The sequence below is a fragment of the Drosophila willistoni genome (genome assembly GCF_018902025.1).
Source record: "Drosophila willistoni isolate 14030-0811.24 chromosome 2L unlocalized genomic scaffold, UCI_dwil_1.1 Seg168, whole genome shotgun sequence".
Taxonomy (NCBI): Eukaryota; Metazoa; Arthropoda; class Insecta; order Diptera; family Drosophilidae; genus Drosophila; species Drosophila willistoni.
Window position 1 is genome coordinate 11,315,895 of NW_025814047.1, and position 72,089 is coordinate 11,387,983.

Consider the following 72,089-nt stretch of genomic DNA (forward strand, 5'->3'; position numbering starts at 1 on the left):
ATCCACATATCCCTGAGGCTGCCTCATATAGACGACTTCGTCTAGGTCACTGTTAAGATAGGCTGTGCACACATCCATTTGGTGCAGATATAGTTTCAGCTCCGCTGCTATAGCCAAAACTAGCCGTATCGTTTCGTAACGACACACTGGTGAGAAGGTTTCGGTATAATCGACGTCGTATATCTGTGAGCACCCTTTAGCCACCAACCGAGACTTATACCGCTCCACGCTTCCAGCGCCACTCCGTTTGATAGTATATACCCACTTTGAACCAAACGCTTTTTGTCCCTTGGGTAAATCTACCATTGTCCATGTCTTATTTGCACACAGAGCCTCATATTCCTTATCCATAGCAGTCTTCCAGAATGAAGATTGCTTACCTTGCATCGCATCATCAAATGTCTGTGGCAAATCCAGTACCTTTACATGTAACTTGTTAACACGATTGTATATTTTCTTGGGACGTCCTGGCTTACCGGTGCGTATCAAACGTGGCCTTCCAGGACCGATCTGTCCTTCCTGCCGTATCTCTTGTTCTGGTTCTTGTTTTTCCGCTTGGCCAGATTCATCATCGCTCTGCCCTGAACTCTCATCATCGAAATCTTTAGCGCTAACAAATTCCTCATTTTCCAGATCATCTTTACTTGATTCGTCCCACCGCATTTCCAAACCTGTGACTGTTTGTGCTGGACCTGGGGATTCAACAATCGAAACCACATCATTCGGATCCTTGAACATTACATCCCGTTTTTCAACGACCTCTCGTTTTTCTTTGTCATACAACCTGTATGCTTTTGACACCAGTGAATATCCTACGAGTCGATATTCTCTGCCCTTGGCCTGAAACTTGCTTCGTCGTGTCTTATCCAATGCAACTGCTATCGATCCAAAAATGCGCATACCCTGCACATTGGGTTTCCTTCCAGTCCATGCCTCATAAGGTGTCATACCAACTAAAGCTGCTGTTGGTGATCTGTTTCGAATGTAACACTCTGTCATTATTGCCTCTGCCCAGAGAAACTCCTGCATATCCGCGTGTACAAGCAAGCGTTCAGCCACTCCATTCTGTTGAGGGCTATATGGAACCGTCAACTGACGCACAATTCCATGATCCTTTAAGTACCCATCAAAACGCCTGTTGATGAATTCTCGGCCGTTGTCACTTCTTATTGCTTTCAATTTTTGGCCAGTCTGTCTTTTAGCCATCTCTTTAAATTCCACGAATTTCTCGAATACTTCATCCTTCGATTTTAGACAATAAGCAAATATTCGTCTCGACATGTCGTCTATGAATGTCAAAAAATATGAAGAACCGCCTAGAGAACGTTGCTTAAAAGGTCCACATACATCGGTATGTACCAATTCCAAAAGATGCTGAGCTCTATGTTCAGACGCTGACGGGAAAGGTTGAGTATGAATCTTGCTTCTCATACAAGTCACACATGGCATCTTCTCGGAAAAATCCACATTTTCCATGCCAGTCACCATCCTGCGTTTAACAATATTCATCAGACTTGAATAATTCAAATGACCATACCTATAGTGCCAATCTTCTGCACTTATTTGTTTCGCTCCAAAGCATCGATTGCCTGTCTCCTTAAACACAAAGAGCTTTCCTTGCCTCTCTGCTATTAGCACCATCTCGTCGTCTTGGCGAACCGTCGCTGAATTTTTGTCGAAAGTTACAGTGCATCGCCTATCGACTGCTCGATCAAGCGACATAAAATTCGTCTCCAACCCTGGTAAGTGCAAAACATTCTCCAATTTCAGCTCACAAAATCCTGTTTGTACAAGCACGTCACCTCTGCCAACTGCTTTTATGACGTGGTTGTTGGCCAATACAACATCTTCCTCATGTGCAACATAATGCGCAAGCATACTGCGCCTGCCACATAAATGAGCCGTTGCTCCCGAATCCACACACCAGTTCGGAGCATCTAGATTTCCTGCCTGTGCCGCAGCTAGAATAGTGTACGATCGATGTTGTGATTGCCGATTTTCCTTTGGCTTTTCTTGAAACATTGGGCAGTCCCTCTTATAGTGACCTCGTTGCCCACAACTGTAGCACTCTATATCCACCAGAGACCTCTTCTTACGAATTGGATTTTTTCGCACATTTGCCTGGTATGCCCGTTGCTCTTCTGGGTTTGACATTCTCTCGTTACTCCTGCGATCTCCTTCTTCCAGCAACTTAATCCTTAGACTGTCCAAAGAAGGAAAACTATCACGAGTCTCCATCGCAATAACGAAGTTTTCGTATTCCTTTGGCAAACTCGAAAGTAATATGATCACCGCTAGTTCGTCTTCTAGCTTAATATTCACTTCAGCAAGTTTGTCCTTTGTAGAGAAGAACATATTGAGATAGTCGCTCATCTTGTCCTCTTTCAGCTGCAACCCAAGCAACTTTTTATATAGCGACACCCTCCGGACGGGTCCGCTTGGCTCGTACGTTTCTTTGAGCTTATCCCATGCTTCCTTTGCTGTAGCACAATTCTTGAGGTAAACCAACTGAGACGGTCTTACACTCAGCGTTATCGTCGCCAACGCTTTCTGATTCTGTGCATCCCACGCAGCAACTGCATTCGCTTCCGTAGGCCTCGTCATGCCTATGGAGTTCCATAATTCCGCATGGATCAACACGCTGCGCATTTGAACGGACCAGGAATCATAATTCCCCTCCTCCAACTTTTCTATTTGGTAAAAAGAACTCATATTTTACCTCGCGCCTTATGCCGTGTGTCTTGCCGCACAATTACTTTTCGCCAGCCGCGAAATATCTACTTCAACTTTTAACACAAATCCTCCTGCCCACACTCGCGTGTATCTGAGCCCATAACCTGTTGAGGATCGAGTGGATTGCGTTAAATTATAAGTTTATCTTTATTAAGTGTCCGTACACTTTCAAGGGCGGAAAAGGAAGAAGAAGCCAAAATATACAGAGTTACAAAGCATCTTATATCGATAACCTACAAGCTTAGTACAATCGATATAATCAGGGATAAATACAGGGCTGCAAACAGAAACATATGGTATTTTCAACAGAAGTGAGCTTAGAATTTAAAAAATTAAGTGAATTGTATGTATATAAACCACATTCAAAATGCCACTTCCACGACGTTCAAATAGACGAACACGAAACGCCACAGTTGTTAATTTCGTAGACGTAATGCGAACACGGTTGACAACAACATGGAATTGGCGGGTTATAATTATGATAGCAGAATTGATTATAGCATATATTCCAATATTGGACAAATGAATAAAGAATGTGCGCATTGCAGAGCATTGAAATTTATGAACGAAACGCCTACCATGTGCTGTGCTTCTGGAAAAGTTCAATTGCCTGCATTAGAACCTCCACCAGACCCTTTGCACTCATTAATTTATGTCAATTCACAAGCGTCAAAGGAGTTTTTGAAAAATATTCAAAAGTACAATTCGTGCTTTCAAATGACATCTTTTGGGGCTACAAATATTATGAGAGATGGATTTACTTCTTAGTACTTACTATGCAATTTGATTTATGAGAAAAAAAATTCCAGATTCAAGGTCAGATATACCATAGGGCTGGGTCACTGTTGCCATTCCCAGATGCTGACCATCAGTTTTTACAAATATATTTCATTGGTGATGTTGATAGCGAATTGAACCAGAATACAAAATTTCTTCAAAACTTCTTAAAAAAAAAGGTTTTCTTTGAATGGTTGATAACAGAATAAACAAGTTTGATGATATACTTGATGAACCCAATATGGGGCTAATAGATATGAAGGCAGTGGACTCCACTGCAAACGTAATTAATCAAATAGAGTCATCAAATGGTGATTTAAAGTTAACAAATGTACTTTTATTAATAATTGTAATAATAATGAGCGCATATGTATTGTACAAAGCATATAAACTACACAATAAATGTGTAGCAAAAAGAGCCTTAAGCCATGTTAATGACCTTGATAAAGTCTAAACAACATATGCATCAATTATTGTAAAAGTGCATTTCAACAAAAGTTATCCAAAACAAATAATAATTATTTCATTTCTACAAATAAAAATAAATTTTCAATTGAACTGATTAAATATATGTCAACTGATAAAAAAAAAAAAAAAAAAAAATTAGTACATTAGTAAACAGGAATCCGAGTATAGCATCCGATCTAATTGAGGTTTTTAGAAGAGATCACATAAACTCACCGCGAAGTTCAATAAATTTAGTAGAAATCAGATCAGCTTATCTTGATATAACGGGAGAAGATTTTTCAGTTCGAGGAAGCATAATGGTACAGATGAGTTTCATCGTTACAGTACCACATATATGCTGTTTTTCAAACTCAACAGGTACATTTACCTTCTACCTGATGGATGAAGCCCGACAACAATAAGTTGTCTCCAAAATACTAAGTTTGAATATATATTGAACAGTATGGAAGAAATAGAAACGAAACATCTCCAAAAATATATTTCTTTCCTTGATTTCCTGATACACTCAGCACCGGTAAATAACAAGTACAAGGAAATAATATTTTGGATATCTAAAAACTACTAATATTGTAGACCTTATGGAAAATTCAATATTAATAGCATAGAGCAGATTATTAGTAACGAAGCCTAAAAATAAGGATGTGCTTGGGTACATAATATTTTTAAAGCAGACATAGAAACTTTTAATGTAGGAGACTCGGATGAGGATATTCAAGTAACTGAAGGTTAAAAAACAAAAACACAAAAAAAAAAACACCTAAGCATGGAATGGGAAGAGTTACTTCTCCATATTCAAAACATAAATAAAAATTTTAAAAAATGTTATAAATGTGTAACCCAGAATAGGAATATTCAAAAAGAAACGATAATTAAGCATGCAAAAATTCTTGTTGATTCTTTCAACGAAGCGAGAAATTTAGTGCATGTCAATAGAGAGAATATAGGTAAAACGAAATGGTCAAAGATTTCCAACCTATTGATCAAGTTACGTGCAAACCTAATTTTATAAAGAAAAAATATAATCTCGACATATATGTACCGACCGTACTTAATTCACCTTTGAGCATAGACACTTGTAAAAAAGAAACAGAGCTAGAAGGTGAAGAATTCGAAACAAGCGAGGAAGAAATAAAAGAAAAAGATCTAACAATTCCTGCGCTATTGACATTACCTGAGATAGAAGAATTGTCTGAACAAAACAACGACTCAGATTTAGAATTCAATACAAGTGTCATAAACATAAAAGACAATATAGCCGAGGCAAACGCTCAAAGAGCATATATAAAAGATATCTCAGCTGCCCTACCAAAATTCAATGGCCAAAAAGAGAATCTTCAGAGATTCAAAAGAGATTCAATCGATGCAATAATAAAGAAATTGCAAGAGACAATAGTCGGTGAAACATCCGACGTAGTAAAAGATCGATTGTCCAAAGTAGTACAAAAAGGAACAACGGCTGATAAGTTCACCACAGATATAAACAATTTACGACAGCGTTTGGAAGCTTCCTATATTGATGAAGGTCTGTTAGCAGAACATGCCGAATAATTCAGTACGAAAAAAGCCATTAAAACAATGGTGAAAAATTGTGAACATGGTAAGCTAAAGACAATAATAGAGGCTGGAAACTTCAAAACAATGAATGAAACCATCACAAAGTACCTAGAACAGAGTGCTGAAATGACTTGAAATTCCAACTATGTATATATTGTTTACCCAAAGAAGCCGCGGTAACTATAGTAACAAATATAATTATCGTGGTAGAGGCAATGGTCGTGGTTATTACAATAATTATAATAATCGCAATAACGGCCAAAATTACCCGCAAAATCGAAACAGTAGCTATAGAGGAAACAACAGAGGTTACAACAGGAATAATGATAAAGGTAATCGAGCAAATAACCAACAAAACGGTTATAATAACAATAATGTCCGAGTAGCACAGAATGCTTCTCAAATGTGGCAACAGGAAAAAAGTAAGTATTCTTAATAGATACAGGTGCGGAAATATCTATCTTAATAGAAAATTCCGAAACTTTTCAAAACATCCAAACAAATCACATCATAAACATATGTCACGTACTAAACCCACTTCTGAGAATGTCGGTTGTAAATCACATTACCCAGTAGAAGATTGTAGATTGAGAAGCTGTCAGGAAGGCTTCGGCGGGGAGTGCGGCTTACGAGAACAATAAAAAAGCGTGAGATTAGGTAGACAATTAATATAAGTTTATTATTTAAATGAAACTTAACAATATATAGACGTTTTCAATGCGATGCCGTTGGATTCGTTTGTGATGGCCGATCGTAGGAGCTTATTCGTTCGCACCCTTTCCCGTTCACGTTTTGTTACCAACTACTTCTTCACTTATCGATAACACCAGGGGTAGAGCATAACGTCGCTCGCCCAGGGCTGAAGCAGTATATTTATAAACTGTCTGGTGACAGCTCGGCTAACCCTGCATTCGGATCGCCCTCGATTCGAGTATCTTCGTCGTCAGATACATCCAATTTAGGAATATTTGAACACCAGGGGCTCATCTTATCTGAGGAGTATACAGAACAGTATCTACGTCCTGTAATCTGTATGCCGGGTATATCTTTGATTACATAACGATCGTTTCCAAGGACTTTGACGACTTCATAAGGACCTCGGTATCGTGGTTCCAGTTTACGTGATTCGCCTGTCGCAGCTGGTTCGTTCTCGACTACTACAATATTACCTGTGGAATAAACAAAGGGATTAGCGTGCTTGGCATTAAAACGTTTCTTCCATTTAGCTCTCTCTGATGCGATATTGGTTGCGGCTTGACTTCGATTTTCGGTGACGGTTTCGTTGGAGTATGGCTTATCCAGGTCTGCGTGTATCGCTGCAGTAAGCGTACCAAACCGTTTTTCGATAAAGGCGATGATTTTCGATGACATAATTAGTACGTAGTTGCTTCAGTTGACCACTGTGGTCAACTTCAGCACTTCGATTATTTCGGCAAGTATTTTATCCTGTAGTTGCATTGTTAACAACCATTCGTCGATTTCCGAAATTATGGTCCTAACAAATTCATCTAGTAATCCTTCCGGGGGTAAATTTGTAGCACGGCTCAACGCATCTACATGAGCCATTTTGCTTACATCTCGATGAATCCATTATTTTAATCCACCATTGTCATTATGTTACTGCAGTAAAACTACTGCCTAAAGTATAAGCATTGGTGTGTACTTCGTGCTTAGCCGAAAAATCGTATAGAGTGAGAACAGGTTCGCTACATAGTTTTTCGGTTAGATCGATAAATGCATGTTGGTGGGCTCCTCCCCAACTAAATGTATTCGCTTTCGTTTTACGTAAAAGTTCTATTAAAGGACGTGATATTAATGAGTAATTTTCACTAAATTTTCTGAAGAAACCTGTGAGACCAAGGAATCTTCTTACTTCTCTTACGTTTGTAGGAATTTTAAAATTTTTAATTGCGCTTACTTTACATTCGCCAGGTTTTATTCCATCTTTATTGATTATGTGGCCCAAGAACGTAATTTCCGATTGCAGAAACTTGCATTTGTCGTACCGTAGGATTAAGCCACTGTCTTGTAAGATCGATAAAAACTTTTTAATTCGTTGCATACCAGATTCAAAGGTCTTATTTGGGATTATTACGTCATCTTAATATGCGAGTACCTCACCTGGTGCCATACGTTTTATGATTTGGTTCATTACCGATTGAAAGACTGCCGGAGCGTTAACGAGTCCAAAAGGCATTCTGTTGTATTCATAATGTCCGTCAGCTGTAACAAACGCCGTGTACTGTTTGGACGATTCACTTATCTCGATTCGATGATAACCCACACGTAAATCAAGTTGCGTAAAATAGACGTTTCCAGCTAGCTGTGCGAATTGCTCTTCCATGTTGGGCATAGGAAATGGAATTTTGACCGTAATACTGTTAAGGCGACGATAGTCGACGCAAAGACGATGTTCTCCATTCTTTTTATCTACGATGACGATTCCCGAGGCGTACGGCGAATCCAAAGGACGAATTATGTCGTTTTCCAGTAGCTCAGATATGATATTCGTTACAATAGGTCTGAGCGCAAACGGTGTTCGGTATGGTTTTGTATAATATGGGACGTTTGATGTTAAAGCGATTTCCATTTACGATATTGAGCATTTACCTAATTCGTTGGTCTTCTGCGCGAAACAAGCAGCATTATCTATTAAGACTTTTTTCCAATTTTTCGTTTTCGGTGTCCGCTCGATTTTGAGTCGTTTCTATTTGGCGTATTTTTTCGATAAAACATTTGTTTCCATGAATAATTAGTTTCTTGCCATGCCGACAAAGAATATCCTTACCCAATAAAACGTTTTCAGATATTAAGTCATTTTCCACTACAAGGATTTCGACTTCGTGACCTATCTTGTCAGCAACGATTTTCGCATTTAGTTGTTGGTTACAGAAGAATTTTCCTCCTCCAAATCCATACAGTGTTATCGCACATCGTTGCAAAACGCCTACGTTTTCTGCAAATGATTTTCGAATCAGAGTACGTGTATGTACTACCAGGATCGACGAATGCGTTTATTTCGTTTCCGTTAACTGAAATAAATTTACAGATATCAGAGTTGATGTTCGAGTCAATTTTATTTACTTTCGAAACGTTTTTAAATTTTTCAGGGCAGTTGGTAGAGTCGTGATTAGTACGATTACAATGAGTACATCGAGGCTTACGCTGTGGAACAGGACAATCTGAGGAATAATGTCCCATCTTTTGACAATTAAAGCATTTGATTGACGGCTCTATCTTTTCTTTGGGTATCCGTTTTAATACGGATTGACTTGTCTTTTGCGTATTACCGTTACACTCACGTTTATTTTGAAAGCTATGCAGATTATATTTGATTTCGTTATGAGCCGAATAGGCATGCATGTATATCTCGTAAAAGTTCGTTACATGAGGTATAATGGTTTGATACCTTTCTCTTAAGATCGTAATCGTTGATGCCGTTTATAATATGTGTTACAATTGCTGAATCTGATGACTCACCCTTTTTAACAATAGCTAGCATTTTATAAAAATAATCTTGTGGTGACTCCGTTGTTTCCCGTTTGGTTTTCAGCATTTTTAAATGAACATCAGCTGCGTGGCTGATGCATGGGAAGTCGTACAGAAATTTTGAAACAAATTCTGGCCATGTTTGAAATATTTCATCCGTTGCACTATGGTCTGGATGTCGATTTTTTTGGCATAAACTACAGTTTGAATGCTAGAGAGTTGAAATTTTGCCAGCATGCTGGAAATACTAAAAGAAAATTTCAATTTTTTTTTTTGGAATTGCACCATGGCTTTACCGCGATTTGTCGAAAACTATAAAATTTGACCCGATTGCATACTTTCAAGCTGCATTTTTAAATATTCGGAACTGTTTTGACCAATTAATAATTATATACATGCACAAAATAGATAGTTTAAAATTTTTTCGTATTCCAGATGGTTATTGTTGACTTTATTGTAGATCCATTCTGATACAGATTTTATTTCTCGATTGTTGCTGCACCAAATATCGATGAGTTCTTTATGACAAAATTCGAACTTGCCTGAATATTATCAAATTAATGGAAAATGGGGAAAAACGGGGCGAAGGCATTAGTTTGCGATCAAAGACGACATATATAGGTACCAACTTGTGTCATTACTTTTTGTCAGCAGGTGTCAGCTTGTTAGTTCTATTCCACGAAACACAGAGAACGCAAAACAATTTTCTAAAAAAATACACATTTATTGGACATTACACAACACTTAAATCCTAAGACTACACATAAAATAAATATATACATTAAAAACTACATACCTTGATGTATATTTTCCATATTTTAAATTATTTTTATGTGGGATTTTGCCACAAATGGTGGCACTTTAAACTTTAGGTTTTTTTTTCACTTTCCAAATGTCGATTACGCACAAAGCACATGTCCGACTTTGAGACCCTGGTACGAACCCAGGGATGCCATTAAAAATTTTTTTTTATGGATATTTTGTGCTCAGGGTATCTACTTTCATAATCAATTACCAAAACCACCGAATCTTTTCATGAAAATTTGGACTTTATGCCAAAAAAATCGACATCCAGACCATAGTGCGTTGCATCCACCCAGTAACGAGCTGCACCTTGCATGTTTTGTTGAACTGCAAAAATTACCTTTCTGTCGTCCCAGTTATATGCGTTATTCAGAGTTTCCACACGTTTAACAAACTGAAGCGAAGCCAATGATTTTACGGACGATGGATTAAATTCAGGAACAAGAGCTATTATTATTATTTTTATTATTATTATTATTATTAAAGTGTAGGATATAGTTATAAACTATCAATCTAACTATATTTTATAAGCACTGGCAACTAAGGCCTTTGGCTTAGACGAAAACTACATCCATACACTAGCCTGGGATTCGAACCCGGATCCTCGTTGTTCAGTTGACTAAATGACTGGGCCACTTAGACAACTCATCTACCGAAGACTGCACAAGAGCTATAATTTCGTTCATGTTTCCAAAAGAATGATTAAAATTATTATATTTTCGCAGTTGACTTCGTGTTGTCGTTGGGTTGCGAAATTCTGAGAATTTTCCAAATACTGACCTACATTTGTGTTTGACCTACTTTTGCTTACGTAATTTCGTGACGTTGGAACATAATTATCTTGCTGTGATGTAACGACGTTATTATACTGCTGGGTCGTCGTTTATAGTTTTAGCCATTGATTGATTTTCCGCACTGGCGTATTCGTCGTCACTACAGATCGTGGTTAGTTTTCTCTGTAATTGTTCTCGATTTCCTGACGTTGACAATCCAGCTTGTCTACATTTTTGCTGCAAAGCTTTCTTTGACACATAGTTTTTCTGCGGCATTATTGTTGTATCTTTCACATACAAGTGTGATTTTTCGTATCGCTTATTCGTCTTTCGTTCTCGTTTCCACGAGTTCGTTCATGCACAGAACACACACTATTACAATTTTCGAGTTTCTCATGCCACGCTATTCTACCGCGGAAAATTGCGCGTTACCTATTTCTTCACACACTTCTACTTATGAAAAATATCAGTTCCTTTTTGCACACTATCCAAATTCCGAAAATTGGACACCATCCCACGTCTGCAAATTGTCACCTACTAAACCCACTTCTAAGAATGTCGGTTGTAAATCACATTACCCAGTAGAAGCTTGTAGATGGAGAAGCTGTCAGGAAGGCTTCGGCGGGGAGTGCGGCTTACGAGAACAATAGAAATGCGTTCGATTAGGTAGACAATTAATATAAGTTTATTATTTAAATGAAACTTAACACTAGATCTACCACACCAGTCAAAATGACTGGTTTTACTTTTTATTTCATAAATATTGACTAAGTGTTTTTATTTTTTTTTTTTTTCGATATGTGATTGATTATGTTATGACTTTTTAAATAACCACTAAATACATACAATTTGATAAGTTAATTTCATTTTGTGTTAATAGGAAAATAGACTTTTTTTTGTTTTTGGCACTTATACCGTAACCAGTCATTTTGACTTGGTATATGATTGATATGCAAATATTTTATATTTTGCCCTTTTAGGAAGTTTTTTTTTTTTTTTTTTTTTTTTTTTTTTTTTTGTTCATTAAAAGCAGTTTCTTTTATTCAATTCAAGAAAGAACTCTCTAATTGTCGCTTAGGCATCGGCGTGCAGACGAGCTGTGGGCTTGGACAAGAAGTCAGAGTATGCCTGCTATGGGGTAGAGCCCAATGCCATTTCCTTCCACAAATCTGGAGTCAGATAGGCATAGGTCATGGCAATGGCCGCATAAGTGGCCTTGGCAAAGTTACCCAAAGTGCCGGTGGAGCCACGAGCCGATGTATAACAATCCTCAATACGAGCCATGGTCAACAGCTTCTTGGGAACGGGAGCCGAGACAATGCCAGTACCGCGGGGAGCGGGAATCAGGCGCACGGAGACGGAACCACACTTGCCAGTGACCTTGCAGGGCAAAAGCCTTGAAACGGGTACGCTGACCAGCACGAGTCTGCTTCTGCACAGGCATAATCTTCAAAACTTCATCGCGCAGAGATGAGCCCAAGAAGAAATCGATGATCTCAAACTTTTTGATGGGCAACGAGTAAAGATAAATCTCCTCCAAAGACTTGATCTTGGCATCACGGACCAAACGGCCCAATTTGGTAACTGGGACCCATTCCATGGAATCCTCCTTGCCACCACGTCCATGGGCGCTACGTCCGCGACCACGACCGCGAAATTAATTTAATATAAATTAAGCTTCAAAATGTTTGTCAAAAGTGCTGGGTGTTCGCGGTGCTGCAATATTCAAGGTCAAAGTCAGAAAATATTTCCAAACAGGTTTTTCCTTTAAAAATGGATAAATTTTTCATTGGTTTAGACGACTATGTAACATTTTTTAATGTGTTAATTTGATTTTTTAACATAATTACAAAAAGAATTTTTTTAATTTTTTTTAGGTTAATTTTGAAAATTTGCTATTGATGACTGATTTTCTTCAAAATAATTTTCAATATTTACATCAGTATCTAATAAACTCAACATTTCGGGACTATAGTTGCTATTTTCCAAATCCTTTCGTGATCGCACGTGTCTTAGTGATGCAATAAGTGGGTCTGAAGAGGCTGCTAGCATATTAAAAAGGTCTTCATTTTGTCTAACACGAGAAGTTTTTAATGTATTAGTGTATCTGAACCTTTTGTAGTCCTTGTTTTTACATTCCTGTGCTTCTTCGGATAGCTCTCCAAGTGGTAAACACTGATATTCTATTAAATCGTAAATGTAATAGGTAAACAGAAAAAAAAACGACCAACCCACAAATAGGACAAACTTTTCATCAACTTAAATAACATTTACCTGTCTTTCATTTTTTCCAAAGCAGGTAATTAGCAATTTATCATTGTAGAAAGGCATATATGTAAGCAGGTAGTATTTGCAAAACAGCATTACGCATTTAAATACAAAGAAGCTACAGACCAATACGCATGCACTCTTCTTCTTCCTTATAACTGCAGCGCATTTTTTAGGCGAGGTTGCCTTAGTTTTATGGCTTACGCATCGCTGTCGCAGGTCTCCGCATATTGGGACTATATACATCTGATAGGCAAATATTTCACACACCTAGTGTATGTAGTCCGGTATTGATACTCGTTGAGTCTTGCTAGTTTTATTCCATCAAAGTTCAAAAAATGCCAATATTTAGTACATTTTTTAAACGCTTCTAGTTCAATAACTATTTAAGTAATTATTAAAATTTATGAAACATGCTATTAATAAAGAACATACTTTTCAGAAAAAACCAAAAAATCCAAGATCGAAGATTGTTGAAATAGCCCAATATTCAGTTTTAAAGTTGCTTTATTTTTTTTTTTTTTAAATTATCATTTTTATCTTTTCACTAAAAATGTCTCAACTTTGGGCGTCTCTAGCACCCATGAATCTCAACCGATTTCAAAAATTTTTCGGATTCATAATCTCTGAAGTATTCCCTATCGATTGCATATATAATTTTTGCCAAACGCGATCATGAAAAAACGTATTTTTGCAAAGCTATCCGAGGAGAGGCCCAAGTGTGCGTCGCTCGCCCAGGGCTGAAGCAGTATATTTATAAACTGTCTGGTGACACATACAAGGAATTAGTCAAAAAGTAACCAAATCCATAGGGTTTACTTCTGTTGAAATACAATCTTCAAAATATATAATTCCATGTGATGGAATACTAGGAATCGATTTCATCAGAAAATACAACTGTCAATTAGATTTCAATCCGTCCGAAGACTGGTTAATAATTAGACCAAACAATCTAAAATATCCGATATATGTACCAATATCGTACAGTTCTGGTAACAATTCAATAGTTTTGCCAGCAAGATCCCACGTTGTCTGAAAAGTTCAGATAAATTCACAAGAAGACAGCAACTTACGAAGTTGTGCAAGAAATAAAGTGATGTATTCGGACTAGAAACCGAATCAATAACAACGAATAATTTTTAAAAACAAAAATTAAGACAATTTATAGTCAGAAAGACGAAATCCAAAAACAAGTCCAAAAATTGATAAACGACACAATAGTCGAGCCCTCTGTCTCTGCTTATAATAGCCCATTTTTATTGGTACCGAAAAAATCGTTACCAAATTCCGAAAATAAAAAATGGGGATTAGTAATTGACTATCGTCAAATTAATAAAAAAAACTGTTATCCGATAAATTTCCACTACCTAGAATTGATGACATCTTGGATCAACTAGGTAGAGCAAAGTATTTTTCATGCCTTGACCTAATGTCAGGTTTTCATCAAATTGAACTTGAAAAAGAGTCACGAGACATTACATCCTTTTCCACATGTAATGGTTCATATCGCTTCACACGATTACCATTTGGCTTGAAAATAGCGCCAAACTAGTTCCAGAGAAAGATGACTATAGCATTTACTGGCCTTGAACCTTCGCAAGCATTACTTTATATGGATGACTTAATAGTCATAGGTTGTACCGAAAAACATACAAATGCTCAATAATCTAACAGATGTTTTTGAGAAATGTAGGCAACACAAGTTGTGTTACACAACCTAAAGTGACATCCTGAAAAATGTTCATTTTTTATGCATGAAGTCGCAAAATACGATGTCATTCAAAATTATCCAGTCCCTCATGATGCGGACAGCGCTAGAAGATTCCGAATTATTACCGAAGACTTATAAAAAATTTCGCTGAGTTTTCTCGTCACATAACAGGATTATGTAAGAAAAATGTTAAATTTGAATGGACAAGTGGTTGTCAAAACGCGTTCGAACATTTAAAATCAGCAATAGTGAATCCCACTCTGTTAGAGTACACAGATTTTAGCAAAGAATTTTGCATAATTACAGATGCAGGTAAATACCCATGTGGAGCAGTTCTAACGCAAAATAAAAATGGACTACAGCTTCCAGTAGCATACGCATCAAGATCTTTCACAAAAGGTGAAAGTAATAAGAGTACAACAGAAAAGAGTTAGCGGCAATTCACTGGGCAATTACGCATTTCAGACAACACATTTATGGTAGACATTTCACTGTCAAAACGGACCATTAACTTATTTGTTTTCAATGGAAAATAATTTTACAGCAGAGTATCTAAAGGGAAAAGACAATTTCGTAGCCGACGCGCTATCGAGGACTTACAAAATATACAAGCCACTAAGAAAATTCTGAAAGTCACTACCAGAAATTAAAGTAAACGGTCAAGTTCCTGCACTGGAAAAGAAAAAGAAAATAATATAGAAGATTTGCATAAGCAATCTCTTAATGCTTCTTAGCCCAACGTGTATGACGCCATTGTAAATGACGAAGTAGGAAAAGTAGTGACCTTGCGAATAACCAATTCTTTAAGCACATTCAAACACGGCAGGAAAGTTATAGCAAGAATTGACATTTGCGAAATGTATACCAATGGAATTCTCGACTTAGGTCAATTTTTTCAAGGGCTCGAAAAAGAAGCCGGTATACTCAATATCATCCAAGTCAAAGTGGCACCGAGCGAAAAGATCTTCGAAACTATTTCAATAGAATCTTTCAAAATTATGGGCAATAAGATTTTACAATTTTTAAGAGTAGCGCTACTCAAGCCGGTGACCCTATTATCAAGTAATGATAAAGAAAAAGAAGCAATACTGTTTACACGAGAAATATCTCAATATATAAACCAGAGGGCCGGGGCTAACTTCGACCGCGTCAAAGTTTGTATACCCTTGCAACATTTTTGGTAACTCTTTCCTTACCTAGAGCCATCAAAGTGGAAAAACGTTTAAGCTAAAAAGGGTAATGTTTCCGAAAGAACGGCCTACAATCGTAGCATAGGAAATAACGAAGATATTGATCAAAGTCACTGTTTTCCACCGATCGTTCCTATATGATAACTACATCCCGATCCGAATTTGGCACAGTCATTAACAGATATATTAAACTAACAAATGTTTAATTTAAAAGCAATCGCCACTGTTTTCGAAAGATCGTTCCTATGGGAGCTATATGATATAGTCACCCGATCTTGATCAAATTTGGCATAGTCGTTTATATGTGTAATTAACTCACCAATATTAAATTTCACGACAAATAGCTTAAAATAACGAAGCTATTAAGACAAGTCACTGTTCGTGACTTTGTCATTTGTATGGGAGCTATATGATATAGTGGTCCGATCCGGCTGAATCCGAGATATACAACGCCTGCAGTATATACAAGCCTACATGCAATTTCAGCTCTGCAGCTCTTACGGTCTAGGAGGAGTTTGCGTTGATCCAGACGGACGGACGGACGGACATGGCTATTTGAACTCGTCTCGTTGAGCTGATCAAGAATATATATAGTTTATATGGTCGGAGATGCTTCCTTCTATGCGTTACACACTTTTGACCAAAATTAATATACCTTTTTTGCAAGGGTATAAAAAATGTAATACCTAAGTGTCAAAAAGCAAAAATAACAAAACACACAAAAACTCCATAGACTATAACTGAAACGCCACAACTGGCTTTCGATAGGGTAATTATGGATACGATCGGTCCACTACCTTAATCAGAACAAGGAAATTAATATGCAGTATTGTTAATCTGCGATTTAATTAAACACCTTGTAGCAATACCATCTAGAGACAAAAGTGTGAAAACAATAGTATAATCGATATTTAAAGATTTTATTCTGCGGTACGGTCCAATGAAGACGTTCATTACGGACATGGGAACAGAATATAGAAATTCAATAATTGAAGATTTATGCTAAAATTTGCAAATTAAAAACATAACTTCTACTGCACATCATCACCAGACTGTTGGCACTGTGGAGCAAAGCCACCGAACACTTAATGTGTTCTTACGCTCATACATTTCAGTTGACAAAACTGACTGGGATGTATGGATAAGATACTTCGCATATTTTTTCAATACAACACCTTCTATGGCACATGATTATTGTTTCATATGGACATGGTATTTGGTAAAACTTCAAATTTACCTAAACAATTTAATAGTATAGGCAGGATAAACCCACTTTACAACATAGAAGATTATGCTATGGAATCAAAATTTAGATTAGAACAGGCCTATAAAAGAGCCAGAATTATGTATGTTAGAACAGCATAAAGCTAAAAATAAAGAGGTATATGATAGAAAAGTAAACAATATCAAATTAGAAATAGGAAATAAAGTTTTATTAAGAAATAATTAGAACCCAAGTAATTAGGCCCAAATACCATAGAAGAAATAGAAGATAGGGATAACATTCTAATTAAGGATAAAAAGAATAAAAAACAAATAGTTCATAAAGATAGGTTAAAAATTTTAATCAGTTAACATATAAAAGCAAAAAAAAAACAAATAAATTGCCACATTTAATGACACTATACACATACATTTGTACATATGCAAAAAAAAAAAAATAGTTACTAATAATAACAAAAATTTTTATCATATATATCATTAAACAAACAATCAATATCAAACAATCAAACGATCAGAATATCAAACAAATAACAAAAATTATAATAAACTAGCTGGCCCGGCAAGCGTTGCTCTGACCCCTTTTTTACTTGCTGGCGAATTAAATGTTTAGTTCATCCATTAAATGTTCGACGTGGCAATTTTCAAATTTTTTGCTACGCACTTAACTTAGTTTAATATTATTGAGTATACCATATTTTTTGTTTTGTTTGCAGGTGCATAAATAAACAAATTATTTGGTGCTCCCACCCTGGAACATGCCACGTATAATTGTCCGTGAGAAAAGCACGGCTCTTCTAAATTTACCCCACACACTTGAAGGGTTTGTCGTTGCGCTTTATTTATCGTCATTGCAAATGATAAACGCACTGGGAATTGAAGATGTTTCAATTCGAATGGCATGTCAGTTGATATCAATGGAATCCTTGGTATTAATACAACTTCTCCTCTTTCTTTGACAGTTAGAATTTTTGCTTCGATTAAATTAGGCATTAATTTTTTTATACAAAGTCTTGTTCCATTGCAAAGTTTTGGTGCATTGATATTTCTTAATAGTATGATTGAGGAACCCACTTACAATTTTAAAATATGTGGTGGCATACCGGGTAGCTCCAAAGAATTTAGAAATTCCACAGGATAATTTACTGCGTCTTCTTCTGTTGTAGCAGTATCGATTGACTTGTATGATATTATGTCACCTGGTAATTTCTGTTGAATTTGATCATTTATTTCATTTACATTTGAGTTCGTTGGTGCTAAAATTGCGAGTTCCCCCAGCCAATCCTGATTTGTATAGTTTTGAACTATGTTTGGAAACACGTGATCAATTAGTTCTTCTTTTGATGGCAACATTATGCAAAAGTTGTTTGGTAACGTGATAAAGCCATTTAAATCCCGTTCAATGTCGCCATCGCCAATGTCAAGAAGTTGCTCCGAAAACTCACCTGCTGCTGGATTGTTTTGAAGACGCACACGCATATTTATGTTAAGCGATAACTTTTGAACATTTCTCCAAAGAAATTAACTTTGCAAACATGCATTAATTTCATCAGCTGGAGTTGATCTGGGAATGACTGGCAGCGTTTGTCGAAAATCACCAGATAGCAATATTAATGCACCTCCAAATAATTCTTGATTAACTTCCGTACCAACCATATCAAAATGTGAGCGTGCGGCAAACCCCTTTTGCAATAAACAAATAGGAATCGAAACGTCCTTCTTTATAACTGGTACAATAGGAGTAGCCCAATCTGAATACTCCACAGGTTTAAGAATCCCTTGTTTGCATAGGCGATCCAGCTCCTTCTCGCTATAACCGATTTCCCGCGTAGAAATTTGCCATTTACTGGACGAACATCTTTCGACGAATCTTTATTCCGGCAGACACGCTTAAGATGGCCTTTCCGGCCGTGACATACGCCAATGATGTCAAAATGTCGTAGACTGGTGCTTTTCTGCCAGAGTGAGGAAAGATGCCTTTTTGAGACCATCGTTTTTGATATCATTAGCAAGCAGGAACAATTTAAATCGCTCCAAATATGAGCCCGATTTGTTTGGCTGTCCCAAGTCGAACGGTTCCAAGCTTCCAACTGTCGTCATAAATGGGTTGAATCAATTGATTCCTCGTTTTCCTCAAATACGCCGGTCAACGGATTCTTGCCAAATTCACCAGCATGCGAATCTGCCATGCAAGCCACAGCATGTACATATATATGTAAGCGTATATATGTATGCTTTTGTGCGTGTCAATTTTTTTGATGTTTTCCGTCAATAATTCCAAGCTTAACTCCGGATGATAATTAGCACCCCATCCTCGTCTCCAGTTTAGAATATGTACTTGGATGATTTATTTAGATAGAGTAGATACAAAGTTATACATTGCAAAAGTTAAGTCGCGTGTGTTCTGCAAAACGACATAGCTGGACTGACTTAATGGCTTGGCGCATGACAGGGTTGCATATACAACAGTATGGTTGGGTTCTTATTTCAGATGTAGGAGTCGCAAAATTTCTAATTAAAAACAACAGTAAAACTAGTGTAATTTCAACAGAATTTATTTGTTCGGGAAATTGTTATATTGAAGGAGTAATGGAGGTAGGAGTCTCTGTTTTTGCTTTTTAGTCTTTGATTTAATTGCTGCTATATATCAATCTAAAACGTTACCAAAAATATCATTACAAGAATTAATAGCCGCTAGTGGTGTAGACGACTTATGTTTCATAAAAAATCCTTGTATTTGAGCTGGACTAACGGGTCTTTACATCTTTTACAAATTTAGATACTTCACGTCGTCGAAGTTTTCAAAAAACTTTTTAAACATTTCTTTCAGTTGATGATCAGTACAATGACCAACATATTCTTTTACATCTATTTTTCCAGGACGTATTAGGGTAGGGTCCAATCGGTCTAGATAATTTGTTGTCATTGTTCTAGCTTCTGTTGATGCAACACCATCTAAGCAATTTAATAATCCACTAAATGTAATTCGATTCATTCCTTCAAAAGCAGATTTTTGATGGGAAATGGATTCTCGTGAAGCAAAAGCTGCTTTAATATTCTTAAGTATTATTATTGTTTGTTCAGGACTCACATTCATAAGATGATTCAGTCTATCATCAGTAAGACACCTTTCAGACAAATTTAACAAGCAAACACTGTATTCAAGCTCTCCCGCCACTGCTCTTAAAAAGCTGGATCTACCGCATCCCGGTGGTCCATATAGCAAAAAAAAACTCTTCGATGAGGAATTCCACGCTGTGTATACCAAATTGAATTGTAAATGTAATGTGATATGAGCCAAGACTGGGTTCCTTTTATAAAATAATATACCCAAAATGAACACGCTGGCCTGGCTCTAGCTAATGTTACGTTTGTCCATACATTGCTTATGTGAATATATGTATGTATGTATGTGCATATACAAATGCACATACATATATGATCATGCTTAGCTGTATATTTATGTATGTAAATATGTTTATGTGCATACATCAATGTATAGATATAAACATATTCAAGTGCACAATTATATTTTACTGCGTATATGTTTAATTGTTTATACTTGCAAAAAAGTGTTACAAGTTGAGCTCTTTGTATTAATTGATTATTTGTATGAATGAAAACTACACCTCCCCTTTTTAGAGAATAACGTAATATTATGGAGTTATTATAATGATTATTGATAATTGAGTAAAGGTAAAATATAAATAAAGTAAAGGTGTATCTCAGAAAAATTGTTTTTAGTTTGTGTCTGGCCAGACAAATGTTCTTTCTCTTTGTTTTCGAAATCGTGTGATATTTTCAATAATAGATGAATCCATACAAATTTTTATATATATGTTTTTTTATACCCTTGCAGAGGGTATTATAAAATTGGTCAGATGTTTGTAACGCACAGAAGGAAACGTTTCCGACCCCATAAAGTATATATATTCTTGATCAGCATGAGAAGCTGAGTTGATATAGCCATGTCCGCCTGTCCGTCTGTCCGTCCGTCTGTGCGTATGCGTTTTACTCAGCCGTCTTAAGAGCTATCGGTCTGAAATTTTGTTTCGGGGTTTTTTATTACCCGGAAAAAATAAAGTATGAAATTCATAAGGATCGGACCACTATATCATATAGCTCTAGAAGAACTAGAAGAAACATTTTTATAAAAATCGGAGTATGCTATGAAATTTACATATGTGATAATATTGGATATAAAACCCCAGATCCCAAAATTTAATGTGATCGGATAAATATAACACACACAGACGCAACGCTACATGAACTGTATGTGTATGCGTTCGTTGCTTTGCTTTGGGAGTAAGGGAAGAAGAAGAACAAATTGTAAAATAGAGAGTAAAATTGTTTTGTTTGTATATTGATGAATTGAGTATTGAATTGAATTGAGGCTTGTATCTACTGCAGGCGTTGTATATCTCGGATTCAGCCGGATCGGATCACTATATCATATAACTCCCATACAAACCGCAAAGTCACGAACAGTGACTTTTCTCAATAACTTCAATATTTTTTTAGCCATTGTCGTGAAATTTAATATAAGAGAGTTTATTACGCTTGTTAACGACTGTGCCAAGTTTGATCAAGATCGGGCGACTATATCATATAGCTCCCATAGGAACAATCGGTTGAAAACAGTGACTTTTGTCAACAACTTCGTTACTTTTGAAGCAATTGTCATAAAAATTTATATTTTTCAGTTTAGCATAACTATTAAAGACTGTGCCAAATTTGATTAAGATCGGGCGACTATATCATATAGCTTCCATAGGAACAATCGGTGGTGAACAGTGACTTTGATCAATATCTTCGTTATTTCCTAAGCCGTTCTTTCGCAAATATTAGACCTTTTACACAAAAAACTTGCAAGGGTATACAAACTTTGATGCGGTCAAAGTTAGCCCCGGCCCTCTGGTTATACCCTTGCAAAAAGGGTATATTAATTTTGGTCAGAAGTGTGCAACGCATAGAAGGAAGCATTTCCGACCATATAAAGTATATATATTCTTGATCAGCATGACGAGACGAGTTTATAAAGCCATGTCCGTCCGTCCGTCCGTCCGTCCGTCCGTCTGTCCGTCCGTCTGGATCAACGCAAACTCCTCCTAGACCGTTGGAGCTACAGAGCTGAAATTTTGCATGTAGGCTTGTATATACTGCAGGCGTTGTATATCTCGGATTCAGCCGGATCGGATCACTATATCATATAGCTCCCATACAAAAGGCAAAGTCACGAACAGTGACTTTTCTTAATAACTTCGTTATTTTCTGAGCTATTGTCATGAAATTTAATATTAGTGAGTTAATTACACATATAAACGACTGTGCCAAATTTGATCAAGATCGGGTGTCTATATCATATAGCTCCCATAGGAACGATCTTTCGAAAACAGTGACTTTTGTCAATAACTTCGTCAATTTTGACGCGATTGCTTTCAAATTAAACATTTGTTAGTTTAATATATCTGTTAATGACTGTGCCGAATTTGATAAAGATCGGGTTACTATATCATATAGCTCCCATAGGAACGATCGGTGGAAAACAGTGACTTTGATCAATATCTTACTTTTTCCCTATGCTAAGATTGTTGGCCGTTCTTTCGCAAGCATTAGCCTTTTTAGCTTAAACATTTTTCCACTTTGATGGCTATAGGTAAGGTAAGGTACCATAAAAGTTGCAAGGGTATACAAACTTTGACGTGGCCCTCTGGTTTTTAATTACTTTTGATATTATATATTTTTCTAAATCTATCTTTATGTACTGTTTGTATCCTATTTTTATCGTTTCTAATTTTTATATTGATATTTTTACCTATTTCTACAACATCGAAAGGTCCTAAATAGACTGAATCAAGCTTATGACCAGTTTTTTTTTTTGCTTAATTTTATTGTTTTCTAAAAGTATTCGAGCTCTCTTAAACGCGTATTCTAATCTAAACTTAACTTCTTTAGAATAGTCTTTTAGAATTGTCTTATACATGTATAAGACTGTATAATGTATATTATATATTGGATCTATAGTATTAACGCTATTAAATTTTATTGGTAGGTTACTTTGTCTACCAAATACTAGTTCATATGGAAAATAATTATGTGTTACTGATGGTGTTGTGTTAAAACAATACACGAAATACTGTAAACATATGTCCCAATCAGTTTTATCTACTCAAAAATATATGAACGAATGTACTCATTGAAGGTCCTTCTTTCAACAGTACCTAATGTCTGGGTATGGTGTGCTGTTGATGTTATTTTTAAATATTTACACACGTCAGTAATAATGGAATTTTTATATTCTGTTCTCATGTCCGTGATGAACGTCTTCATTGGACCGTACTTCAAAGCATATTGTGGAGTTTTGGTTATAATCATAGGTGATCTCGTATGTTTCGACGTCTGGCATTATGGACATTTAGTTTTGTACTCTTTTACATGTTTAGTCATGTTTTTCCAATAATATTGTCTCTTTATTTTTGATATAGTTTTAGTGATGTCTCCTTGAATTGGATCGTCATGGAATGTAGACAATATAGCTTCCTTTTCTTTTTCGTTATTTTGGGTCACCGGCTTGAGAAGTGATTTTAATAATTTATTGCCCATATATTTAAAAGTATCTATTGAAATTGATTTAAAGATCTTTTCGCTCGGTGCCACAGTTGGCTGTTTTTAGATACACCGGCTTGCCATTCAAGCCTTTGGAAAAACTGACCTAAGTCGAGAATTCCATTGGGGTATAAATCGCTAACATTAATTCTTGCTACAACTGTTTTGCCATGTTTTAATAAACATGTGGAATCTGTTATTCGCAAGGTCACTACTTTTCGTACCTCGTCATTTATTTCGTACCTCACTTCGTATACTTTGGGTCTGGAAGCTTTTTCAAGACTTTGCCTTGGCAAGAGTTCTTGTTTATTTTCTGCGCTGAAATTGTTTTGTCTACTTTGGTGCCTGGTAGTAACTTTCAGAACTTTTTTGTTCATGTCAATAAGATCGGATATTGTTTTCCTTGACAGGGCGTCTGCCACAAAATTATCTTTACCTCTCAGATACTCTACAGTAAAATCATATTCTTCTAATTCGAGTCGCATGAGTGTTAATTTTGAACTTGGGTTTACCATAGAAAATAAATAGGTCAAAAGTCTGTGATCAGTTCTAACTGTAAAATGTTTGCCATATATGTTGTGGGATTTTACTTTATCCCGGTTTATTTATTTCAATATTATTTAAGGATATGATTTCCTTATTTAGTCTTATTTTATTAACAATGTTTCTTTGTGTTAAGAATACATATATTTTATATTATTTAAATGGCGTTAGTGATAATTTGGCGAGAGTACGATTGCGAGTGCTTTCTGAATCAACGCTTCTCTTTATTTGCCAATGAGTGAGTCGACAAGATAGGTACGGCCGCTGCGTGTCGTTCAGTCTCGCTCACTAGCTACTGCCCGATTGCCATGATTATGCCCGCCTGACACTTCACTTCGCACAATCGGCTGTCCTGACAAGTCATGAACTCAGCCACTATTGAGGTCTTACAAGGTCCTTCACCATCGCCAACTTTCTCAACGTCGTATCGACCGTGCCTATTCACGTGACTTAATATGATCCTAAGTATTTACCTCTCAACTTTAGACCTGTCCCATACTGCGTACGTTTAATCGCCACTAACTCGTTTAAATTGTATTTTCTTTCCCATTTCCTGTTTTTGTCAAACGTCCTTTTCATTTCCTGCTGTATTTCATTAATATTCTTTCGAGCCTCCGCTCTAATCTCATCACGACCACAGTCTAATTCTTCTATTAACGAATCGGTTATCAGCTCCTTATTTCGGGATCATCAGGACTACGCATCTCTATTCCTATCAAAATCTTAAAAGGTGTAACTCTTGTACTTCTTGGAGCAGTATTATTAACAAGTTGTTGCACACGACCTACATACTTATACCAGTTTCCCTCATTCTCTTGGCTTATCTTTGAAATCATTGGAACTATTATCTTATGCATCCTTTCTACTTGGCCGTTGCAGCGGGGTACACCTGTTGCTATCAGTAAATGCTGTATATCCTGTCTGTTACAATATTTCTTAAACGCATTGGATGTGAATGCTGCTCCCCTGTGAGAAATTATTCTCACCGGGTTACCAAAAATTATGGCCTGCTTTTCAAGACAACTAAGTACTTCCTTTTTACCGGTTTTGGCATTAACAATAAGACATTCCACGCAACACTCAACAACACGGGCTACCTTTTCTTTTAATTTTGGAATATAATACGATTTTTCAACGATATCCTGAGTCTTTCTAGCTCCAAAATGTCCTTGTTTGTGTGCAATCTGTATTATTTCTTTTTCCATCTGCGAGGGAACGACAATAAGTTCTTGATTGTGGTCTTTTAACAATATTTCATTTTCAATGTAAAAATCTTCATATTCATTCTCCTGAACTAAACTCCTGATCAATTTAGACCAATCATCTGGCAACTGTGCTTCCCTCAATCTATGGGTCATGGTGTCAGTTAGCAGAAAACAAGATAATCGAAATCTTGGAGGTACATTGTCCAACGTGCTACACGTAACGGAACCTCTTTCTTTTTCATTGTCATCGTGAACGCATTACAATCTGTAACAATCTTAAAGTAGGCAAGAAGTACTCATATATTGTACCGGATGAAATAAACCATCTTCTGAATCTTTCTGTAAAAGCGCAGCTCCGAAACTGTGTTTCGAGGCATCAGTGTGAATCTCCGTCTCTAGCTTAGGATTGTATAACTTCAAAACGGGACCTTTGATCAATGCTAATTTCAATTGTTCAAACGCTACCATTTGCAACTCTTTAAACTTAAACTTAATGTCTTTTCGTAAAATGTCAGTCAAGGGCTTAGCTGTTACTGCGTATCCTTCGATAAATCTACGGAAATACGATGTTAATTGATTTCCACTTTATTCTGTTCTGCACTGTGCATACACATACTTTCAAATTCCTTAAACAACTCAGCACAAGATTTATTCGCGTTACACAGTGATTCTTTTCTCTTGATGCTCACAAACTTTGTACCTTTCTTTGTAACAACCAAATCGACATGATCTAATATGGTTCTATCCAAAATTGCCTCATATGCCATGTCTTCATCAGGAACTATATGAAACTCGACTTTCATCTCAATGCCATCTATCTTGACACTTATGCTAAAACTACCAAAGGTCATCACATGACTTCCACCAATGCCTGTAAGGCTCTTCGAATATCCTGTTAATGACTTAATTTCAAGTTCGACAAACACGCTTTTACGTATGAGACTCAAATTTGCTCCTGTATCAATTAGACCGTTGAACTTAATCGTCTTATAAGTTACTTCTTTCAATTCCAAACCCGAATCAGTAAATTTACCTGATGCTTTTACTAATTTATCATCTACAACATTGGTACTTTGAACTTTGGTGGTATCTTTTCCTTACATTCAAATGAGCGATGGCCTGTTTTGCCACATTTAAAACAAGTAAACGTTTTCTTGTTACAGTCTCAATGTTGTTTTCTTTGACGACTTCCTAGGATCATATGATTTTAAGTAGGTCTCTATTTGAACTTTCAACGCATCCACTGTTCTGGCTTGATACAATAATGCCTTATTTGCTCTCATGTCTGGTATACCTTCTACGAAATACTCGATTAAACTTTCGTCATCCAAATCGATCGGCTTTGCAATTTCCATTAACGAATACAAAAACTCATACAAATTCAACTGTCGATTGCTTACTCTTCTATGAACTTCGGCTGATGAAACCTTTACTCTGAATTCGTTTTTCAAAGCTACTTTCAGGGACTCCCAACTACAAATGTCTCTCTTACTACGTATAAACGACAATGCAGCTCCCTTTAACAATTGTTTTGCATATACAAAAAGCTGTAACTAACTGCACTGTACGGTTAAAGTGCATTCTTCTAGCTCCCTAGTCCATTGTACAACATCAATCGAACCTAAACCGCAAAACTCGGAAACGCTTCCCTCCACATCTTTTAGTGTGAACCATTACCTTTGCCCATCTGTGTTCGGGACTTCTCGTTGTTCTAGCCGAGGCGAAACCTGCCTCCTGCCCGTCATTCTCCGTTTCTATTAGATCATAATGAGCGAGTAGACGCGATTTCAGCTCTGCTTTAAGGCCTGTAGTCTCTAGCCCTAACTCTCTTAATTTAATGCGCAACTCCTCAATACGCAAAGTTAGAATCTCACCTCGATCCATTTCACACAATTACAGGTATATTGCTTAACAAGTTTGCTATATTAATGTATAGTTAGTATCAATCAATCAAATTTGTTACGACTTAGCAAAATTTACACACTATGTTAATGTAGGTCAAATTGTGGTAGGTTATGGTTAAATTCAGACGATTCTTAAAAATGTGCTCCAGAGAGCTGCAGACAGCTCGCATCAATTTTGTCAATATTTCTGCCACCGGTGGGGTTTCGTCGTGCAAGCAAAGTAACTCACACTCAAGACAACAATTAAACAGCTCACCCAACTATAGTCGTCCTGCTCTTTGTAGCAACTCTCGTTGTAGCAACACACTCAGTCTTCTTGTAGATATTCGGTTCGCTCTTTGTTGCCACTCACTCTGCTGTCGCTACTCACACGGCTGTTTTTCACTCGTTCTCTTGGTCTCTCTTTGTCTGCTTCGACACCAATTATCTCAACTTCGTGTCTGCTGCCTTCTCGTTTGGACTTGTCGTCGTCGTCTGCTTCTTGTAACGGTTTGTGTTGTCCGCTCTCTTTTTCTGCTTCGACACCAATTATCTAAACTTCGTGTCTGCTGCCTTCTCGTTTGGACTTGTCATAGTCGTCTGCTTCTTGTAACGGTTTGTGTTGTCCGCTTTCTTTTGGTTTTACGCTTCCACAGAGAACACTAGTTATCATCAACTTTGTGCTCTCTGTCTGCTCTCTCCATCTGTCTGCTTCCACAGTGAACACTAACTTTCATCAACTTCGTGCCCGCTGTCTGCTCTCTCCGTCTGTCTGCTTCCACAGTGAACACTAGTTATCATCAACTTTGTGCTCTCTGTCTGCTCTCTCCGTCTGTCTGCTTCCACAGTGAACACTAACTTTCATCAACTTCGTGCCCGCTGTCTGCTCTCTCCGTCTATCTGCTTCCACAGTAAACACTGGTCATCATCAACTTCGTGTCTGCTGTCTGCTCTCTCCGTCTGTCTGCTTCCACAGTGAACACTAATTATCATCAACTTCGTGTCCGCTGTCTGCTTCCACAGTAAACACTGCTTATTATTAACTTCGTGTCTGCTGTCTGCTCTCTCCGTCTGTCTGCTTCCACAGTGAACACTAATTATCATCAACTTTGTGTCCGCTGTCTGCTCTCTCCGTCTTTTTGCTTCCACAGTGAACACTAATTATCATCAACTTCGTGTCCGCTGTCTGCTCTCTCCGTCTGTCTGCTTCCACAGTAAACACTGGTTATCATCAACTTCGTGTCTGCTGTCTGCTCTCTCCGTCTGTCTGCTTCCACAGTGAACACTAATTATCATCAACTTCGTGTCCGCTGTCTGCTTCCACAGTAAACACTGGTTATTATTAACTTCGTGTCTGCTGTCTGCTCTCTCCGTCTGTCTGCTTCCACAGTGAACACTAATTATCATCAACTTTGTGTCCGCTGTCTGCTCTCTCCGTCTTTTTGCTTCCACAGTAAACACTGGTTATCATCAATTTTGTGTCTGCTGTCTGCTCTCTCCGTCTGTCTGCTTCCACAGTGAACACTAATTATCATCAACTTCGTGTCCGCTGTCTGCTTCCACAGTAAACACTGGTTATTATTAACTTCGTGTCTGCTGTCTGCTCTCTCCGTCTGTCTGCTTCCACAGTGAACACTAATTATCATCAACTTTGTGTCCGCTGTCTGCTCTCTCCGTCTTTTTGCTTCCACAGTGAACACTAATTATCATCAACTTCGTGTCCGCTGTCTGCTCTCTCCGTCTGTCTGCTTCCACAGTAAACACTGGTTATCATCAACTTCGTGTCTGCTGTCTGCTCTCTCCGTCTGTCTGCTTCCACAGTGAACACTAATTATCATCAACTTCGTGTCCGCTGTCTGCTTCCACAGTAAACACTGGTTATTATTAACTTCGTGTCTGCTGTCTGCTCTCTCCGTCTGTCTGCTTCCACAGTGAACACTAATTATCATCAACTTTGTGTCCGCTGTCTGCTCTCTCCGTCTTTTTGCTTCCACAGTGAACACTAATTATCATCAACTTCGTGTCCGCTGTCTGCTCTCTCCGTCTGTCTGCTTCCACAGTAAACACTGGTTATCATCAACTTCGTATCTGCTGTCTGCTCTTTTCGTCTGTCTGCTTCCACAGTGAACACTAATTATCATCAACTTCGTGTCCGCTGTCTGTTTCCACAGTAAACACTGGTTATTATCAACTTCGTGTCTGCTGTCTGCTCTCTCCGTCTTAAAAATGTGCTCCAGAGAGCTGCAGACAGCTCGCATCAATTTTGTCAATATTTCTGCCACCGGTGGGGTTTCGTCGTGCAAGCAAAGTAACTCACACTCAAGACAACAATTAAACAGCTCACCCAACTATAGTCGTCCTGCTCTTTGTAGCAACTCTCGTTGTAGCAACACACTCAGTCTTCTTGTAGATATTCGGTTCGCTCTTTGTTGCCACTCACTCTGCTGTCGCTACTCACACGGCTGTTTTTCACTCGTTCTCTTGGTCTCTCTTTGTCTGCTTCGACACCAATTATCTCAACTTCGTGTCTGCTGCCTTCTCGTTTGGACTTGTCGTCGTCGTCTGCTTCTTGTAACGGTTTGTGTTGTCCGCTCTCTTTTTCTGCTTCGACACCAATTATCTAAACTTCGTGTCTGCTGCCTTCTCGTTTGGACTTGTCATAGTCGTCTGCTTCTTGTAACGGTTTGTGTTGTCCGCTTTCTTTTGGTTTTACGCTTCCACAGAGAACACTAGTTATCATCAACTTTGTGCTCTCTGTCTGCTCTCTCCGTCTGTCTGCTTCCACAGTGAACACTAACTTTCATCAATTTCGTGCCCGCTGTCTGCTCTCTCCGTCTGTCTGCTTCCACAGTGAACACTAGTTATCATCAACTTTGTGCTCTCTGTCTGCTCTCTCCGTCTGTCTGCTTCCACAGTGAACACTAACTTTCATCAACTTCGTGCCCGCTGTCTGCTCTCTCCGTCTATCTGCTTCCACAGTAAACACTGGTTATCATCAACTTCGTGTCTGCTGTCTGCTCTCTCCGTCTGTCTGCTTCCACAGTGAACACTAATTATCATCAACTTCGTGTCCGCTGTCTGCTCTCTCCGTCTGTCTGCTTCCACAGTAAACACTGGTTATCATCAACTTCGTGTCTGCTGTCTGCTCTCTCCGTCTGTCTGCTTCCACAGTGAACACTAATTATCATCAACTTCGTGTCCGCTGTCTGCTTCCACAGTAAACACTGGTTATTATTAACTTCGTGTCTGCTGTCTGCTCTCTCCGTCTGTCTGCTTCCACAGTGAACACTAATTATCATCAACTTTGTGTCCGCTGTCTGCTCTCTCCGTCTTTTTGCTTCCACAGTGAACACTAATTATCATCAACTTCGTGTCCGCTGTCTGCTCTCTCCGTCTGTCTGCTTCCACAGTAAACACTGGTTATCATCAACTTCGTGTCTGCTGTCTGCTCTTTTCGTCTGTCTGCTTCCACAGTGAACACTAATTATCATCAACTTCGTGTCCGCTGTCTGTTTCCACAGTAAACACTGGTTATTATCAACTTCGTGTCTGCTGTCTGCTCTCTCCGTCTGTCTGCTTCCACAGTGAACACTAATTATCATCAACTTTGTGTCCGCTGTCTGCTCTCTCCGTCTTTTTGCTTCCACAGTGAACACTAATTATCATCAACTTCGTGTCCGCTGTCTGCTCTCTCCGTCTGTCTGCTTCCACAGTAAACACTGGTTATCATCAACTTCGTGTCTGCTGTCTGCTCTCTCCGTCTGTCTGCTTCCACAGTGAACACTAATTATCATCAACTTCGTGTCCGCTGTCGCTTCCACAGTAAACACTGGTTATTATTAACTTCGTGTCTGCTGTCTGCTCTCTCCGTCTGTCTGCTTCCACAGTGAACACTAATTATCATCAACTTTGTGTCCGCTGTCTGCTCTCTCCGTCTTTTTGCTTCCACAGTGAACACTAATTATCATCAACTTCGTGTCCGCTGTCTGCTCTCTCCGTCTGTCTGCTTCCACAGTAAACACTGGTTATCATCAACTTCGTGTCTGCTGTCTGCTCTCTCCGTCTGTCTGCTTCCACAGTGAACACTAATTATCATCAACTTCGTGTCCGCTGTCTGCTTCCACAGTAAACACTGGTTATTATTAACTTCGTGTCTGCTGTCTGCTCTCTCCGTCTGTCTGCTTCCACAGTGAACACTAATTATCATCAACTTTGTGTCCGCTGTCTGCTCTCTCCGTCTTTTTGCTTCCACAGTGAACACTAATTATCATCAACTTCGTGTCCGCTGTCTGCTCTCTCCGTCTGTCTGCTTCCACAGTAAACACTGGTTATCATCAACTTCGTGTCTGCTGTCTGCTCTTTTCGTCTGTCTGCTTCCACAGTGAACACTAATTATCATCAACTTCGTGTCCGCTGTCTGTTTCCACAGTAAACACTGGTTATTATCAACTTCGTGTCTGCTGTCTGCTCTCTCCGTCTGTCTGCTTCCACAGTGAACACTAATTATCATCAACTTTGTATCCGATCTTTTTGCTTCCACAGTGAACACTAATTATCATCAACTTCGTGTCCGCTGTCTGCTCTCTCCGTCTGTCTGCTTCCACAGTGAACACTAATTATCATCAACTTAGTGTCCGCTGTCTGCTCTCTCCGTCTGTCTGCTTCCATAGTGAACACTAATTATCATCAACTTCGTGTACGCTGTCTGATTCCACAGTAAACACTAGTTATCATCAACTTCGTGTCTGATGTCTGCTCTCTCTTTTCCTCTCGAGTCACCACCGTTCTCGCGCCGCTTGCAACTTCATTCGCCGACTTTTTGCCAAAACGGCGCCAAAATTCTTAGTGACGCTCTACTTGCGTCGTCCAACCGCTCACCGTCTCACCGTCCACTCGTCGCCTCTCGTACAGTCACACCAACTTCCACTGCTTTTGAACTTGTAGTGGTTGCTTCTTGTGAAATTCGTTCGCCAACAACCTTGATTTTGTTTAGTATTACACATTAATGCATGCAATTTTAACAATTTTCTGTTCACTTGCGAACTTCACACACACACAAATTTCACTAATTGTCTTGGGCCAGAAATTTTGGTTGAGCCTATAGTTTGTGGGATTTTACTTTATTCCGGTTTATTTATTTCAATATTATTTAAGGATGTGATTTCCCTATTTAGTCTTATTTTATTAACAATGTTTCTTTGTGTTAAGAATACATATATTTTATATTATTTAAATGGCCTTAGTGATAATTTGGGTGCGCGATGTGATCGAGGCGACAGTACGATTGCGAGTGCTTTCTGAATCAACGCTTCTCTTTATTTGCCAATGAGTGAGTCGACAAGATAGGTACGGCCGTTGCGTGTCGTTCAGTCTCGCTCACTAGCTACTGCCCGATTGCCATGATTATGCCCGCCTGACACTTCATTTCCTACATGTATATATGGTCGAAAATGTGTTATTGCCCAATGTATTGCTGCTAACTCTTGTTCTGTAGTACTCTTATTGCTTTCATCTTTAGTGAATCCTCGTGATGCATATGCAACTGGGAGTTGGAGTCCATTATAGTTTTGAGTTAAAACTGCTAAACATACGTGTTTGCTTGCATCCGTGATTATGCAAAATTCTTTGCTAAAATCTGGGTACTGTAATAAATTTGGTTCAACAAGTTTTTTTTTAGATACTGGAATGCTTTTTCACACTCTGTTGTCCATTTAAATGGGACATTCTTTTTACATAATCTAGTTATGTACCGTGAATATTCGGCGAAGTTTTTTATAAAACTTCTATAGTAATTGCAAAATGCAACGAATCTTCTAGCGCTGTCTGCATCCGTAGGGACTGGATAATTATTGATGACGTAAAATTTTTTGTCATCTGGTAAGGTTCCTTTAACGGTGCACCTGTGACCTAAAAATGTCGCTGCGTGCATAAAAAATGAACATTTTTCTGGAAGTAATTTGAGATTGTGTTTTCTACAGAGTTTGAAAACATCTGTTAAATTTTTAATCACATGTTGTTCAAAAAAAAGCTTCTGCTCTCTGACGTGACGGTCGTGTTTTTGCATAGCTCCTGAGTTTTTATTAATATTTATTGTTTTCTCTCAGTTTTTAATTGTGCTTGGTTTGTTCACGCTTTCACTGGTATTGTTTGCTTGACACCCTTGTGTTTTATTTCCATAATTCGCCAAATTATATAGTTTAAACAGTTTTTCTGTTTCGTGATTAGTGTTTGGTGCATTTAATTTTTTTTTCTTTTTATTTTTTCTCTCGTCATTGCTTCTGCAGTTGCTCCCCTCATCGCCCCCATCATACCATCAGTGTAAGTGGCTTTGTTGTTCTATCTGCTTTGTGCTTGTGCTCAGCTTCTCTCCCGCGTAATCACTTTTGTAAGGCCGCCTCTCAAAGCTCGGCTTATAACTGTTCTTGCACTCTCTCTTGTGCTGTGCACTCTAGCTGTTCTCTTTGTTTTATTTGTAATTATTGATTTCTTATCGATAATTATCTTTGTGCTGTGTATTTAAATTTTTCTATTTATTCTTATATATATAAATTTATTTTTTTTTTTTGCCTTGTGTTTCTTTTGGCTTTATAATGGCTTGTTGTCTACCTACTTGCAAGCATTCTGATCGTTTTGATGATCAGTATAGAGCAATATCTTCTTGGCTTTGCGATAATCTTATTCACTTAAAATGTGCTGGCCTTAATGGCCGCGACTACGACAAATTTTCTGGTTTGTCTGTGTCTAAGCCTGAGCTTGGCTTAATGCGCTGGACTTGCCCATCTTGTGCCAGCCAGCAGCTTGATTTTAGCCGTATGTATAGGGATCTTCGTTTAAAGTTTCTTTCTTTGAACAAACTGGCCAAACAGCTGTCTAACGAGTGTGACTCTAGCGTACATTTATTGTCGCAATTCAAGTTTGTTCCACCTTCTGAGAAGTCGCCCAAGAAATGTACCCTTGAGTTGCCTCGCAAGCAGTCGCCAGCACTCTCTATTACATCGTCTCCCATTTTACTTTCGCCTACACCATCTTCTTGTCCCTCTTTATGCTCTTCTTTTCAGATTGAAGTACCCATTACAAGCCCTGGTGTACCTCATTCTATCCATCACGTGAACTCTGATCAATCACAGTATCATGCTAGCTCTCAATCACTTGCGGATCCCAATGCTCCTCCGCCTCCACTAACTGTAGTGCCTCATCGCAAACAATTATTTATCTCTAGGCTTGCTCCTGATACTTCTGAGTCGTCTGTGGCAGCTTACATTAGTAATATATGCCCTGCCAAAGTTTTAATTCAAAAGTTTAAGTTTTCTAGGCCTCGCGAAATCTCCTCTTTTAAAATTACAGTACCCAATGAGTATTTCTCAGCTATGGTTGACACTAATTTCTGGCCAGAGGGCCTAGTTGTACACGAGTTTGCGCCCAATAAGCGCTCCCGTCTGTTGCCTGTCCACCTTCCCAATTTATCTTCTGCTTCAAAAAACTAATAACGTCTAGTCTTTGCATTCATTATAAAAATGTAAGAGGACTTCTTATCAAGCTCTCGAACCTGTTCTGTGATAGCCAAACCTTTCGGCTGACATATTAGCTTTCTCTGAAACTTGGCTTAACTCCTCTGTTTTGGATAATGAAATTCTTTCTAATAACTTTATTTCTTATAGGCTTGATCGTGTTGGTCGTCGTGGCGGTGGAGTACTCATTGCTGTTAACTCGAATCTGTGTACAAGTGTTGTACCGATTGATCTGCCCTTAGGTGTTGAGTCTATTTGCGTCGAAATTACATGTTCCAACTTTATCTTATATATTTCTTGTTCATATATTCTTCCAGCTTCTGATATAACGACCTGATGCTTTGCAAACTATTTTAAATCGTCTTAAAGATCGCGATTTCCTTATAGTTTTAGGTGATTTCAACTTGCCTAATATTTCTTGGCTTGTTGATGATAATCTATCTTTCTTAATTCCTTCATCTCAACATGTTTTTCTTGATAGCCTACTTGAATGTCCGCTATATCAGTTGAATTCTTTCCTTAACTCTTCTAAAAGAATCCTTCATCTTGTTTTTGTCTCTGATCCCACTGTTAGTGCTGTATCCCGAACACAGCCCCTAGTGAAACCTGAAGATCCCTATCACCCTAGCATTGAACTTACTATTTCTTACAATTCCGTTACTAATTCATTTAAAAACAACGCAAATTCTCGTCGCAGATGTTTTCGATCGTGCAGTGAAGTTTTTCTACTCTGCTCTTAATTCTCTATATGATGAATGCGTTTCTTATGCGAATGTCTCTACCGTCTCCAGCGCGCCAATATGGTTCACAAGGCTCTCTAATCTCCGTAACATTAAAACGAGATATTTTAAAAGATTTAAAAAAACTGGTTCGCGACTTGACTATGCAAATTACTGTATAGCCAAATCTCAATTTTGTCTTTTAAGCACTCAATGCTACAATAATTATATCGTGCGCTGTAAGGTTGAATTCTATAAGAAATCCACAATATTTTACAACTTTGTTAATTCTAAACGACGCTCTTATTGACTATCTTCCACCTTCAAACTTAGTGACCAGACTGCTAATAATGATTCAGATATTGCAGATCTGTTTGCTAAATTCTTTCAGTCGACTTATTCTACTACTGTTTCGCATCCCACATCCTATCCTTTCTCAATCCCACATTTAAATTGTGTGTTTTTTCCTAGTATAACTGAAGAGTGTATTATCTCTAGCTTATCATCTATGACGTCTTCCTTCGTTCCCGGTCCTGATAATATACCTAGTTGCATTCTTAAAATGTGTTCGAATTCCCTATCTAAGCCTTTATCTCGGTTATTCTTTATATCGAGTGAGACTAGTACCTTTCCCGATATTTGGAAGGAGTCGTTTATTATTCCGCTTTTTAAAAAGGGTAGCAATAACTTTCGGCAATACCAAAGCTGTTTGAGAAAATTATTACGTCTTCCCTTCAACACCTATCCAGATCCACTATTTCTCCTTGTCAGCATGGATTCATGAAAGGTCGTTCGTCGCTTACTAACCTTTTAGAATTGACTACCCTTGTACACCATGGCTTCCGTAAAAAGTGTCAAACTGATGTTATTTATACTGACTTTAGTAAGGCTTTCGATACGATTGATCATTCTATGCTTCTCGCGAAACTTAACATAATGGGTTTTTCCCCAAAACTGTTGGCTTGGTTAAAGTCGGATCTTATTGGCAGAGCCCAAAAGGTGTCTTTTCGTTCGTCGATATCTAAAACTGTTCGAGTTACGTCAGGTGTACCCCAGGGCAGTCATCTGGGCCCCCTGTTATTTACACTGTTTATAAATGATTTGCCTTTGGCCTTGGCTCATTCACGCGTGCTCATGCTTGCGGATGACGTCAAGATTTGTTATTCCTATAATGATCCTTCTTTCCAACAGTACTTGCAATCAGATCTCGATGCGTTCTGTGATTGGTGCCACGTTAATAAATTACACCTTAATGCCTCTAAGTGTTCTTTTATGACTTTCAGTCGTTTGTCTCCGATCCTAGCTCATTACTATGTTAAGTCTGTTCTGTTAGATTGTGTACCATCATTCAAAGACTTAGGCGTTATGTTTGACCCAAAACTTTCATTTAATGTTCATATTTCTTCAATTGTCAATAGAGCATGCAGTCTTCTTGGCTTCATTAAACGTTGGGCCAACGAATTTGATGATCCCTATGTAACAAAGGTTTTATACACTTCGTTAGTTCGCCCTACTCTAGAATATTGCTCGCCAGTGTGGGATCCGCAATATGATGTTCACCAGCGTAGTATTGAATCGGTACAAAAGCAATTCCTTAAGTTTGCGTTACGCGGTCTTAATTGGGACCCGAGTCTTCGCCTACCTTCTTATTCTAGCAGACTTCTTCTTATTAATCTTCCTTCACTTTACAACCGTAGGCTTGTTTTTGGCATTCTCTTTCTCCATAAACTAGTCAACGGCGAAGTCATTTCTACTAATTTACTAGATACGCTATATTTTTGTGTTCCCTCACGTCGGACCAGAAACTTTTTTCCTATTCACCTTAGTAGATGTCTGACTAACTACTCTCTTCATGAACCTTTTCGTGTTCTTTGCCAATCTTTTAACAACCTTTCTCACCTAATTTCTCCTCATCTTTCTGTCACTTCTCTTCGCGCTATACTTTTTAATCATCTACAGCGAAACCAATAATAATATTTTTGACTTGGATTGGCTGCAACTCATCCCTGACCACATTGGCTGTGAACAGGGGCATAGCTGGCACCTTATGCAAATCAAACACCTCCAGCGGGTCGGGGATGTTTAGTTGTGTATATAGTTAAGCTATCTTTTTCAATTAATTACTATCTGTCTTTAGCTTAAGCTTTTTCGTCGACTGCTGTGTTAGTTTTATTTATTTTTAAACCAAATGGTAATCGCGAAAAGCGATATGAACCATTGCTTGTTGAAAAAGACGTAATATTTCTTGAGTTTTCCTCAAGTTCAATTTTGTGGAAACCTGACATTAAATCAAGGCAATTTAGCTCGACCCAATTGATCAAGAATATCGTCAATTCTGGGGAGTGGAAATTTATCTGACAGTAATTTTGTATTTATTTGGCGATAGTCAATTATTAATCTCCATTTTTTCTCGTTAGAAGTAATTACTTTGGGACTAATAAGAGTGGGCTATTGTAGGGTGAAACAGACGGTTCAACAATATTTTGTTCAATTAACCATCCAACTTGATGCTTGATTTCTTCGATTTGGCTATGCGGGTGCATATTTCTTCAAGATGTTTTTTAAACAATGGTGGAAAGTTTTTCTTTAATTTATTTATTAATTACAGACTCTTTTCTATTCCACACGAACGTACGCATCACAGCGATCAAATTACAACAAGTGCAATTACATATAAGCAAAACAAAATTCCAAAAATCAAGAGGTCGCTGTCACCAGGGGACTCCGTTATGTCCCCCAAAGTGAAAAACAAAATTCTTAAACTTTACTCTACAGCGTACAGAGTCATACAAAAACTATTACTCGCCTCTGCAAACTCTTTTGCAGGCAAACGAAGAGAACGAAGCATCTGTAAAGAATGATGATTGTTTCCGTAGGGGGGTTGAATTTGCTAAGTCGGCAGCGAAATGAATTTTTCCTTCAAATTGTCTTCCTTCAAGAAATTTGGTAATGCAGCAATCTCACTTCAGTGTTCTGTTTATTCACTTGTAAGTTTTGACTCTAAACCTAGCATAATTAAGAGCAGGGCACCAAGCCCCGCTTGGAGAGAAGTGTGGGGAGTTGTTTTGTGGGGAGAGCGATGGGCATCATCGGGAGAGCGGCGCGAGGTGAAAGCTCCCGCCTCCCTTAACCCTTGTGTTGCCCGTTTGGGCATAAACATGCTCCCCCCCTTGCAGGAGTGCAAGACCCAGGCAGTCTAATGACACGAACCGGACAGGGTCCAGCCAAAGACTGCCCGCCAACCCCGGGTAGACTCCCTTCCAACATGACCTCCGTCATCACGTCCGCGCCCAGGACCAACGACACCGAAGACGGTCGGTAGAAAATATCATCCGCCAGGACGATGCCCTCGAACTTTTTGGAGATTTGCAAGTCCACCGGAGAGCTTGGAGTGCGGCAGCACAAGCCATCGACCACCTTCAGGATCGCCTCCAATCGCCATCCTTCACTGAGCGGGGACCGGATCACTGCTGCCACCGCTTTCTCCGCCCCAATATTGACGGCTGTCAATTTAAAGGCCGTGGCCAGCGACGTCGCCATCGACGATACCGCCGAACAAGGGTCCACGAGGGCCTTCACGTCGAAGGATTTCCCTCCCGTCTCGAGACGTACCATCGCTGTGGGCATGAGATGTGGATTGCGGTGCTGCAGCAGTGTGGCCAATGTCAGCTTAGGATCGGAGGCTGGCGTTGGTGCGACCCTTCGTCTGGAAGACTCGGGGGTGGCTCGGCGTACGACGGAGCATGTAGTGCGTCGACGTGGCTCCTCGTGGAAGTGGAGTAGCGTGTGGTGGTCCTCCTTGCATATTCGGCACCTATCACCGCTCAAGCAGCTTCCTCCGGAGTGTTGGTGGGCCAAGCAATTGGCGCAGTACTTGTTTGCAAGCACTGCCCTCATCCTCTTCTCCACGTTCAGCCGCATGAAGCGACGGCATCGCTTTAGAGGATGGATTCCGCGACAGACTCGGCAACGGAAGGACTCAGTTCCTCGCGAACATCTGCGCTCCTCCTTCGATGCCTGTACTGAACGTGGTCTCGGAGCCATGGAAACGGGATATAGATTGATTCAGGAAGCTGCCGGGACAAATAATGAAGAAAGCGGATTAATGTAGGACTATACAATACACATATTATTTATTTATTTATTTATTTATTTATTTATTTACGTCAACTAACACAGCAGTCGACGAAAAAGCTTAAGCTAAAGACAGATAGTGATTAAATGAAGAAGGTAGCTTAGCTTTATACACAACTAAACATCCCCATCCCGGTGGAGGTATTTATTTGCACAAGGTGCCAGCTATGCCCCGATTCAAAGCCAATGTGGCCAGGGATGAGTTGCGGCCAATCCAAGTCCAGAATATTTGCATTGGTTTCGCTGTAGATGATTAAAAAGTATAGCGCGAAGAGAAGTGACAGAAAGATGAGGAGAGATAAGGTGAGAAAGGTTGTTAAAAGATTGGCAAAGAACACGAAAAGGTTCGTGAAGAGAGTAGTTAGTCAGACATCTACTAAGGTGAATAGGAAAAAAGTTTCTGGTCCGACGTGAGGGAACACAAAAATACAGCGTATCTAGTAAATTAGTAGAAATGACTTCGCCGTTGACTAGTTTATGGAGAAAGAGAATGCCAAAAACAAGCCTACGGTTATAAAGTGAAGGAAGATTAATAAGAAGAAGTCTGTCAGAATAAGAAGGTAGGCGAAGACCCGGGTCCCAATTTAGACCGCGTAGCGCAAACTTAAGGAATTGCTTCTGTACCGATTCAATACTACGCTGGTGAACATCATATTGCGGGTTCCACACTGGCGAGCAATATTCTAGAGTAGGGCGAACTAACGAAGTGTATAAAACCTTTGTTACATAGGGATCATCAAATTCTTTGGCCCAACGTTTAATGAAGCCGAGAAGGCTGCTTGCTCTGTTGACAATTGAAGAAATATGAACATTAAATGAAAGTTTAGGGTTCTTCTGGAGGAAGAAAGATCAGCTTTGCGACTGGACGCTTTAGGGTTCTTCTGGAGGAAGAAAGATCAGCTTTGCGACTGGACGCTTCACAATACCGCGAGCGGTACGCAGTTCGACGACGCGGACATTGCCGTCACTGCCAGAGTATGCTTGGTGGATTCGCCCGAGACGCCATTCATTAAATGGAAGATTGTCGTCTTTGAGTACCACCAGATCGCCCACTTCAAGATTTTTGCAAGGGAATTGCCACTTATTGCGCTTATGTAGCTCCTTCAGATACTCGTCTTTCCATCGGAAATGGCCTGGGTTCAAAGCTAGAGAATCGGTGGGGTCTTCCGACATAGGAGAAATCGGCCGCGAGTTCAAACAAGCCTCTACCTTAGCCAGCAGCGTAGAGAACTCTTCAAAAGTATACTTTTGGTTGGAGGTGGCCTTGTAGAACAGAGTTTTAAAACTCTTAACTCCAGCCTCCCACAACCCTCCCATGTGTGGTGCCCCGGGAAGGATGAAATGCCAGGACAGATTCTGGTGGCTGTAGTGGGATAAGATTTTCTGCTGGGTAGACCTTAGGAAATCTTTTTCAAGCACTCTGGATGCACCTACGAAGTTTTTTCCGTTGTCGGACTGCACTTGGGGACACCCTCGCCTCGATACAAAGCGAGCGAATGCTGCCAGAAATGCTTCGGTACTTAAATCCGAAGTTGCCTCAAGGTGAATGGCTTTGGTGGAAAAGCAAACAAAGACACACACATATCCCTTTGATATGCGGCAAGCGCGGCCGGTCGAAGGGACGAAAGGACCTGCGAAATCTATCCCGGTGGTCGTGAAAGGAAGTGCGAAAGTAGTTCGCTGGGACGGAAGGGTGCCCATTAGTTGTGATTGCAGCCTTCTTTTGTAAATCACACAGACCTTGCATGAGTTGACACCAATTTGACTAGATTCCGCAGTCTTGGAATCCAGTATCTCTGTCGGATGAGACGGACTACCAGTTGACTGCCCCCATGGAGAGAGATCTGATGCGTGAAAATCACCAACAGCCGGGACAATGGACTTACTACTGGCAGCAGAATGGGGTTACGCTCATCTTAACTAAGAGCCGCTGCTTGTTGCACGCGCCCACAAGCTCGGATCACACCTGATGCGTCAATGAAAGGAATTAAGTTGAGAATGGTGCTAGACGTGGGCAGAGATTTCTTCTGCTGTAGACACCGATGTTACCGGGAAGTAATCACGCTGAGTGACTCGGATCAACCCACCGTGGAATTCGGATCCGGTCAAGGAAGAAGTAGCTCTTTGTAAAATCCTGCCACCTGTGATGGAGTTCACTGGGCAATTGATTATCCCACCCTAGCTCTTGTAGCCAAAGCTCTTGCATAAACACCTTGGCTTGAATTACAAAGGGAGCCAGCCAGCCAGCGGGATCGAATAACTTGGTGATCTGCCCGAGGACTTCTCGCTTAGTATAAGCTGACTTGATATCTTGGAGTGAGATGACAAAATAAAACTCATCCGTAGTCGCTTTCCATCGGACTCCCAGTCTTTTGCTGTGCTAGCCTCTTCGATATCGAGGAAATCAGCATTCAGCAGATGACACTTTGGAATGCAACTGAGCACGCTCTTCACATTCGATGTCCACTTGCGCAAAGGAAAGCCAGCTGAACCAAGAGCGTCTTGAAGTTCATTGACCATTTCGATTGCCGTTGCTTCATTGTGAGACCCTGCCAGGACATCATCGACATACATATAGGACTTGATAATATCGCTAGCCAAAGGAAATTTGGATTGTACATCACTTGCGAGTTGCTGAAGTACTCGGATGGCTAAGAACAGAGCACAGTTAATGCCAAACGTGACGGTATTCAGCTCGTAATCACCAAGTTGCCCCTCTTTATTTCGGAACAGGATCCACTTGAAAATCTGAGTAGTGAGATCGGACTGAAATACCGGACCAGGGTAAAGTATGTCGTTGAGACTTACTCCGTTTGTGGACTTGCAAGAGGCGTTAAAGACTACCCGTACTTTTGTTGTGGTGTTGTCGGGCTTGAAAACTGCATGGTGTGGCAAATAAAAATTTTCATTACTACCGTCAAATGGCACCAGACGCATATGGCCCAAATCCAAATATTCAGCGTCATACTCCGTTTTCGCCGGAATATTTTTTAGGAGCCGGTCTTCGTTATTTAGGAACTGAGCCAATGCCTTAGGTCTGGAATGACCAAGGTTGATGTTGGTTGGATCTCGAAACGGAAGTGAGACCGTATATCTCCCCGAAACATCTCTTCTTGTGGTCTTCTAAAAATTAACCTCGCAAACAGAATCAGAATCTTCTACCGGTTTGCCCTGTAGATCCTCCACCTCCCAAAACCTTATTTATTTATTTATTTACGTCAACTAACACAGCAGTCGACGAAAAAGCTTAAGCTAAAGACAGATAGTAATTAATTGAAAAAGATAGCTTAGCTATATACACAACTAAACATCCCCGACCCGGTGGAGGTGTTTTACTTGCATAAGGTGCCAGCTATGCCCCGAGTCACAGCCAATGTGGTCAGGAATGAGTTGCAGGCAATGCAAGTCCAGAATATGATTATTAGTTTCGCTGTAGATGATTAAAAAGTATAGCGCGAAGAGAAGTGACAGAAAGATGAGGAGAAATTAGGTGAGAAAGGTTGTTAAAAGATTGGCAAAGAGCACGAAAAGGTTCATGAAGAGAGTAGTTAGTCAGACATCTACTAAGGTGAATAGGAAAAAAGTTTCTGGTCCGACGTGAGGGAACACAAAAATATAGCGTATCTAGTAAATTAGTAGAAATGACTTCGCCGTTGACTAGTTTATGGAGAAAGAGAATGCCAAAAACAAGCCTACGGTTGTAAAGTGAAGGAAGATTAATAAGAAGAAGTCTGCTAGAATAAGAAGGTAGGCGAAGACTCGGGTCCCAATTAAGACCGCGTAACGCAAACTTAAGGAATTGCTTTTGTACCGATTCAATACTACGCTGGTGAACATCATATTGCGGATCCCACACTGGCGAGCAATATTCTAGAGTAGGGCGAACTAACGAAGTGTATAAAACCTTTGTTACATAGGGATCATCAAATTCGTTGGCCCAACGTTTAATGAAGCCAAGAAGACTGCATGCTCTATTGACAATTGAAGAAATATGAACATTAAATGAAAGTTTTGGGTCAAACATAACGCCTAAGTCTTTGAATGATGGTACACAATCTAACAGAACAGACTTAACATAGTAATGAGCTAGGATCGGAGACAAACGACTGAAAGTCATAAAAGAACACTTAGAGGCATTAAGGTGTAATTTATTAACGTGGCACCAATCACAGAACGCATCGAGATCTGATTGCAAGTACTGTTGGAAAGAAGGATCATTATAGGAATAACAAATCTTGACGTCATCCGCAAGCATGAGCACGCGTGAATGAGCCAAGGTCAAAGGCAAATCATTTATAAACAGTGTAAATAACAGGGGGCCCAGATTACTGCCTTGGGGTACACCTGACGTAACTCGAACAGTTTTAGATATCGAGGAACGAAAAGACACCTTTTGGGTTCTGCCAATAAGATACGACTTTAACCAAGCCAATAGTTTTGGGGAAAAACCCATTTTGTTAAGTTTCGCGAGAAGCATGGAATGATCAACCGTATCGAAAGCCTTACTAAAGTCAGTATAAATAACATCAGTTTGACACTTTTTACGGAAGCCATGGTGTACAAGGGTAGTCAATTCTAAAAGGTTGGTAAGCGACGAACGACCTTTCATGAATCCATGCTGACAAGGAGAAATAGTGGATCTGGATAGGTGTTGAAGGGAAGACGTAATAATTTTCTCAAACAGCTTTGGTATTGCCGAAAGTTATTGCTACCCTTTTTAAAAAGCGGAATAATAAAAGACTCCTTCCAAATATCGGGAAAGGTACTAGTCTCACTCGATATAAAGAATAACCGAGATAAAGGCTTAGATAGGGAATTCGAACACATTTTAAGAATGCAACTAGGTATATTATCAGGACCGGGAACGAAGGAAGACGTCATAGATGACAAGCTAAAGATAAAACAGTCTTCAGTAATACTAGGAAAAAACATACAATTTAAATGTGGGATTGAAAAGGGATACGGTGTGGGTTCCGAAACAGTAGTAGAATAAGTCGACTGAAAGAATTTAGCAAACAGATCTGCAATATCTGAATCATTATTAGCAGTCTGGTCATTAAATATGAAGGTGGAGGGTAGTACATTAGAGCGTCTTTTGGAAATAACAAAGTAGTAAAACCTTTTGGGGTTCTTATAAAATTCAACCTTACAGCGAACGATATAATTATTGTAGCATTGAGTGTTTAAAAGACAAAATTGAGATTTGGCTATACAGTAATTTGCATAGTCAAGTCGCGAACCAGTTTTTTTAAATCTTTTAAAATATCTCGATTTAATGTTACGGAGATTAGAGAGCCTTGTGAACCATACTGGCGCGCTGGAGACGGTAGAGACATTCACATAAGAAACGCATTCATCAATTAGAGAATTAAGAGCAGAGTAGAAAAACTTCACTGCACGATCTATATCGCAGCACTCAAATAGAAATGACCAATCAAAAGAGAAAATAAGGCTATTAAGAAGATTGAAATTTGTTTTACGAAAACATCTACGACGAGAAACTGAGATGTTTTTAAATGAATTAGTAACGGAATTGTAAGAAATAGTAACTTCAATGGTAGGGTGATAGGGATCTTCAGGTTTCACTAGGGGCTGTGTTCGGGATACAGCACTAACATTGGGATCAGAGATAAAAACAAGATGAAGGATTCTTTTAGAAGAGTTAAGGAAAGAATTCAACTGATATAGCGGACATTCAAGTAGGCTATCAAGAAAAACATGTTGAGATGAAGGAATTAAGAAAGATAGGTTATCATCAACAAGCCAAGAAATATTAGGCAAATTGAAATCACCTAAAACTATAAGGAAATCGCGATCTTTAAGACGATTAAAACTAGTTTGCAAAGCATCAGCATGGTGCATATAGGTCGTTATATCAGAAGCTGGAGGAATATATGAACAAGAAATATATAAGCTAAAGTTGAAACATGTAATTTCGACGCAAATAAACTCAACACCTAAAGGCAAATCAATCGGCACAACACTTGAACACAGATTCGAGCAATGAGTACTCCACTGCCATGACGACCAACACGATCAAGCCTATAAGAAATAAAGTTATTAGAAAGAATTTCATTATCCAAAACCGAGGAGTGAAGCCAAGTTTCGGAGAAAGCTAATATGTCAGCCGAAAAGGTTTGGCTCTCACAGAACAGGTTCGAGAGCTTGGTAAGAAGTCCTCTTACATTTTGATAATGAATGCAAAGACTAGACGTTATTAGTTTTTTGAAGCAGAAGATAAATTAGGAAGGTGGACAGGCAACGGACGGGAGCGCTTATTGGGCGCAAACTCGTGTACAACTAGGCCCTCTGGCCAGATATTAGTGTCAACCATAGCTGAGAAATACTCATTGGGTACTGTAATTTTAAAAGAGGAGATTTCGCGAGGCCTAGAAAACTTAAACTTTTGAATTAAAACTTTGGCAGGGCATATATTACTAATGTAAGCTGCCACAGACGACTCAGAAGTATCAGGAGCAAGCCTAGAGATAAAAAATTGTTTGCGATGAGGCACTACAGTTAGTGGAGGCGGAGGAGCATTGGGATCCGCAAGTGACTGAGAGCTAGCATGATCCTGTGATTGACCCTGTGTACACCAGGGCTTGTAATGGGTACTTCAATCTGAAAAGAAGAGCATAAAGAGGGACAAGAAGATGGTGTAGGCGAAAGTAAAATGGGACACGATGTAATAAAGAGCGCTGGCGACTGCTTGCGAGGCAACTCAAGGGTACATTTCTTGGGCGACTTCTCAGAAGGTGGAACAAACTTGAATTGCGACAATAAATGTACGCTAGAGTCACACTCGTTAGACAGCTGTTTGGCCAGTTTGTTTAAAGAAATAAACTTTAAACGAAGATCCCTATACATACGGCTAAAATCAAGCTGCTGGCTGACACAAGATGGGCAAGTCCAGCGCATTAAGCCAAGCTCAGGCTTAGACACAGACAAACCAGAAAATTTGTCGTAGTCGCGGCCATTGAGGCCTGCACATTTTAAGTGAATAAGATTATCGCAAAGCCAACAAGATATTGCTCTATACTGATCATCAAAACGATCAGAATGCTTGCAAGTAGGTAGACAACAAGCCATTATAAAGCCAAAAGAAACACAAGGCAAAAAAAAAAAATAAATTTATATATATAAGAATAAATAGAAAAATTTAAATACACAGCACAAAGATAATTATCGATAAGAAATCAATAATTACAAATAAAACGAAGAGAACAGCTAGAGTGCACAGCACAAGAGAGAGTGCAAGAACAGTTATAAGCCGAGCTTTGAGAGGCGGCCTTACAAAAGTAATTACGCGGGAGAGAAGCTGACCACAAGCACAAAGCAGAGAGAACAACAAAGCCACTTGCACTGATGGTATGATAGGGGCGATGAGGGGAGCAACTACAGAAGCAATGACGAGAGAGAAAAAAATAAAAAAGATAAAAAATTAAATGCACCAAACACTAATCACAAGACAGAAAAACTGTTTAAACTATTTAATTTGGCGAATTATGGAAATAAAACACAAGGGTGTCAAGCAAACAACACCAGTGAAACAAAACAAACTAAGCACAATTAAAAACTGAAAGAAAACAATAAATATTAATAAAAAAAACTCAGGAGCTATGCAAAAACACGACCGTCACGTCAGAGAGCAGAAGCTTTGTTAATGTGCCAACTGAAATGGACCACACAAAGCCAATGACTTCAACTGCCCCAGCAGGTTAAGTTTCCTTAAATTTAGATCTCAAAATCAATCCAATAGAGTAGTATCAAAATCTATTCATTCTTCTAAGCTCCCGCAGCTAGACAATACAAATATTTTTTCTAACTCGCTTAATCAACCCAATTTCCATTCAAGCCCCAAGTGGGCGAAGCCAGTCAATAGTCTGCTGTCTAATGCCAATGAAAAGCTTTTCTTATTTGACGAGATCAAGTCCCTAACATTTGAGCTTAAAAATTGCAAATCGTTTGTCCAGATGTGACAGAGCTAGTAGAAGGGGAGGAGGAGTTGCCATATTTTATAAAAAATCCATCCGCCATTCGCTGCTTCCCCTCCCTAACACAAAATGTATCGAATCCATTGGCAACAGCATCACCAATAATACAGGTATCTGTATCTCTATTATTATCTCTAACATTAGAGAACTTACTTATCGTCCTGGAAACTTTTTTTTAGGAGGTGATTTTAATAGCAGACACAGGCTCTGGGGTTGCAGTCGTGCTAACGTCTGGGGTGCTTTGATCTACGACTTTTTATTATCACATGGCCTGACAGTTCATTTCCCAGACGATCATACCTATGTGCCAAGTAGTGCCAGGTGCCAGTCCTCTAGGCTGGATATTTTTCTAACAAATAGCTGCTATTTATTAACTAATATTATAGCATTAAACGACCTTAGTTCCGATCATCTTCCAGTTAAATCATCACTCCACACCAATTTTACCACCACCCGGAATTTTTTTTTTTTTTTGATTATAAAATTGCTAATTGGAGCGTTTTTCATAGACTAATCAATAGATTACTCCCAAATTATGCCCCTTCCCAGTCGCGTCAAAGGACGGCATAGACAAGTTAATTAAAATCTCAACTCAGCAATCCTCACAGCTAAAGAGAGAAGTATCCCCAAAAAAGAGATCCGATCTACTCCAAAAGCCTTACTTCCTAGCATTATCTCACTGATAAAACTTAGAAACAGGCACCGTCGGAATTGGTTAAGACGCAGACGCAGAGGCGACCTAGCTAGCTGAGGTTTCTATGGTGAGATGGTTCAGCCAACAGGTGAATAACGAGTTATCCAAACTCAGAAATGAGAATTGGAACAACCTCTTATCCTCACTTAACCCAAATTCTTCCCCCTTTTGGAAACTTGCAAAAGTTATTATGAAGAAAAACATAGGAATACCTATATTGAATTACAATCAACAAAAATACGCAAATGCTGAACAGAAATCAGAACTATTAGCCTCGATGTTTGCCTCAAATCATTCCCATTCAAGTGGTCTCAGTGACCCATCCACGATTTCTGGGGTTTCAAACTTTAAGACCCTGTTGGACTCCCTTCCTGTCAATGCAGAATCTTGCTCGACAGAGTTTCTCGAAGTTTCTTAGATCTTAAAAAATTTTAATCCAAGGAACACCCCTGGCTTAGACAAAATAGAAAATATGTGTCTTAAGGCCCTCCCTTGAAAAGGAGTAAAATTCCTAACACTTATCATAAATGAATGTTTTCGCATTGGATATTTTCCACAGCAATGGATGGCCAAAATTATTCCCATATTAAAAGTGAACAAACCTACGGAGAACCGTGCTTCGTACAGACCCATTAGTTTGCTCTTATCACTAAGCAAGATTATGGAGAAAATAATAAAGAAGAAATTAGTTGATTTTGCTGACAGCAACAATGTCTTCCCATCTCTACAGTTTGGATTCCGCCGTGAACATAATACCTTGCACCCTCTGTGTAGAATAAAGAAAATCGTTAAGTCAGAATTCAGCAGATCAAAATCTACGGGTATGGTCTTACTAGACATTAAAGCAGCCTTTGATTCTGTGTGGCACGATGGACTCATATACAAAATGAATCTCCTTCATTTTCCGATTGAGATTATTAAATTAATACAAAGTTTTCTGAAAAACAGATCATTTGCAGTGTACATAGGCAACTCTCACTCAAGTGTAATTGACACAACTGCAGGCTGCCCACAAGGTTCCTGTCTTTCCCCAATATTATACAATATATATACTTCAGATTTCCCTCCTTTGAGTGAGTGCAGCCACTCATTTTCTATGCTTCTATTTTCGCGGATGATACTGCAATTCTTTCCTCTGGGTCACTTGCTACAGACATCACGGAGTCACTCCAAGTAGCTTTCAACTCTCTTGTTCGTTAATGGAAAATCATGGTCAATGCCGAAAAAACGCAAGCAGTCTTTTTCTCAAGAAAATGGAAAAATATATTTATTCCCCCAGACTGTATTAAGCTCAATCGGGTCGACGTCAAATGGGAAAACAATGTGAGATATCTGGGCGTTATATTAGGCAAAAAACTAATTTTTTCAGATCACGTCCAACATATAATTAGAAAAACTAACGTATTGATTAAAGTTGTATATCCGTTTATTAACAGAAATTCACGGCTTAGCTTAGCTAATAAGGTGTACTTATTTAGGTCTATTTTTCAGTCCACAATTTTGTATGGCGCTCCTGTTTGGGCCGATATTGCTAAGACTCATTTTCATAAAATTCAAGTGCTGCAAAACAAAATATTAAAAATGATATTAAATCTTTCCTGGCATTTCTACACTTTGGAGTTGCACAGTATCGCCAAAATAGAACTAGTCGTAGAAAGACTGACTAAGTTGCAAACTAACTTTGTATCTAGATATACTTCTTCAACTTATCCTCATATTCAAAATATTTAATTAGTTAATGTTAATTGTAAGTCCCTAGTTTTTAAGTTAAAAGTTTATAGGGTTTTTGTATAAATTTTTCCCTTTAATTATTATATTGTATATAAGTTAATTTCTCTATTCCTCCATCATATTTAAGTAGAAAAGGTTACTGTGTGTCCTGTACTCCTAAATTTTCTATGTAAATCTCACTCACTTGTACAAATTTAATTCTTTAAATAAAGAGATCCTTGTAAATTTTAAATTGTAATTTTTAGTTTTGAACCACCTCGTAGCTCGAAAGTGATTCGAATTTTAAGTTATCGATGCCTACCATTTGGCATGTATCTGTTGTATTTAGCAATCGCATTTTGGGCTGTTGCAATCGTGTTTGCGACATAAGCACCCGGTTTAATTTCTTGATTGGGAATTAAAATGTTTTCTTCTGCTGAAGACAACTCTATTTTGCGTATCACTTGAGATCTTGCAGGTAGAAGGGTTGAACTAGTACCAGAACTAAATATTATTGGAACATAGATAGGATACGTTAGATTTTGTGGTCTAATTATTAACCAATCCTCGGAACTATTGTAATCTAATTGGCAATTAAATATTTTCATGAAATCCAGTCCTATTATTCCATCGTAGGTGATTGCGAAATCTGCATGAAGTATATGACTTTTATATGGAATAATGTATTTGTCTGTTTGGAGTTCAATTGAGGCTATAATTCAATTTGTCATGAAAGACTTACCATTACCATTATTACCACGGCCTCTCTGGGCGAACAACACTGAGTTTGGGTTTCCAGTCATTTCGGTACTACATTGTAAGTACTTTGTGACGGCTTCATTCATTGTTTTGAAGTTTCCAGCCTCAAGGATAGTTTTTAGTCTGCCATGCTCACAATTTTTAACCATTGTGTTGATGGTTTCTTTAGTGCTGAATATATCAGCATGATCAGCTGATAGACCCTCGTCAATATAGGAAGCTTCCAAGAGCTTTCGTAAATTGTCAATTTCTGAGGTAAATTTATCTGCTGTCTTACCCATTTGTGTTACCTTTGACAGTTTTGCTTTAACTACATCGGATGTTTCACCGACTATAGTTTCTAACAATTTCTTTATTTTTGAGTCAATTGTGGTTAATTCTTGGACTTTATATAGCGTTGGCCAACAATTTTTGATTTTATGGCTTCAACAGCTATTTCTTCGAATGTACCTTTTGTTAGGTTTACCAACTTCAAAGCTGTTATGAATCTTTGAAGGTGTAACTTTTGTCCATTAAATTCTGGAATGGCATTCGAAATGTCCTTAATATAGGCCCTTTGAGCAATTACGTCAGCCATCATATGTATTTTTGTTTCAATGATGCTTAAATTTGAGTACAGCTCTTCCTCCTGTTCTATTTTATTATCTTCTTCCGACAATGTTAATAGTGCAGGGATGGTTAGATCGTTTTGATCACCTTCTTTTATATCTGTACCGTCATCTGATTCAGAGTCTTCATCATCTTCTAAGTCTATGTCTTGTTCGTTTACCACTGCTTTTTATTGGTTGTACTGTGGATTGTTTTATTGTATTCATCTACAGCCTTGAATATCAAATCCTCAAATTCCATTTCGGGGTGCTCTAACTTCAAGCATCTCATTATTTCCGTATATGTGGAATGGAATCTTTCTATTTGGCCGTTGCTGGATGAAGTATAATGTGGGGTAGTGTGGACTTGTATCCCTAACTGATTATTTAAAAGAAATTTTATTGATGCAGAATTTAAAGCCTTTTCGTTATCCATTACCACGGTTTTCGTCATACCGAAGGCTATCAATAACTCACGTAAGTTTACAAGTTTAACTTGCGCATACTTAGAAAATTTTTCTATGGCTGTTAGAATGATCTTATTTTGGGTGGAATATAAATCTATATGAATTATTTCGCCTGGATATGTCGGAATAGGGGTTGGTTGTATTTCTTGATTCGGAGGGTGTCTTTGATACTTCGAGAGTTTACATGTTTGGCAAGAGTTTACTATTGCTTCTACTTTTTTCTTCATACCTGGGAAAAAATAATCAGATAAAATTTGCTTTTTATTTTCGATGGAATTTCTATGTGCTCTAAGGTGTTCTTTAATTATGATTTCTTGTTCTTGGGTCTGATCATGGACATCTACAGTTTGGATTTGTGTGAATCTTGCCTTGTAACTCCTAAAATGCTCCGGAAATATTTGTTGAATTTTACCCATGATACTTTCGGAAGTGAAAATACCATTTACTATTCTCGGATCCATTTTTTCTTTTAGAATAGTTACACGATCGTCTTCGGAATATTTACTTCTCACTATTGTGTGTCTGTGGTATGTGGGGAATGGTATTTCGAAGGTGGTGGATTCGTTATCACCAGTGAGGATAAACAATTGGTTTTTAAAGACATTGATGGGTAGTTCCATTGCTGGAATGAGTTCATGCCCTGAGCTTTCATCACTGTGGATTGTAGCTGACGTACTACTAGCATTTATGTTAGTAGGGTTCCTAGAGAGTGCGTCTGCTACGACATTTGAGCTACCCGGTTTATATTTCAACTCGTAGTTGTATTCCTCCAGATAACTTTTCCATTTCTTCAGCTTCATGTTGTTATTTTTTGGGCTGAGAGCATAAGTGAGAGTCTGGTGGTCGGTGTAAATGATCACCTTGGATTTGCCGTATACATACATTCTTAGCTTATCCAATGCCCATACTATTGCTAGCATTTCTCTTTCATTTGTGGCATAGTTTTCTTCAGCTTTGGATAACGCACGGGAAAGAAATGTAATGGGTCTCCCATTCTGTTCTAGAGAAGCTCCTAGTGCGATGTTTGAGGCATCGGTGGTTAGATGGAACTCTTGTTTAAAGTCAGGGTATGCTAGCATAACGTCTTGTGACACTAATGCATTTTTCACTTTCTCAAAGGCATCGATTTCGGCTTCACCGAATCGGATTTCGATCTTGCTTGAGACATTTTTCTTGGCTCTGCCATGTTCTCCTCGCAATAACGCAGTCAAGGGTCTAGTAATTTAGCAAAATCTTTGATAAATCTTCTGTAATAACTAGCTAGTCCCAGGAAGTTGTTTTTTTTTGGTATGGGGAACTTTTTAATGGCTTGGATTTTCTCTGGATTGGTTTTAACTCCTTCCCTTGAAATTACTACGCCTAGGAAGTCAACGCTATGTCTTAGGAATTTGCATTTATCTACTTGGACCTTCATAATTGCCTTGGACAAGGTAGAAAATACCAAAGCTAGATGTCGGAAATGCTCTTCCTCCGATTTACTGAATATTATTATGTCGTCCATGTAGACGTAACAGATCTTTCCAATGAGATCTCTCAAAATATCATCGAGAGCTCTTTGGAATATTGATGGGGAATTCTTTAGGCCGAAGGGGAGTCTCGTGAACTCGTATTTCCCTCCATTCACGGCGAATGCCGTTTTTTCAATATCAGATTCCTTAAGGGAAATCTGATGAAATCCGCTCTTTAGATCAAGAACAGAGAAATACTTATTGTTGCCCAACTGCGCAACTATTTCTCCGATTTCGGGGATAGGATACCTATCCGAAACTGTAACTGCATTGAGCTTTCTACAATCTACGACCATCCTATATTGCTTATTCCCAAGGCTGTCACTCTTTTTAGGGACTATCCACACAGGGGAATTATAGGGCGACCGTGAGGGTCGTATTATACCATCTCGTAATAATTCTTGTAGCTGGTCTTCTACTACTTCTCTTAGAGAGGCTGGATATGGGTAATGCTTGGTGTAGACTGGAGTGTCTGTTGTCGTTCGGATTTCTCCTTGGACATTAGTGGCATAAGTCAATTTTTTATTTGGGTCCGCGAATAGCGATTTGTACCCCTCTTGGAGCGCCTTTAATCCTAATTTCTGCTGATTAGTGAGCTCATCTGATTTGAGGGTATGGACGGGCTCGCATCTGCTTCACTTTAACAACATGAGAGTTGTTGACGTATAGTAGATCTTTCCCTACATCAATGATAGCGTTTAACTCTCTTAGTGAGTCATTACCTAGAATTCCATGGAACGGATTCAGATTATATAATAGGAAGAATGTTATTGGTTTATTGGGTTCGTTAAATAAACCCAAATGGATATGGCTGGTTATTAAAATGCGACCACTTACGGTGTTCGCGTAAAACTTGTGTTCATTCATTTTGATATTTTTTGCTATTTCTGGTTGGACATAGTTCTTGTTCGAGCCGGTATCTATTAAGAAATTGTATGAGGTTTCGTCTTTGTCCCGGATAACAAAGTACGGCAAAGAGGAACACTTTAACCTAAAAAATTAACGGTGTCCTCGATTTGTGGTTGTTGAGGCTCCTGCGATTGTGGTCTGGTTTCCTCTTTGTTCTGTGGGACTAACTCTGAGTTGTCTCCCTGTGAGGTAAAATATTGCTCCTGCTGTTGATATTGTTGAACCTCAGGATATGGGACGAATTCAAAAGGGTCTTCTTGGCCCTGATAAGCAGCCTGATAATCGGACATATCGGAGTAATGCTCTTCTTGAGGCGGTATGGTGATATATTGTTCACCTGACGGACCGGTTTCGATATGGAATTGCCTCTGCACTTTATTGGGAAAATTTGCGGTGGACTGGTTGACTCTCTTGAGAGCAAATTGTTGTGGTAAATTAACATTCGGTTTGTTCATGTAGTTAACTTTTTTGGTTAAAATAGAGCCGTCGACATCCATTGGAGTTGGTGCCGGCTGAGGTTTCGGGGCAAATGGTCTCGGTGGTGCGTTGAAAAATACGGGGTTATTAGATTGAGGGAATTTATTTTGGGGAATGAACACGTTTTGCATGGGTTTTTGATTATAATAGTTGTTGTTATTGTAAGGTTTGGGTGGAATTGCTGGTATGAACGATCGTTAAGGTTGCACGTTAATTTTAGCATACGGGGTTTTGGTCCTACAGGTGGACGAGTGTCACGATCAGGGTTTGAAAACTGTGAAAACTGTCAACAGTTTTGCTGTGTGCTGTTGCTTCTGCTTCGAAAACTATGAACAGTCGCAGCAAAAGCATCAGCAAAAAACCCAAATCAGAAAATCTGACAGCAAAAGCAGCAGCAAATAACCGAAATAGAAATTTTTGACAGCAGCAGCAAACAGCAAAAATCCGAAAGCAAAAAACCCGACAGCAGCAGCAATAGCAAAAACCCGAAACAGATTGCTTTGATAGCAACAGCCAACTTATACATTTTAATACTAGGAACTGTTCCGACTGTTGCTTTGGGCCAATTTCGGAAGTCGACAAAAGCAGCAGTCGGAAAAATAGTCGCAGCAGACTACTTGATGCTTGATTTTTGGCCTACTTTGATTTTACCTATACATACATACACATGAAAGTACTCATACTCAATACTATTTCAATACATGTAAATTGTCAACCATGCGCTGCGTCAGCAACTCAGGTCCAGCTAGGGAGCTTTGGCGCTTGTGGGCGGCAGCGTTAAGAAACATTCTTGTAGCAGCTAGCAAGCGAATAAGAACCACTAATTGATTTGCTCCAATATAAAACCAACAACGTACTATTGATTCGCTTTATACTAAGTATTAAATAAAAGAATTTGTAATGTCTTACAATTCTCAAGGATTCTCATTTGGGTAAATAATACTTGAAATAAATCCTTACGAAATCGTAAGGTAGCTCTCGCATAGTTAGTGTGCTCGCGTGTCTCTAAAAAGAGACATAACGACAATGCGAAAATGAGATGCGTGCTTAACTACAGAACTCGACGGCAATTTAGAAAGTGTCGACGTGGCTCTGTTATTAGTGTGCTCGCTTGGCGATCGGGCGGCCGGGGTTCGACTCCCAGCTTGGTCGAAGTTTTTTTTATAATGCTTTTTATTCATAATGCTTTTTATATATTTATATATTTTTTTGTGATACATTTTTATTTACTTTTTATTTACTTTTTATACCCTTGCAGAGGGTATTGTAAAATTGGTCAGATGTTCGTAAGGCACAGAAGGAGGCGTTTACGACCCCATAAAGTATATAAATTCTTGATCAGCATGAGAAGCTGAGTTGATATAGCCATGTCCGCAAAATGTTTTCTTCTAGACCTATATGATATAGTGGTCCGATCCTAAAGATTTTCATACTTTATCTTACCCGGGTAATAAAAAACCCCAAAAAAAGATTTCATCCCGATAGCTCTTAAGACGGCTGAGTAAAACGCATACGCACAGACGGACGGACAGATGGACATGGCTATATCAACTCAGCTTCTCAGGTCGTAAACGCCTCCTTCTGTGCGTTACGAACTTCTGACCAATTTTACAATACCCTCTGCAAGGGTGTCCCTCATGTGCCAGCACCAACACTTTCTGTCTCAATGTTGCCGGAATAACAATCCGAACTCCTTTTAGCATGATTGTTCCAATAGTTGACACTTCATGTCGAAATGGGTATAATTTATTTGACATTGCCGAGTCCCAAGAACCTTGCTGAAGGCACACCATTGCGTCCAATATTTCCTCATCCTGTGTGCTGTTTTCAGCTATTTCAAATATCGATATTGATATTGGTGTAGCGTTTTCAATAATTCGCAATATGCTATGCTCACCCTTGATGTCGTAAGAACTGGTTGGCGTTTGCTCACACAAACGGGACAAACTATCAGCTATGTTTTCCTTTCCTGATTTGTAAATGACTTTAAACTTACACGCTTGGAGACGAAGAAGCCATTTTTCGATACGCGTTGGAGGCTTTGATGTTGGCTTGAAAATGGTTTCTAGTGGTTTGTGGTCAGTCACTAATTCGAGCTCTAGACCTATCAGATAAAAATAGTATTTTTCTACCGCCCAGACCAAAGCTAAACTCTCCTTTTCCGTTTGGGAGTATCGCTTTTCTATGTTTGTTAAGCTCCTACTAGCAAATGCAATTATATTGGGCTCGCCCTCATCGTTAAATTGCAAGAGTACTGCACCTAGAGCAACCGGACTAGCATCAGCGATTATTCGCGTTTTATTTTTAGGGTTAAAATATAAGAGACTCGGGATTTTAGTCAAAGCTAACATTAGCTTTTGAAACCCATTTTCTTCAGATGGTCCCCAAATAAACTTCCGATCTTTCTTTAAAAGCTCACGTAAAGGCTCTGTTTTGTCCGCTAGGTCTGCAATGAACTTGCCCACATAGCTAACTAGTCCTAGGAAACTACGAGTCTCTTCCTTATTTTTGGGTGGCCGAAATAATCTAATAGATTCAATTTTATCAGGATCTACTTCAATTCCTTTGTCTGTTAAAATGGGTCCCAAAAATTTTATTCTATTTGTCTCCCAAATGCATTTCTCATTGTTTAGAAGAACATTATTATTATTGAAAACGCTTCGAACCTTTTCCAGTGCTTTATCGTGCTCTTCTTTGCTACTTCCAAAAATTATTACATCGTCGATATAATTCATCACGTTGTTGCACGGTGCTAAGACTTCTTTCATTCTTCGTTGGAAGATTTCCGGCGCCGCATTTATACCAAACATTAGTCGCATAAGCGGTATATATAGGTATAACTAAATAACCCCTTCGGTGTAATAAAAGTTGTTATCTGCCTACTTGTTTCATCTAACTCCAATTGATGGTACGCGTCCTTTAGATCGAGTCGTGAAAAGATTCTGGCATTTCTTAATTTAGTCATAAAAGATTCAAATGTCGGCAAAGGGTAGTTCTCACGAAGAATCGCACGGTTGGCTTGCCTCATATCCAAACATATTCGAATATCACCACTTTCTTTGAACGCGATCACCATTGGAGAGATCCACGGGCTGTGACCCTTGACCGGTTCAATAATGTCCAGATTGTAGGCTTCCTCCAACTTAGCATTGACTTTCTCTTCGAGCGCAATAGGAATACGCCTCATTGGTTGTTTCAAAGGATCAACGTAGGGGTCTATTGTTAGTTTCACACTAATACCTTTCCACTTGGGAAATGGTGGCACAATCTCAATATTGTTAACCGGTAGTCCAACTCGCAGAGCATTTAACTTCGTTGCTGTTTCCCGTCCCAGCAGTGACTGCCGTCCTTTTTCAATTACAAAGAAGGATGCAATCAGCTCGGGGTTCTGCTTGATTGATATCGGTGCCTTAAAAATACAAATAACTTTAAGAATTTTATCTGAGGCGTATCCCCCAAATTGACTTGGCGAATTTCCGCGGACGTTAAAAACTGTTGCTTTCTTTAATTGAAGAGTTAACCAATCGTCTTGCGAGATAGGGTTAAACCGGGATCCAGAATCAATTACTAGGGAAACATCTGCACCTCCAATTCGGCATTGCATCATCTCTGCATACTCCTCGTCACTGTCTATCTTAAAACAATTCCGTTGGATTGTCTTATTTTCCCCTCGATTATCTTCTTCAATTCGGTGCACATATTGGCGTTTGGAATTTCCCATCGCTTCCTTGTCATTTGACTGTGAGTATGGGCGTTTACACGAGAGCATCGGTTGCATTTAATCTGGCGTGCTGGGCACATCTGACTATCTTCCTTGTGTCCTGACAGTCCGCACCTTCCACAATCACTCTGATTAATTTTCCTTGATTTTATATTAGTGATTTTATTTATGATTTCTGGCAATGACTTCGAGTGCATAAGCTTCGACTGCTTATTTATTTCCTCGTCCACCTGGCAGGCTTCGATTATTTCGCTTAAAGTTTGTTCAACAACACGATTACAGACAAAGGACAACAATCTGGTGGACAAACTACATAAGATGGGGGTTATCTCAAAGATTGAAAAGAACAGAATGACGACAACTACGGCGATCTCTCCAAGAATATATGGACTACCAAAAATACACATAGAAGGGACACCATTGAGACCAATTTGTTCGTTAATTGGCTCACCATCTTATGGACTTTGTAAATACATTATACAAATTTTAAGGAATATAACATTGGACTCGAAATATAACATAAAAAACGCAACTGAATTCAAACAACGCATAAATAACACATACATTTGCGACGATGAACAATTAATTTCGTTTGACGTGGTATCATTATTTCCAAGCATACCAACGGATTTAGCATTAGACACAATCAGGAACAAATGGACTAAAATACAGGAATACACAAAGATACCAAAAGCTTTATTTATGGAAATAGTAAAATTCTGCATCCAAGAGAATAGATATTTTACCTATAAGGACCAAACATTTATACAATTAAAAGGAATGCCGATGGGATCTCCGGCCTCACCTGTGATTGCGGACATCGTTATGGAAAATCTTCTGGACACTACAATGGATAAACTAACCAGACCACCAAGATTATTGACGAAATATGTAGATGATATTTTTTCAATTATATACCAAGATGACATCGATAAAACACTGGACACCCTAAATTCATTTGACAGGAATATAAAATTCACTATGGAGCTGGAAGACAATGGAAAACTGGCGTATTTGGACTCTATGGTCATCAGACGTGGAAAAGAATTAAAACTAAAATGGTACAGGAAGCCAACAGCATCAGGACAAATCATTAATTTCAACTCAAAACACCCTAAGACGATGATAATAAATACAGCAAGGAGCTGTATCCAACGGATGCTGAACATTTCGGATAAAATATACCATGAAGAAACGAAGATGGAAATATTAAATATTTTAAAGGACAACGATTTTCCGGATAACGTAATCAGGACATTATTTAAAAAACACAAATCCACCATTGACAAAACTAAGAATGAAAAAACATATATATCGGTCACTTATGTACCCAAATTATCGGAAAGACTATTACATTCGGATTGTTATGACAAAGATGGAATAAAAATAGCACATAAACCGGACAATACCCTCAAACATGTATTCAACAAAACAAAATCCAAGATAGAGATGACTAATAGAAGCAATGTGATATACAAAATCCCATGCAATGGACAAGGAAACATACAGTGCAATAAGATATACATAGGGACGACAAAATCGAAATTAAAAACTAGGATTTCCCAACACAAATCTGACTATAAAATGAGACATTACTCAGACATACCAAAAACATCACTAATGACACACTGTGCAACTAGTGGCCATGCACCGAATTTCGAACAGACCACAATATTAGATGAAGAGCGGCACTACAACAAAAGGTTTACCATGGAGATGCTACATATCATCAACACACCGAGCGCCACACGACTTAACTTTAAGACTGATACTGACAACTGCGCTCACATATACAGACATTTACTTGACAATAATTAGTTCGTAACTCCACGTCAAACGATGCTGACGTGTTAAATAATGTATGCTACAAAATTTGTTAAATGTCACATAATTGTTAAATGTTCTTGTATTTTATTGTAGTTGCCCTTAAGACGGTTGCCGCTGCGCAACCGAAATATATCGGAAAAGAAATAAATTTAAAAACGATGTTTTATTTTTATTTGAAAAAATGACCTAAAGCCTGATAGAATTTTAGAAGATAGAAATTAGGTTAATTTTGAAAATTTGCTATTGATGGCTGATTTTCTTCAAAATAATTTTCAATATTTACATCAATATCTAATAAACTCAACATTTCGGGACTATAGTTGCTATTTTCCAAATCCTTTCGTGATAGCACGTGTCTCAGTGATGCAATAAGTGGGTCCGAAGAGGTTGCTAGCATGTTAATATTGTCACATTGTCATATTGTCACTCATCGAAGTCGGTCGTGTTTTTTTTGCGCTCTCGCTTAATTTTTGTCTTTCATTCTTTCGTGAAACTAATTTATAATATTCAATTTAAATTCATTGCCTTACTAATTCTTAATAAATCGCTATGCTCATCGCGAAGTTTGCGTTAAATTTACAAACATTTTTATAAATTTATTATCAAAACTTTAACAAACGCAAATATAATTTTGTTGTTGCGCTGCTTAGTTTTTGATTTCGTTCTATTTTTTGCTCCCACCCGCGCTCTCAATTTACAGTTCATAGTTTTTTTTTGTTTGTGTGGTGTTGGTGCTCTCTATTCTTTTGTTTCTCTTTTGATCGCGCTCGCGGCCGTTAACTTCGCGCTGGTGACAAGTTTTTGTTGTTGTGTGTTTTAATACAGATAAGTAGAAATATTCTCTCTTTTTGTTTTCTCTTTCTAATTTGCATATTGCAGTTAGTTTTTGCCTTGCTTTGTATACGTCTCTCTTAACATATATATACATTTTTCCCATTTTATTTACATATTGATTTATAATTTGTTTTTGTATAAATCAATGCTTTAATAATGTCTGTCTGTTGCAAATATAATTGCAATAATCCCAGCAAGATCAGTGAAGACTTTCTTTACTGTTGGCTGTGTGACAATGTAATGCACTTTGTGCAAGGTGCGGGATAGTATTGCACAGGGTGGCGGCCTTAAATGGGGCTGTGATTCGTGTCGTGGCTTGGAGCTCGAGATGCGAAGTTTTATGAAACGGACTGGGGATGCATTTAAAACCCTGTCAGCTGGCGTTCATAAGCTCCAAGAGGAGCTTTTGGCGATGGAGGTTCAATTCACAAGTTCTAAACTTTTGATTGAATCTCCGACGCGAAAGAGGGCCAGGTTTCAGGGCGCGTCCCTCAGTCCGTCGGCACATTCGTCTCTACCAGTTCCGGCTTTCGACATTGACCCTATGTCACCAAATGCACAGCAGCTGATATCGTTTAGGAGTCCGGCTTTGGCAGCTGTGAAGTCTCTTCCCATTTCCCCTGGAGACAGTATCCCACCTACTAACACGATATCGGTTGTAGTTTCCGAACCGTCCGTGCAAACATCCGTTTCCAGGAATATTGCCAATAAAGTAGTTACAAGAGGAGCTAGTAAAGTGCTGGCTGCTTCAGCTGCTGCTGCGTCTGCTGTAGCCGCTACTGCTGTGCCTAGTATTCCTAGTTCCCTTGTTGTAGTTCCACCCAAAAAGCAAATTTTTATTTCGAGGCTTGATCCCAATACTACTTCTGAAGAAGTCATAGCCTACATACTGGGCAAAGTTCAAGCACCAAACATGGCTGTGGAAAAGTTCCGTTTTTCATATTTTCGGGACACTTCGTCATTTAAAATAGGTGTCTCCCCAGATCTTTTTGGCCAAATATGTCATAAAGATTTTTGGCCGGAACACCTTGTTGTAAAAGAGTATACAATAAAAAAGAAGAATCCGCCTCCGATTAGCTTGCTACCTGCCATTGTGAATAACGTTCCTTCCGGCTCGTCTGCACCTGTTGGCGAGTCAAAAAACTAATTTCGTCCCTAACTCTGGCCTATCAGAACGTACGGGGACTAAAGTCTAAACTGTCTAAACTCTACGTAGATAGTCTATCTTTTGACTTTCATATTCTTGCCTTTACTGAGACTTGGCTGAAGCCTGATATTGCTGATGCTTCAATTTTCCCCTAAAAATATTTAACATATAGACATGATCGGACTATCCGTAATGGTGGTGGCGTTTTGATCGCTGTTGACTCGGCGTTCTCGTCTGAAATTGTCCAGTCTTCCAATCAGGAGATTGAATTTGTTTGTGTTAAAATTTCGTTTAATTCTTTTTCTGCCTATATTACTTTTTCGTATATTCCACAACAGTCCGACTTGGCAGTATACACTCACCATTTGGAAGCTATTCAACTTATTTTCTCATATCTCTCTGACAAAGACTTGATCGTTGTTCTGGGAGATTTTAATTTACCTGAGATTGCCTGGACCCTTTCATTTGACTCTTTATTACTGTTGCCCTCCTTGTCACATTGTTTCATAGATGGTCTGCTTGAGTTGTCCCTAACTCAAATAAATCCTGTCCGGAATAGTCGTAACAGATCACTAGATCTGGTATTTGTTTTGGATTCTTCCAACTGCGATGTTTCCAGGACTGATCCCTTAGTTATCCCCGAAGACAACTTTCATCCAACTCTGGATATAACCATTGACCTTCCTTTTGGTGTTATGTCTCGACATAATAACTCGATGCCTCCAACCCGATGTTTTCGCAAGACAAACTTTACTAAACTTAAAAAACTCTTGTTAACTAATGATTGGACATATCTGTATACTTGCGGATATGGACTCTGCCATTTCTGTCTTCTATAAAACTCTTGAGTCGTTCTTTGATGTTTGTGTCCCGCGTGGGACTCTAGAATGGTCTGACAGACCTCCTTGGTTCTCACGTGAGTTATGTAACTTGAAGAACGTAAAATCGAGATGTTATAAAAGATTTAAAAAATCCGGTAAAGCATCGGATTTTTCCCTATATGTAGTTGCTCGATCGAATTTTATGGTGCTGAATTCACATTGCTATAAGGATTATCTTCAGCGATGTAAACTCAGGTTTTCTCGCGATCCTAAGCAATTTTATAAATTTGTAAATGTTAAACGTAAGACATCAGTGCACCCGTTTTACTTGTCTTTCGAAAACAATAAAGCTGACAATGATCAGGCAATTGCCGACATGTTTGCTGATTTTTTCAAAACAACTTCTTCCTCTTCGATTTATCAAGCAAATCCTCCTTATCCTCATCACTTGCAATCGTCTAATTGCATTTTAGACCCTGTGTTTGATGAAAGTTCGGTTCTTAGCATGCTCAGTTCCGTCAAACCAATATTTGCACCTGGCCCTGATGTAATACCAGGCTGCGTATTAAGGTTTTGCGCGGAGGCCCTATGTAAGCCAATACTTAAGTTGTTTACACTGTCCGTCACATCTTCCGCCTTCCCGCCTATCTGGAAGGAATCATATATTATTCCTCTTCATAAAAAGGGGAAGAAGTCCGAAGCCTCCAATTATAGGGGTATTTCTAAATTGTCTGCCATACCCAAAGCATTTGAGAAAATAATAACATCTCAACTGCAGCATTTTTGTAGCTCAATCATTTCGTCATCCCAACATGGGTTTAAAAAACGTAGATCGACAACTACTAACCTATTAGAATTTACATCTCACTCAATCAAAGGGTTCAAGACTGCCGTGCAAACTGACGTCATTTATACTGACTTCAGCAAGGCCTTTGACTCTGTTAATTATACTCTGCTTTTATATAAATTAAACGCACTTGGCATCCCTAGCCTTTTGCTAGATTGGATTCTTCAATATCTTTCTAAGCGTACACAAAAGGTCCTCTTTAAGTCTTCATTTTCTAAGACCATCCAAGTGACCTCTGGAGTACCTCAGTGTAGTCATTTGGGTCCATTGCTATTCACTCTTTTTATAAATAATCTTCCATTGGTAGTGTCACATTCTCGGGTGCTTATGTACGCGGATGATGTCAAGCTTTACCTCAGTTTTAAAGACATATCGTCTTCTTGCCTACTTCAATCGGATCTTAATGATCTTCAGAGTTGGTGTGAAACAAACCTATTAAACCTTAACGGCTCTAAATGTAAAGTTATGTCTTTTTATAGATGCACTCCATACTTAGCAATTTATTATCTTAACGACACTGCCTTAGAGCGGTTAGATATTATCAATGATTTAGGTGTTCTTATGGACCATAAATTAACTTTTAATCCTCATATTTCTGCTACAGTTAGTAAAGCTATGAATGTTCTTGGGTTTGTGAAACGATGGTCAAAAGAGTTTGACGATCCGTACACAACCAACCATCTTAGAGTACGGATCTTGCATATGGTCACCTCAATATGAGACGCACCAAAGTAAAATTGAATCTGTTCAAAAGCAATTTCTGCTTTTCGCTCTTCGCGGTCTAAATTGGGATCGCAATGTCAATTTGCCATCATACTCCAGTAGGCTTCTTTTAATCAATCTTCCTTCTTTAATTAATCGTAGAGTAATGCGTGGTGCTATCTTTATTCATAAACTTTTAATAGGTGAAATAGACTCTCCTGAGCTATTGAACGAGTTAAACCTATCTGTACCCCGTAGACCTACTAGAAATTTTATTCCTCTATCCTTAAAACACTGTAGTTCTAACTATTCTTTGCATGAACCTCTTCGAGTCCTATGTTCTGACTACAATATTCTGTATCCCGTAATCAGATCAGAAGCCTCTCTTTCCCTTGTGAAAACTTCTATTTTAGCACATTTAGCTCGTAATTAGCTGTAGTTAATCATATTTTTAATTGTTTGTCCGTTTTATTTGTATTTGTCCACGCGATCGTGCCGTCCGATATGCGGCTGCGCCCCACGGTCGGTCGGGCGGGAGGTGGACAGCGCTCTGCTTGGGCTCGCGCGAAACAGGCTATGTCCTGGTGTCGTATGGGCCACTTGAACGTACTTCGCATTGTACGCGTCAACGTCCAGACAATATAAATAGGTCTTCATTTTGTCTAACTCGAGAAGTTTTTAATGTATTAGTATATCTGAATCTTTTGTAGTCCTTGTTTTTACATTCCTTCTTCGGATATCTCTCCAATTGGTAAACACTGTGTACCACTATGTACCACTAAGGTAAGTGTTGTTTGCGGATACAATTCAGTCAAAAGTTGAGCAGTTTTTTAAGTATATTCGGCAAATTTTTTTTTTTTAATTTCCTTGAAATTTTTAACATTCAAGATAACAGCCAACCTATTAATGACCTCTTGACTAATCCCTGTTATTAAAGATGTCATTTTATTATTTTCAATCAAACTCCTTGAAGTATTTCCATCATTTGTGTATACATATGTATCCGTGCTTTGGGCAGTCAACTTTCAGTCCTAGCTTCCGAAAGAGCTTGTATAATCTCCTTCCTTTATGTTATATTTTTTTAATTAACTAGGTAGAACGAAAAATCGGTATTACCCTTTTTGTATTAATTAGGTAAAAAATCTTAATATTTACATCCAATTAGGTAAACGGAAATAAAAAGTACAAACTTACAACTAGGAAAAGAAAGGCACATATATATCCAGTTAGTATTTACAAAACATCATTACGCAATGTTATCATTTAAATATAAAGAAGCTATAAGCAAATATGCATACGCTCTTCTTCTTCCTTATACCTTGCAGCGCATTTTTTAGGCGAGGTTACCTTAGTTTAATGGCTTCTGCATCGGTGTCGCAGGGCTCCGCATATTGGGACCATATACATCTGATAGGTAAATATTTCACCTACCTAGTGTATGTAGTCCGGTTATGATACTAGGTGATACTTGTTAGTTGTATTCCACCAAAGCTCAAAAAATGCCAATATTTAGTACATTTCTTAAACGCTTCTAGTTCAAAAAGTTCAATTTAAGTAATTATTAAAATTTATAAAACATGCTATAAATAAAGAACATACTTTTCAGATAAAACAAAAAAATCCAAAAATAATCGATGGTTGAAATAGCCCAATATTTAGTTTTAAAGTTGCAATTTTTTTTTTTTTAATTATCATTTTTTCCTATTTACTAAATAGCACATCTATCTCTCTCTATCACCTCTAGCACCCATGAATCTCAACCGATTTCACAAATTTTTTGGATTCATAATCTCTGAAGTATTCCCTATCGATTGCATATATCATTTTTGCCAAACGCGATCATCAAAAAACTGATTTTTGCAAGACTATCCGAGCAGAGGCCCAACTGTGCGTCGTTAATATTACAAAGTTCAGTTGAATATTGCCTATATTGGTTCCTGAGTAATGGTTGAATTGAATTTATTGTATTTTTAAAATATGGGTTATTGTTTTGTTGGTTTTTTATATTTTGGGGGCGTGAATATGGTGTTATTTGTGCTTTAATATTCCGGCTAGTATTTGGTTTTTGCGAATAGAATGTTTTTTCTACGCGGCAGTATTCATAGGCTTCCTTACTATATTGAGGATTTCTTGATTTTACTAAAGTTATAGCTTTTTTAGTTGAATATTGGTTACCGTTTTGTAAAATACGCGTTAGCGTATTTTTTAAATACCATAAAAAAGTTGACCTAAAGATAAGCTTACTTTTATTTGTTACCATAATGTTGAATCAGAGTAGCCTTGATGTCGTTCCAGGTTGGTCCAGTGTCGGACTGTTTTAGTGCGTCGTTAGCTCTTCCTACAATTTTATTCCTGATGGCGCTAAGTAGAAGAGAACCGTATGGTGTCTGGTCGGTTCCTTGAATCAATGTGATAACTTCTTCCATATGAACGATGAAGTCTTAAAAATAATTTTAAAAAAATGAAGCAAGTATGTCGCTTCGCCGACTTCGGTATACCATACCAAATTGCGGGAGATAATCGAGTTTATTCAAATTACGGGGGCGGAAAGTGACGTGGCAAAATCTTTACACATAAAAAAGGTGCGCACTTACTAAGCAAATATACATACCAAATTTGGTGCCTCTAGTTAGTATAATGGTTAAGAAAATCGGTTTATTTAATTTGCAGGGACGGTAGGTGGCGTGATTTGAAATTTGAAATTTTGAAACAAACTCAGCAACTGCACATACTACACGAGACTACATACCAAACTTGGTGGCTCTAGCTCTTATAGTCTCCGAGATCTACGAGATCATACGGACGGAAAGCTTCCATCTGCCTGTTAAGTAGGGGAGTTGTGACTCAGGCCCAGTTGTGACATTCTCAAATATTTTTGAAATGCGGTATTGAATGACAGTTTGAGCCCTGTAAATCATGTTTGTTAGACGTTCTGCAGTTTTTGGACAGACCCCAACGTTAATAATCGTATTGTATATACGGGTACCAAACATCGTGTTGAAAATCGTGCAAAAAAGTTTTTTTCCATTTTTTTCAAAGTACCAAAGTTTAGTGAAATCAACAGTGAAAAGGTGAGTGCAATGAATAAAAGTATTGTATTTGCCGTATATTTTGTGATTCTATAAAAATTTATGTGATTATGATTATGTCTATAAAAAATATAGATATAAACTTTAAACTATAAAAAGGCCTTTAATTGTTTTTATATCTATATTTTTCGGCCTAAAAAAAGTTATCCAAATTAAATCTGTTCCAAAATTTTTTGAGTAACTCAAATAAACATAAATTCTTTGGAAAAAAGTTGCGTTTGGTTAATATTTAAATGTTAATGGCATGGTATAAAAACTGGTTGTGCGCGATCAAACTTTATGCATACGAACAATGAAATCGGTTGCTTAGTTCTGCAAGTCTGAGTAAAAACACTTATTTTGCGAATCGGTCGACAGTAATTTGCGGGCTATGATGGTTGTTTTCTGTTTGCTCGGTTTATTTGTGCATTTCCACTGCCTTTCCAGTCTGGTATCGTTTGCCGCAACGGCACGTGTTTCTGTTAAAATTTGTATACTTAAATTATAAATTAGATTAATTTCAGCATCTAATTCACTTAAATTAGATTTATTTCTTTATTTATTTCTTTATTTTCTGCTATTGCAATTATTTTAGTTCGGGGTCCTTCTATGAGCTCTAAAACTGCTAGACAAAAACTGCTAAAAACAGCGCTAGAAAGAAACAAATCCCATGAATCAAAAGAACTCTTAAAAAACATCTGTCAATTAGTTTATTCTCGTTTTTTAAAACTAGTTTATAGGACTTGTTTCTCGTTTCTGATGCCGTTCCTTCTAGACTTTCAACAAACATATCTGACTCAGTGGCGGATCTACGGGGGGTGAAATAGGGGAAATTTCCAATATATAGTTAACATAAACAGAGACCAAAACATTCTAGATAGCCAGTTGAGAGCTTGATGGGTGCTAAATTTCTGTCACTGAAGCACATGGTAAAACAGATAGTCGTATGCGCGCTAATGTATTGAATAATCGATCATCGTTTTAACTCAGCTGTGCGTATACTGCCAGATTTATCCACAAGTTAGATCACATCATAGTGAAAGAGCTTTTGTTTTTCGAGTTCATTTCAATTTATATTTAAACTAATTGTAAGTACTGTGCAATCGATTTATGCAATAGTATAGCTATTGTTTGTCGCTAGTGAGTGCTGAAGCGTACAATGTACTTCTTGGCACATGAAACGATCTAGAAAATGGTGAGTATAAACATATGCGTTTTTCTGGGATGGCCATAGTGGTTTTGAAAAATTATCCCTAATGAGTGATTAGAAAAAATGTAGAGTTAATTAATTTCAGTCTCGCCAGCAGCCTTCGATTGCCACTTTTTTTCAACCTTTCAAAAAATAAAAGTTAGAAGGCGTCGCTTCAGATGAAACGTATCATGTTGACGAACATCAAGTTTCGGATACTACTTCCGAAAATAATACTACATTGACACAAGGAACTCAGAATTTGTCGAGAATTGACTCACTAGGCGCTTGTTCATCGTTTATGAGAGACGCAAATGAAAACCGAGCTTCTATGGTTATGCCAGAATTCTTTAGCGACATAGGTCATTTTATCGGCAAGAAAGTAAGCGATAGGGTTAAAGGAGAACTTTTGGAAAACCCTTGGATACCATCGAAGAATTATAAATTTCCTTTCTCCAGCAGAACTGTTTGCGAAAAAGAGATAAGGCACAATACATTTAGTTGATCACAACGAATGGTTGGTTTTTTCTGATGTCAAAAAGGGGCTCTATTGCAAATACTGTCCCTGGTTCACAACAATCAATTTAGGAGGTTACAAAAAAAATACACCTTTAGGTATACTAGTCACGCAACCGTTGGTTAACTTCAAGAATCTAGCCGGCAAGTTAGGACATCTGGAAAGCCATTCTCAACTCCTTTACCACAAGAATGCAGTTGTTGCAGCCAAAGATTTTCTGAAGAATTACCACTGTTTAAGATTAAACATCGTGTTCATCTGAAATGGCTTCACCAAATCAGATGCACCAAGAAATATACAAAACGACACAAAAACATAACACAAAAATAAGTTATAAAGATTCATATGACAATTATTGCTTAAAACCAAACAAAACATGCATCCACACTCTGTGGAAAACACTTAAGATTATACCAGCGGCGCGGTATCAAGTAGCCAACGCTGAGCATGAAATATAAACAATTGTCTACCCCCGAAAACGTGGGTCATTAGAATAAGTATTTTTAAGAACAATTGTCGCCTAGAGTCTAAGAGTTCATTTATATACACAATACACAATTGTAAATAAAATCAGTTCATATTTTGAATTCAACGAATGAAGATTGGGTTATTTTCCTTCTCCCGGGAATCCCTATTCAAATATCAAAATGAAAAATTTATTGAATGGTAAAATCAATGTCGTTAAAGTATTAGGGGTTCTACAATACAATTTTGTTTCAGGTTAGGAAACTACCAAGAAGGTTAGGTCGATGAACAGTAGTTCATCATCGTTTGCTGATTCGTTAAAATTATGACTTCAACAATATTGCGTTGACATGTCGAAACTTTTATTCGGTTAAATTAAGCTAAATTGCGTTCGGAAGTGTATATTCATTTCAGAAAATGTTGTTCGAATTTCACCGGCGACATACATAGTAATTTTAAGCTCTTGGATGTGCCGGGTTTACAACTGAAGGTTGGCTCGGTAATCATAATGCTTAGAAATTTAAACCAACCAAAACTGTGCAGTGAATAAGAAAACTGATGACCAATGTGATTCACGCGTCAATACTTAAAGAAAAATTTAAAGATGAGGAAAATCTTATTTCAAGGATTCCGATGATCCCAACGGATATGCTTCTCTGACTTTAAACAAATTCAATTTCCGATTCGTCTTGCCATCGCCATGACGATCAACAAATCACAGAGCCAATCCTTGAATATTTGTGGCCTTGTTCTAAAAAATTCATGTTTTTCTTATGGTCAATACTATGTTACATGCGTGTCGGCAAACTATCCGCTTTATTTGATCTTGCGCGTGACCAAAAAACAAAGAATGTCGTTTTGCCGTAAATGAAAATTTTGTTTAACTTTTCAAATATAAAACAAGAAAAAAATTGTTTCTTCATTTTTTAATCCCCAAACGAAATGTTAATAACTAAGCCGTCAGGAGTTTAAACGAAGTTCGCCGGGTTTGCTAGTTTATAATAAATTTTGATTTTTGATCATGAAATAGCTTTGTTAATGTCTACTGACATGTTATAAGAGAGGAAATCTTAATTTTTAAGCATGAGTCTAATAATATTGCAAGGAACTGTAGCGTTGCGTCTGTGTGTGTATGCTCTGATAATTTAACTTATATTGCATATAACTTGTGTTCTATTTATCCTGATGATTTTCATGCTTTACCTTACCCGGTATATGCATAAGTAGCTTACATATAAAGTATGTATGTACAATGTACATATTGGCATTTCCGAAATCACTCACACGACTTTCAAAAGCAGAATAAAATTTTATACGTGAAATAAATCAAAGAAATTAAATTTTGTAGTTTATCACTAATAATTTTGTTAAGTATTTTTAAAGTACTATCGAACGTAAAGAACATCATTGCTAACAATCGGCAAACTCTTCGAATTGTGTGAGAATTTTAAACTTTGAATATTTTTAGCATAAATTAGAAATCTGGTTAGAGATTACGACCTATTGAAATTAAAATCGAATTTAGCCGGCTCGAGGTCAATCTTACAAAAGAAGATTATTTCAAAGGCAACACACAAAAAGGTGAGCAGGTTGTCTGTATAGCTACTTCAAGAACTACCAAGAGGCATAACATTCTAGTAGTAGTAGAGAGAGCAGGACATAAGATTATTATATTGTTGTTGAGAGAGAGCTTGTTAAAGAGGCCGTAAATCATTCGCAAAGAGACTGTCAACTGAGTCGCACGTCAAGGTCCATAAGCAGTCCAGTGTTATTTCTATAAGTATGTTTAAATCTTAACAATATAATGAACTCGATTGTCATCAAACAATTCAATTCGAAAAAGCTTCTGCTCTCTGACTTGACGGTCGTGTTTTTGCATAGCTCCTGAGTTTTTATTAATATTTATTGTTTTCTCTCAGTTTTTAATTGTGCTTAGTTTGTTTACGCTTTCACTGGTGTTCTTTGCTTGACACCCTTGTGTTTTATTTCCATAATTCGCCAAATTAAATAGTTTAAAAAGTTTTTCTGTTTCGTGATTCGTGTTTGGTGCATTTAATTTTTTTTCTTTTTATTTTTTTCTCTCTCGTCATTGCTTCTGCAGTTGCTCCCCTCATCGCCCCCATCATACCATCAGTGCTATCTGTTTTGTGCTTGTGCTCGGCTTCTCTTTCGCGTAATCACTTTTGTAAGCCCGCCTCTCAAAGCTCGGCTTATAACTGTTCTTGCACTCTCTCTTGTGCTGTGCACTCTAGCTGTTCTC

At 38.3% G+C, this 72,089-nt stretch overlaps 1 pseudogene; it reads right to left on the minus strand.

Moving 5' to 3' along the window:
• Window positions 1-11,621: 11,621 nt before the first annotated feature.
• Window positions 11,622-39,067, minus strand: LOC6652334 (annotated as a pseudogene).
• Window positions 39,068-72,089: the final 33,022 nt, after the last annotated feature.